General features: G+C 34.8%; 1 protein-coding gene across 2 annotated transcripts; it reads left to right on the forward strand.

Moving 5' to 3' along the window:
• The first annotated feature begins 272 nt into the window (after nt 1–272).
• LOC137228929 (platelet glycoprotein 4-like) lies at nt 273–54,306 on the forward strand. Of its 2 annotated transcripts, XM_067746071.1 has the most exons (14): nt 273–344; nt 21,418–21,626; nt 27,623–27,783; nt 34,185–34,332; nt 34,780–34,959; nt 36,247–36,338; nt 38,309–38,355; nt 41,303–41,372; nt 46,582–46,769; nt 47,785–47,903; nt 49,125–49,198; nt 49,764–49,818; nt 50,679–50,843; nt 53,372–53,501. In XM_067746071.1, exons 2-13 carry the CDS (start codon nt 21,507–21,509, stop codon nt 50,841–50,843), a joined length of 1,419 nt encoding a protein of 472 aa, XP_067602172.1. In that variant the 5' UTR covers nt 273–344; nt 21,418–21,506; the 3' UTR covers nt 53,372–53,501. The 2 variants fall into 2 exon arrangements, with proteins under 2 accessions (XP_067602172.1, XP_067602173.1); XM_067746072.1 differs by lacking the exon at nt 50,679–50,843 and having other exon boundaries at nt 53,372–54,306.
• Nucleotides 54,307–72,089: the final 17,783 nt, after the last annotated feature.

Genomic DNA, 72,089 nt, shown 5'->3' on the forward strand with positions numbered 1-72,089 from the left:
ATAAACAAAGGGAAGTACAAGAGGCACACATACACACAAACATACATGTGCGTGCACATATGTGCATATGTGAGTGCGTGTATATATATGTGTGTATATACACATATATCGTGCATATAGATAAGAACATAAAAATGATTTTTTCCCCTCTCCTTAGAGAGTTGAGTCAGCTTTGCAAACAAGTCAAGTAAAAATTAGGTCTGCCAAGATTTTTAGGAGGCCTTTGACATTTACATATTGATCTAGCCCTGCTCACATGAGAACTACCCACATATACAGAGGCGCTCTCAATTTAACCTGTCTTTTATACACAGTTCCTACCACGGCTTCTATGAAACATATGTGTAAGTTTATTTTATATCTTTGATGCAGTAGGTTTACTTTCATCCTGTGCTTTCGTTAATTAGACAACATGGCTTAAGTCTAAACTTTAATGACGTTGATATTCTACATTTTATCTTTAATGATGTCCTTGAAAATTTCTTTTAAAAGTGATATTAAAACCTCAGTTTTAATCTCTCAAACTTTCACTGGCATTGCTGTATACTGTTATGTCTTGTGCATTTAATATTCTCTTTTTAAACTATGTATGTGTATATTTATTCCTGCATGTGAAGCCCCTCCTCACTATATAAAGCAGATAGAACCTGCCTTTGGTTTACTACTTCTGTAAATGAACAAGGCACCGATTGAAAAAATAGATGTTTGTTTATGTATATATATATATACAAACACAAGCATGTGTGTTATGCATGTGCACAAATATGTGTGTGTAAATTTCCATGATTAGTTATCCCAAGGATTAAAGTGATAAGATGAATTTTACCTTATTGTTTTGCAGTGGTAACTAATGTTTTGAGGTACTTTACAGTGTATGTGTTACAGGTCTTTAGAATGAGTTTTATTTAATCTCAAAATAATTCTATTATTTGCCACATACAGAATATGTTCATTGTCATTCCTTGTTTGTTGAATTTAGATATAATTTTCTAACATAGCATTATTTAAAATTGTTATTCTGTTTATACAAATGTCTTAAAAAGAATATGGAAAGTTAGGTATTGATCAAAAACTCATTTATGTATATTTTTTTCTTTCGGGAAAGAGTATAGGCTCTTCAGTCAGTCTATCAGGGTTTTAATCCTTGTTTTGGCACATGTTAGCTGTGTGACCTCAACTAGTTGTCTAAAGAACATAGTAAGGTGATGTGGTGGGTCAACGAGATAACCTATGTGAAACACTTATTTCAACAACTGGCAGACAGTAAGCCCCCAGTACATGTTAACTCTGTTACCTTATCATCATCATAATTTATAGGTTTTGATTGCTCATACAATCTAGAATTGCAAAGCATATGACACTAAAATTCTTTTCATTTGTTAGACAGCAAAAAAAAAATGAATGAAACATTTTCGTCTACTATATAGAATCTGCATACACCTGTACATTTTAAATTTAAATCTACCATATAATGATCTTCAGCTTGAGGCTGTAGGTAGGCTCTGTAGTTATTCTCTTTGACAAGAAAGGAAATCAGGAATGTGATGACTGTGTGCTGCCCAGTTCACAAAACCTATTATTATTAAAAGAGCTGTGGTCAGGACTTGGGCTGTGTGATTCCTCTTCTAGAACTCTTATTATGCATCCATTGTCTGCTTCTCACATATGTTGTAATATTTACAATTACTCAATGTACTTTACTCTTCCTCTTTTACTTCACAAGTGATAAAGTCCATGAATGTTTATTTAGAAATACTGTTCTAAAGGATTTTTTGAAAACATACAAATGCTAGAAGAAAGTCTGTCTGTTATTTTTTATATTCTTGGAGAAAACCTTTCAAAGCATGACACAATATTTAAAAGTGAAAGTTAATGGCATAAAAATTGAAATTTTCAGTAATTTAAAAATACAATAAAAATAAAGTTTAACATAGTCAAAAAAATTTTTAAGTGTCAAATGTAAGAAGAGAGGCTATTTCATTATTAGTTAATAAGGAAAGGACAAACAAACCCACTAGAAAAAAAAAAGATGAGCAAGTATATTCTCAGAAATATTTTTAAATATACATGTCAATATACTTAATAGGTTAAAACTTCACTCAATTAAATATTTACCAATAAAATAAGCACTTGTTAAAAATTTAAATTTCAGTATAAACCAGTGTGTGTGATGTATGGAAACAGGCATTTTCACACATTGCTGTGTACATGTAGGAACAGAAATTAGATAAAACTCTTCCTACCAAAAAAATAAGTACGAATTTTTGACCCAGAAATTTCACTTTCTCTGTTTACTAGTGCCCAAGCACATAAACAAAACTATACAGACATGAATTTTTAGCATCATTTTTGTAAGATCGGAGAACTAGAAGGCACCTGATATTAAAAGAGGCAAGTCGCAGAAAGTATGATTCAGTGTATGTACTAGTCCATATACATATGTATATAAGTTTAAAATCTTAAAATTAATGGAGGGTATGAGGACACACCTGACATTGGTCACTTCTGAGGAATAGAACTGGTGGGTGAACGAGACTTCTCATTTTATACCCCTCTATAATTTTCAATATTTTTTACTTGTCCATATTACTTTAATGAATTTCCTAACATAAAAATTTGCCAATGATCACATAACAATTATTTATTCAACAAATACTGTATGTCAGGGTCTGTGCTAAGTCCTTCATATTACCACTCTCGATCTTTACAACAATGCTGAGAGGGAGCTATTTCCACTATGACTAAGAGAGGTAAGGTAGTTAGCAACAAGTCACACACTGTAGGAAGGGAAGAATTCCAAATCCCACTTAGGTCCACTCACTTCCATAGCAGATGCCCTTCACCTCAAAGCCCTGCCTATTTGTGTTACAAACTAGCAATATAATAACCTCTAATTTCTGGTCATTCTCACTCCTTTCAAAATATTATTGTGGTTGTGATAATCATATGTGTGTCCATTCATTCAACTGATTACCAGCTATGAGGCTGCTCTGTGCTCTGGGGATTCAGCAGTGCACTAAACAGATAAAACTGTCTCCCCTCCCATGAAGCCAACATTCTAGTAGATGCAGAGACAGGACCAAAAAATAGGTCAAATGTAGGTCTGATGAAGATATGTAATCTCCAGGAAGCAGCAGAGAAGGGAGAAAAGGGGCAGGGGCCCGATGGGAAGGGAAGCATTTTGTTGCCTCATAATCAGGTACCTGTCAAGTGTTGCACACAACTCGCCTTAGTTAGTTCTTATTGTGATGCTCTGATTTATTTTCCTCCATTTTTTGATTAAGAAAATAAGAATGAGTTGTTAGTTAACTCCTAATCCCCAGTCAATATAGCTAGGGCCTGGTAACATCTGATTCCAAACCCTAAGTGGTCTTTCAGAGAAAAAGAGTTCCGAAAGCACTGTGCCTAAGGTGACTTTAGCATGTGGACAATTTTAGCTTTCATTTTGTCTAGAGCTCTAGCGGATTTACATAAGGCAAGGTATACCCTCATAAAGAATATCCCTTCAAAATACTGCACATGCATAATCTTTTTAACGTGGAAACACCAACATACGTTAGAAATGGGTATATTTTTCTGCCTTACTGCTCAAGCAGAATATTTTGCTCGAAATATAAAAATACGGTTGCAGATTTTACATAGCTCTACATTTTCAGAGTCTTGTGTGCTAAGCTACTCAGGAACTGTTGTCTATGGGACTGAACACTTAACAGCTGCCTCTGAGAATGTAAATTTGATTCTCTGGTTTGCTCATGGGAGGGTGTGACATTTTCCTCTCCAGAAACAGAGGATTTGGATGGCATTAAGCTACTGATTAAATAGTGATCCAAGTAAGTCCAGTGTCAACTTAGGCATCTATTTTACATGTATTTTTTTCTGAAATATCTTTCTCTAACAGTGTTCATATTTTAATTATAATTTAACTATCCTTTCAGTACATTTAAGATATGCTGTATAAAATACCATCTGAACTCCTGTGTTAGTAGGCTATTTCTGAATTGTTACACAGGAGGGTGTGCATATTTGTGAGAATTAAGACTGAGAAGGAAATGTATCAAAGCAGTTTAACTACAAGAAAATACATATTCTTAATTAAAATATTTATTAAATTAGCCTTTATACTACCTTTTTACTAATACAACAAAGAAAAAGGTCACAGGTATAAGGGAACCATCTCCTTAAATTACCTGAAATCCCTGTAAGTTATTCTTTTTACATGAAAAGCATAAATCATAATGAGATTACACAAGCCCGTTTCTACTTTATCATAATTAAGTGATCTGACATTTGAAAAAGCCCCAATATACCTAAAGAATTTTATAACTTATTAATTGTTAAATAAGTGTGTCAGTCAAAAAACCCTGGAGAAAGAAAGCAATGCTCGAGGAAAAAGAGTGCTTTGGTACGCGGGCCTCTCACTGTTGCGGCCTCTCCCGTTGCGGAGCACAGGCTCCAGACGCGCAGGCTCAGCAGCCATGGCTCACGGGCCTAGCTGCTCCGCGGCATGTGGGATCTTCCCAGACTGGGGCACGAACCCGTGTCCCCTGCATCGGCAGGCGGACTCTCAACCACTGCGCCACCAGGGAAGCCCTAAAAATGTATTTTTAATATTGAGGGTCTTTTTTATCCTCCCCAAGTGCAAGATTTGGTTAGATTTTAAAATAATGACTTTTCTTTTAAACTAACTTATGATTATGCTTTTTTATATTAAAGGGTCATCATAAATAGAATTATTTAAATGTTATCTAACAGTTGTCTTTTTATCTGAAGAGATCTAAGAGAAATTTAATTTTTTTGGTTTTCATAGAAGGATTTTGTTGTGCTCATGAAACTTCTGTACAACTAACAGAAAATGATAGTGAAGAACTCCCAGTTAGAAAAATAGCCTATTTCCTTTTTAAAGTCTGTTTGTCACCCTTGTTGACTGACAGTCTCCAGTCATTTTCACAATTATTAGCCTCAATACCCTTTAGATTAATGCTGTATAGAAAAGTACGCTTTATTTAAATATCATGAAATGAGTTTTTCAAGCTCAATCATGCAGGAAAATGAGACTGATAATTCTCTTTAATTATTCACTTTAATTCCTCAGACCCAGTTTATCATCTGGAGTAATGACTGTGTAGTAAAACAGAGTATATTAGAGGCTACTCAGCAAGTTAGTTCCTTTTGTCTCTCTGGCATCTGATATACTTAGATAGAAAATGCCCCCCCCCCCCAAAAAAAAAAAGTGCTGCAGAGGATCTCAGATATAGGTAATGGGTCCTTACCAGAACATAAAAATAGACCCATAGGAGTCATATCAGTGGTGGGATGTGTGTGGGTTTTGTTTTTTTTAAATTCCTCTTGTACCAAACCAGTCACTGGGATCTGACGTCTTCATTTTTTTTTCTGAAAACATATTTAAACTCTCACACTTTATGTAATGAGGATTTCAGTGTAGGGTTTTTCTGCAGAATACCATTTGGTCCTACTAAGAATTGACTGTTCAGATGTTGGAGCATTTGACTGAAAAATCCTTCTTAGCCTTTTTAAAAGTGAATCATAATGGTTTTTTTTAATAAAAAGATTTCTATTTCCCAAATTAATAGGAGATGACACTACTATATAAACACTCTTAAGAAGTTATAGAACAACAACAGCAAGCAGGAATTGTTTTCTTGAAGTTATTAGGCTTTTTTAAAAAATTAGGTTTCTGTTGTTTTCCAAGTTAGTAATCTTCTTACCTTTTATGTTTAAAAAAATATTAAAACCTTGTCCACTAGTCTATGGCATTTTGCTTCTTGATGTTTAAAATCTTATGTTTATCTGTACATATTTATCAATATTTAAAACGAGGTACTATCCAGTTTGATTACTGCAGAACTTTCATTGTCTACTTAGGCTATTTATACATAATTTCTAATTTAAATTATGAATAAAAGTCAACATTAATAAAAATTAGTATAGTGGAATTAGTTCTTATAAGTGATTTGACACTCTTATGCCAACATGCTTCCTAATATGCAATTATTAACTAATTATCTTAGAGAGTTATTAGTTTAACTTTCTATCTGAATTTCACAACTTTTGGTGAAACTTTGTCTACATGGCTACATGCAATGTCTTCTTTGGATATGTTCTTTTTAAGTGAACAAAGATACTGTAGTTGCTACTGGGAATGGTAAATTATATTAATTCCAAATAAGGATTCTAGATTTAATAATTTTGTATAAATTATATAAAATTCGGTAGAATAAAAACAACTCAGAATTAATGATTTTGGCTATTTAGGAAGCTTATTACAATTATCAGTGAATTATTTTCCTGAATGATGATACCAAGTTTAGATAACAAAAATAATTCTGAAGAAATTTAAAGTTTTAATTTAATTAGTAAGTGAATTCATACATAAATGTAAATGGCATAAATTTTCTATATCTCAGTTTCTGGAATTATCAAGTTACATATCGAAAGATATTTTCTAAAATCTTTTGCATGCACTTTTCAGTCCTTTCTTTACTATGTAGTTTTAAATTAGTACAAGAAACATTGTTTTTAATATTTGTTCAAAAAATAATCCAAAAAATTTACAAAAATTGTTATGTAGATAGTCCAGTGGTTGACTGGATTTTATGAGAGAAAAAATACATAGAATTTTTTTTTTCATTTATCAGAATCATTAAGAGACTGGAAAAATAAATCCAATACATAATCATCAGATAGCAGGTTAACCTGGGAAGAATCTCAAAATTACAATTGGAAAGGTATTTGGACAGAGTATACTGAAAATTTTGAAATTTACCTTGAAAGTTATAGTTGCTACCCATATTTTTTACGAAAATATTTGGTGAAGTTTACTCAAACATATTTGAATCTTGTGGATTTTTTGGTCCTGAAGGAACTGATTCTGTAACTATTATCTGATTTAATCACAAGGTGTTTTAGTTCAAGTGGGTCTTTTAGGCCCAAGTCATAGCTGAAAATTTCAAGGAGTGCTGTTCTAAGCCAGAAGCTTCCTTTTTATTTGCATGATAGTCTTAGTTCCTGTATACATAAATAACAAATCATCTCATCAGATTTTGTGGTAACCTAAGTGTTTTTCAAATAATCATTCCTACTTGTATAAACTATATATATTTATTAGATTTTTAAAAAATAATACTTGGCCAGTATGCGATAATATTTTACTGTTATGATTTTTCAAAATAACACATCATAATAACATTTGAAATAAAAATAACATGTGCTATGATAGGAATCTTTATTCATTATCTCATTTAATTTGATCTGACATTTGCAATCTTATATGATGTATCCTATCTCCAGTTAGAGAAAATTGAGCCACAGAGAAATTATAATATTAAGACCCAGAATTGACCTAAATTACTTAACTTCAAAGCCCAGAATCATAACTCTTGAAAATTGTATAGTATCTTATTATTTACAGTAAAACTTGAGTTAGAAAAAAAACAGAGAATAGCATTTCTGTCTTGGATTCATCAAGGATGGCTCTAGATAATCCTATTTGAACCAACATGACTCTAAGAGAATAATTTCAAACTTATAGTAATCCCTGTAAATCAAGTACTGCAAAAAGTACTCTAAAAGATAGGCTTATTTCTAGAAGAATCCTTACTACAATATAACAATATAACAATAAATATAGTATTTATTGTTTTAATTTTTTAAGACTGTGACCAAAACAAGTTGTAATATTTGAGAGGCATAATTTAGTGAAGTGTATTATTTTATATTATAGATGTCTATAAATGTTTTTCTATTATATATTTTTAGCTCCACATATTCTGATACGATGGAAATGCAGAAGTAAATTAGAAGGATTATGGTAACTTCAATAAGAAAAGGTGTTGGAGATCTCCTAATCTAGTTATTTAAATATTTTCTACAGAGCCCTTGGGTTCTGTGGGGATGACTCAGAGCCCAAATGAGATGTGACTGGAAAGGGCAAGGGCCACAGTTCTTGCTAACTTTGACCAGAATAGCTGTTCTTTTAACTATCTTTATGTATTGAAATTGCATGTAAAATAAGTACTAGTCTAATGAACTTTTGTTTCCACATAATGAAACACAACCAGATTTAAGTGATTGATTTAACTAGCTTGAATGTGAATCTGCATATTACTCATGTCTGGGGAATCATGGCTTTGTAAACACACCTAGATATCGTGTAAAGTAAAAGTGTGAAAAGGAACTTAATTTTAAAAGTTAACTTTCATCATTCATATTCTACCTGTTGTTGCATTAATCATAACCAAAACTCTAAAACTGGGTTTTGTGGGTAGATACTGTATTTATCAGGTGAGGAAGACTGTGTATCAAAAGAATCACAGCATGTGTCTAGTGGAAAACAGAGGTGTGTGATCTGGCTTCCTATTCCAAGGAAAAGTGGAAGGAAGGTTTATGGATAGAATAGGAAATTTGAGATACTCACTCATGAGTACAAAAATGTCATACAGGTCCTGGCATTCATTTGTGGTACAAGTATGTACTCTTGTCATCTGAAACTGTTTTAAAGTTTTGTAGTTCACATCCCAGGAAATTTTACCTCTGGCCAAGCCTTTCCTTCGGGGGGTTTCCCAGGGAACACAGCTCTATCCACACATCTGAATAATTACAGATTCTCTAGGAAAGTTCTCTGATTTTCTGACCTATTTACTGGACATACATCTTATAGCTCAGTCTCAGTTCCTACCACCAGGTTTCCAACATAGTGGAAAGGCATAACGCTCATAAGTTCATCCTAGAAACACTCCGTAGATATGACAGCAAAAAAAGAAACAGAAAAATTCTATTTCCTCTTTCAAAGATAGCCCACATGTAGATATACTCATGAGTTCTACAAATGAGAATAATCTATGAGCTGACACAGCTAATCTCCCTATAGACTCAAGAAAGATATGCAATTAGTGGTATCTTAAAACATGCTTTCTTATTTTCTCTTCTTGACCTAAGTCCCAATAATTAGTTTTCTTTCCTGTACCTGTGATTATTCTTTGTTTTCTAAATTTAAGTACTTTAAGCAAGCAGTAAATTACTACAGATATCAATGTCTTATCTATTTTTTATGATGAAGAAATAACAATAAAAAATAAAATTTAATCTAATTAGTAGGTAAAACAGATTTTAATATGTAAGAAGCTACACTATTAAGAAAACCAAGCATGCAAGGCAAAAATTTTATATGCTCTAAATAGCTGCATTTGAGAGAAGAGTGGGGACAAACAACACTGGTTTCCAAAGATAAACATAAGTGAAAAGCTAAGTAAAACATACTGAGTAACCTGAACTTTTCTCTTATGTACTCAGTGCATGTCTTACATAATGTATTTGTCCCTCTTTTGCTTCAGGTGAATAAAACTACAGTTGACCCTTGAACAAAACAGTTTTGAACTTTGTGAGTCCACTTTTACACAGAATTTTTTTCAATAAGTACTACAGTACTACCCGATCCACAATGTGTAGTTGGTTGGATCCATGGATGCAGAATCACAGATAAGGAGGACTTACTGTATAGTTAGTTACATATGGTTCTTCCACTGTGCACAGTGTCCATGCCTGTAATCCCTCTGTGTTGTTCAAGGGTCAAATGTATTTGGAATTTTGTAGTGTGAAGCATAAGGTTAAAGCACGATTATAATAGCAATACTTAATCATGCTGACAAGACACTGCAGCATAATTAATGGACTCATGATCCCCCCTTATCCACAGGTGTTAGGGGATACCTTTTAAGACCCTCAGTGTGTGCCTGAAACCATGGATAGCAGGATAGCACCAAACCCTAAGTAGTCCCCCCTTATACATGATTTTGCTTTCTACATGTTCAGTTACCCTCAGTTGGCCTTGCTTGACCATGGGTAAGTAAAACTATAGAAAGCAAAGCTGCTGATAAAGCAGGACTACACTCATGTGAAATATCTTGCCTGTTCTTACAGGAAAACGTGGAAATTTACATCAAGGTAATGAAAGTGAGTCAGGCAGTTCAAAATTTGAAAAAGGAGGTAAAGTCAATCTTTTTCTGTTGAAAATATCAGTACACGTATGCAGGAATGTTAGAGTAACTCTTGTATCTTTGCTTATGCATCATCCAGACAGTGTTAGACTAAGAACTGTCTAACCATGCAATTCAACACAATAAATTATTGACACTTCTGTTTTCTGATGAGCTTGACTCAACAGCAGTGGGCTGTGCAAACTATCTCACTTCAGTTTTAAGTTCAAAGCAGACAGAGCCTAGGCAGTACCCAGGTCTGCCCATAACTTGACACCTTTGGACTCAGGGTGCTTGAAAGTCATAATAATGAGTTTTAAGGTTTAGAGAGTAAAGCACTGAAGAATATCTTGTCCCCTGGGTTTTCTAATGTACTTTCTTGGGACTCTTTGCCCTTTGGGACCCTTCCCTGTAGTCCATGGGGCTGCCTGAATAAAGGAGAATGATTCTGGGAAAGGTCAGGTAAATTCTAAAATTAGTGATGGCACAGAATCTGAAAAATGGCAGATATACACACATATATCCATTTTAGAAACAGTAGTTCTGTAAATTTTAGAACAATTTGGTACGGTCTCCCAAGACTGAACTAGGAAGAAATAGAAAACATGAACAGACCAAGCACTGAAATTGAAACTGTAATTTTAAAACTCCCAACAAACAAAAGTCCAGGACCTGATGGCTTCACAGGCAAATTCTATCAAACATTTAGAGAAGAGCTAACATCTATCCTTCTGAAACTATTCCAAAAAATTGCAGAGTAAGGAAAACTCTCAAACTCATTCTGTGAGGCCACCATGACCTTGATACCAAAACCAGACAAAGCTACCACAAAAAAAGAAAATTACAGGCCAATATCACTGATGAACATAGATGCAAAAATCCTCAACAAAATACTAGCAATACGAATCCAACAATACATTAAGCGAATTATACACCATGATCAAGTGGGATATACCCCAGGGATGCAAGGATTTTTCAATATCCACAAATCAATTGGTGTGATATACCACATCAACAAATTTAAGAATAAAAACCATATGATCATCTCAATAGATGCAGAAAAAGCTTTTGACAAAATTCAGCACTCATTTATGATAAAAACTCTCCAGAAAGAGGGCACAGAGGGAAACTACCTCAACATAATAAAAGCCATATATGACAAACCCACAGTGAACGTCATAATGGTGAAAAGCTGAAAGCATTTCCTCTACGATCAGGAGCAAGACAAGGATGTCCACTCTTGCCACTTTTATTCAACATAGTTTTGGAAGTCCTAGCTACGGCAATCAGAAAAGAAAAAGAAATAAAATGAATCCAAATTGGAAAAGAAGTTAAACTGTCACTGTTTGCAGGTGACATGGTACTATACATAGAAAATCCTAAAGATGCTACCAGAAAACTACTAAGCTCATCAATGAATTTGGTAAAGTTGCAGGTTACGAAATTAATACTCAAAAATCTGTTGCATTTCTATACATTAACAATGAAAGATCAGAAAGAGAAATTCAAGAAATAATCCCACCTACCATCGCATCAAAAAGAATAAAATAGCTATGAATAAACCTACCTAAGGAGACAAAAGACCTGTACTCAGAAAACTATAAGGTGCTGATGAAAGAAATCAAAGATGACACAAACGGATGGAAACATATACCATGTTCCTGGATTGGATGAATCAATATTGTCAAAATGACTATACTACCCATGGCAATCTACAGATTCAGTGGAATCCCTATCAAATTATCAATGCCATTTTTCACAGAACCAGCACAAAAAAAATGTTAAAATTTGTATGGAGAAACAAAAGACCCTAAATAGCCATGGCAATCTTGAGAAAGAAAAAAGGAGCTGGAGGAATCAGGCTCCCTGGCTTCAGACTATACTACAAAGGTATAGTTATCAAAACAGTATGGTACTGGCACAAAAATAGAAATATAGATCAATGGAACAGGATTGAAAGTCCAGAGATAAACTCACACACCTATGCTCAATTAATCTATGACAAAGGAGGCAAGACTGTACAACGGAGAAAAGACAGTCTCTTCAATAAATGGTGCTGGAAAACTGGACAGCTACATGTAGAAAAATAAAATTAGATCATTCTTTAACACGGTATAAAAAAAATAAGTTCAAAATGGATTAAAGACCTAAATGTGAGATTGAACACTATAAAACTCCTAGAGGAAAACACAGGCAGAACACTCTCTGACATAAATTGCAGCAATATCTTTTTCAATCCATCTCCCACAGTAATGGAAATAAGAACAAAAATAAACAAATGGTACCTAGTTAAAATCAAAAGCTTTTGCACAGCAAAGGAAACCATAAACAAAATGAATAGAACAATTTTTATTCCACCTGTCAGACTTGCAAAGGACATTGATATTGAATAATTTTTAGTGGTGCTTATACAGAAAATAAAATATCTTTCCAAAAGAGATGACTTTATCTTTGAGTTATATTTTTTTTGTTATGTAAACAAAACTGGAATTTGACCCTGGGGATTTTCTGTCCCAACTTTTTAATGAGTTGGAACCATAGGTTTCTACAGAGATTCTCCTTTAGTTTCCTAAAGATGGGACAGGATAGTGTTAGCTGGGAGGTGGGAGATCAAGTTAGGAATTGGGGTCAGGGTTCCCACCACTGTTGTAATCATAGTCACTCTGCCTGGTCTTCCATGTAAGAAACTGAGTGAAAAACTGGTTCAGCTGCTTAAAATAAAAACTGCTTAAATTAAAAAATGCAGACCTCATCTTAGCATCTTATTTTATACATGAGGAAATTGAGGAAAAGAGTGATTAAGGGGCTTGCCCATGGTCACCTGGCAAGAGAGTGGCAAGACTTTGGTTTAATCTCCAGTCTACCAGACTCAATTACACCAGGTTGGATCCCTGTATTCTGATAACCTGCAGGTGAGAATTGGGGAATGGTCTATGACAGCGGTCCCCAACCTTTTGGCACCAGGGACCAGTTTCATGGAAGACAATTCTTCCATGGGTCGGGGAGTGGGGATGGTTTTGGGATGATTCAAGGGCATTACATTTATTGTGCACTTTATTTCTATTATTACATTGTAATATATAATGAAATAATTATACAACTAACCATAATGCAGAATCAGTGGGAGCCCTGAGCTTGTTTTCACTTGCCACTCACTGAGAGGGTTTTGATATGAGTCTGCAAGCAATTGATTTATTATGGTCTCTCTGCAGTCAAACCTCTCTGCCAATGACAATCTGTATTTGCAGCCACTCCCTAGTGCTAGCATCACTGCCGCAGCTTCACCTCAGATCACCAGGCATTAGATTCTCATAAGGAGCACGCAATCTAGATCCCTTGCATGTGCAGTTCATGAACAGTAGGGTTCGTGCTCCTATGAGAATCTAATGCCGCCACTGACCTGACAGGAGGTGGAGCTCAGGCAGTAATGCGAGCGATAGGGAGCGGCTATAAATACAGATGAAGCTTTGCTTGCTTACCCGCCACTCACCTCTTGCTGTGAAGCCCAGTTCATAAGAGGCCATGGACCAGTACTTGTCCATGGCCTGGCGGTTGGGGACCTCTGGCCTATGAAATGGGCAGTCAGTAAAATATTACTTAATCAGCTCACCTGAATAAGATCACTTGTATATACTACAGAACACCTGGATGATAGTTTCTACTTAGCAATTAAAATGATCGTTTAACAGATGATGTTTCACAAAATTTTTAAGGGGCTGTGCAATTATCCTTTGCATAGGAGATCCTACTTGAGACTATCTAGTCATTACTATCAGGTTTAAATAACTTGTTCCATTGCATTATGACAACCTTGGTCAAAGCCATAGGAGGTAGTATGTTATTTTTCACCCTCCATCCCCAAGCAATTAATAAAAATCCTATCCTACTTGCTCAGGGACATATAAAATTCCATAGGAAAAGTAAATCACTTGTTTAGGCTTCTGATTTCTCCAATATAAACATTTTGTTTACATTGGAAAATCATGTGACACTAATGACTATACAAGTTACCTCGCCACCAAGACCTCAGTGTGAATCAGTTTGTTCATCCTGATTTACAGTGGAAGTATCCTAGGTATTAGGCATAGGTAAAGGGAAATCCTAAAGGATATAAAACAAATAAACTGCCATGAAAGGAGGAACCAAGATGGCAGAGTAGAAGGACAGGCTCTCACTCCCTCCTGCGAGAACACCAGAATCACGACTAGCTTCTGGACAATCATCAACAGGAAGACACTGGAACTCACCAAAAAAGATACCCAACATCCAAAGACAAAGGAGAAGCCACAATGAGATGGTAGGAGGGGTGCAATCAAACTAAAATCAAATACCTCAACTGCTAGGTGGGTGGCTCACAGACTGGAGAACACTTATATCACAGAACTCCACTCACTGAAGTGAAAGTTCTGAGCCCCACGTCAGGCTCCCCAACCTGGGGGTCCAGCAACGGGAGGAGGAATTCCTAGCGAATCAGACTTTGAGGCGTACTGGGAGTTGATTGCAGGACTTTGACAGGACTGGGGGAAACAAAGACTCCACTCTTAGAGGGCACACACAAAGTAGTGTGCGCATCGGGACCCACGGTAAGGAGCAGTGACCCCAGGGGAGACTGAACCAGACCTACCTGATAGTGTTGTAGGGTCTCCTGCAGAGGCAGGGTGTGGCTGTGGCTCACCGTGGGGACAAGGACACTGGCAGTAGAAGTTCTGGGAAGTACTCCGTGGTGTAAGCATTCCCAGAGTCTGTCATTAGAGGCAACAAAGAGCCCAGGTAGGCTACAGTGTTGGGTTGCCTCTGGCCAAGAAACCAACAGGGAAGGAACCCAGCCCCATCCATCAACAGTCAAGTGGATTAAAGTTTAACTGAGCTCTGCCCACCAGAGAAACAGTCAGCTCTACCCACCACCAGTCCCTCCAATCAGGAAACTTACACAAACCTCTTAGATAGACTCATCCACCAGAGGGCAGACAGCAGAAGCAAGAAGAACTATAATCCTGCAGCCTCTGGAACAAAAACCACATTCACAGAGACACAGACAATATGAAAAGGCAGAGGGCTATGTACCAGATGAAGGAACAAGGTAAAAGCCCAGAAAAACAACAAAATGAAGTGGAGATAGGCAACCTTCCAGAAAAAGAATTCAGAATAATGATAGTGAAGACGATCCAGGACCTCGGAAAAAGAATGGAGGCAAAGATTGAGAAGATGCAAAGAATGTTTAACAAAGACCTAGAAGAATTAAAGAACAAACAAACAGAGATGTAGAATACAATAACTGAAATGAAAACTATACTAGAAGAAATCAATAGCAGAATACCTGAGGCAGAAGAACGGATAAGTGACCTGGAAGACAGAATGGTGGAACTCACTGCTGCAGAACAGAATAAAGGAAAAAGCATGAAAAGAAATGAAGACAGCCTAAGAAACCTCTGGGACAACACTAAAAGCAACAACATTCTCATTATAGCGGTCCCAGAAGGAGAAGAGACAGAGAAAGGACCAGAGAAAATATTTGAAGAGATTATAGTTAAAAGCTTCCCTAACATGGGAAAGGAAATAGCCACCCAATTCCAGGAAGTGCAGCGAGGGCCATACAGGATAAACCCAAGTAGAAACATGCTGAGACACATAGTAATCAAATTGGCAAAAGTTAAAGACAAAGAAAAATTATTGAAAGCAGCAAGGGAAAAATGACAAATAACATTCAAGGGAACTCTCATAAGGTTAACAGCTGATTTGTCAGCAGAAACGCTACAAGCCAGAAGGGAGTGGCATGATACACTTAAAGTGATGAAAGGGAAGAACTACAACCAAGAGTACTCTATCCAGCAAGGATCTCATTCAGATTGGATGGAGAAACCAAAAGCTTTACAGACAAGCAAAACCTAAGAGAATTCAGCACCACAAAACCAGCTCTACAACAAATGCTAAAGAAATTTCTCTAAGTGGGAAACACAAGAGAAGAAAAGGACCTACAAAAACAAACCCAAAACAATTAAGAAAATGGTCATAGGAACATACATATCAATAATTACCTTAAACGTGAACGGATTAAATGCTCCAACCAAAAGACACAGGCTTACTGAATGGATACAAAAACAAGACGCATATATATGCTGGCTACAAGAGGCCCACTTCAGACCTAGGGATACATACAGAGTGAAAGTGAGGGGATGGAAAAAGATATTCCATGCAAATGGAAATCAAAAGAAAGCTGGAGTAGCTATACTCATATTAGATAAAATAGACTTTAAAATAAAGAATGTTACAAGAGATAAGGAAGGACACTACATAATGATCAAGGGATCAATCCAAGAAGAAGATATAACAATTATAAATACATACACACCCAACATAGGAGCACCTCAATACATAAGGCAACTGCTAACAGCTATAAAAGAGGAAATAGACAGTAACACAATAATAGTGGAGGACTTTAACACCCTTACACCAATGGACAGATCATTCAAAATGAAAATAAATAAGGAAACAGAAGCTTTAAATGACACAACAGACCAGATAGATTTAATTGATATTTATAGGACATTGCATCCAAAAACAACAGATTACACTTCCTTCTCAAGTGCGCACAGAATGTTCTCCAGGATAGATCACATCTTGGGTCACAAATCAAGTCTCAGTTAATTTAAGAAAACGGAAATCACATCAAGCATCTTTTCTGACCACAATGCTATGGGATTAGAAATCAATTACAGGGAAAAACACATAAAAAACACAAACAAATGGAGGCTAAACAATACGTTACTAAATAACCAAGAGATCACTGAAGAAATCAAAGAGGAAATAAAAAAATACTTAGAGACAAATGACAATTAAAACACGATGATTCAAAACCGATAGGATGCAAAAAAGCAGTTCTAAGAGGGAAGTTTATAGCTATACAAGCCTATCTCAAGAAACAAGAAATATCTGAAATAAAAAATCTAACCTTACACCTAAAGGAACTAGAGAAAGAAGAACAAACAAAACCCAAAGTTAGCAGAAGGAAAGAAATCATAACGATCAAGCAGAAATAAATGAAATAGAAACAAAGAAAACAAGAGCAAAGATCAATAAAACTAAAAGCTGGTTCTTTGAGAAGATAAACAAAATTGATAAACCATTAGCCAGATCATCAAGAAAAAGAGGGAGAGGACTCAAATCAATAAAATTTGAAATGAAAAAGGAGAAGTTACAACAGACACCACAGAAATACAAAGCATCCTAAGAGACTGCTACAAGCAATTCTATGCCAATAAAATGGACAACCTGGAAGAAATGGACAAATTCTTAGAAAGGCATAACCTTCCAAGACTGAACCAGGAAGAAATAGAAAACATGAACAGACCAATCACAAGTAATGAAATTGAAACCATGATTAAAAATCTTCCAGCAAACAAAAATGCAGAACCAGATGGCTTCACAGGTGAATTCTATCAAACATTTAGAGAAGAGCTAACACCCATCCTTCTCAAACTCTTCCAAAAAAGTGTGTATGAAGGAACACTCCCAACCTCATTCTAAGAGGCCACCATCACCCTGATTCCAAAACCAGACAAAGATACTACAAAAAAAGAAAATTACAGACCAGTATCACTGATGAATATAGATGCAAAAATCCTCAACAAAATACTAGCAAACAGAATGCAACAACACATTAAAAGGATCATACACCATGATCAAGTGGGATTTATCCCAGGGATGCAAGAATTCTTCAATATATGCAAATCAATCAATCTGATATACCACATTAACAAACTGAAGAATGAAAACCATATGGTCATCTCAATAGATGCAGAAAAACCTTTTGACAGAATTCAACACCCATTTATGATAAAAACTCTCCAGAAAGTGGGCATAAAGGGAGCCTACCTCAACATAATAAAAGCCATATATGACAAACCCACAGCAAACATCATTCTCAGTGGTGAAAAACTGAAAGCATTTCCTCTAAGATCAGGAACAAGACAAGGATATCCACTCTCACCACTATTATTCAACATAGTCTTGGAAGTCCTAGCCACGGCAATCAGAGGAGAAAAAGAAATAAAAGGAATACAAATTGCAAAAGAAGAAGTAAGACTGTCTCTGTTTGCAGACGACATGATGCTATACATAGAGAATCCTATAAATGCCACCAGAAAACTACTAGAGCTAATCAATAAATTTGGTAAAGTTGCAGGATACAAAATTAATGCACAGAAATCCCTTGCATTCCTATACACTAATGTTGAAAAATCTGAAAGAGAAATTAAGGAAACACTCCCATTTACCATTGCAAAAAAAAGAATAAAATACCTAGGAATAAACCTACCTAGGGAGACAAAAGACCTGAATGCAGAAAACTATAAGACACTGATGAAAGAAATTAAATATGATACCAACAAGTGGAAAGATATACCATGTTCTTGGATTGGAAGATTCAATATTGTGAAAATGACTATACTACCCAAAGCCATCTACAGATTCAATGCAATCCCTATCAAATTACCAATGGCATTTTTTTACGGAACTAGAACAAATAATCTTAAAATTTGTATGGAGACACAAAAGACCCCCAATAGCCAAAGCAGTCCTGAGGGAAATAAACGGCGCTGGAGGAATCAGACTCCCTGACTTCAGACTATACTACAAAGCAACAGTAATCAAGACAGTATGGTACTGGCACAAAAACAGAAACATTGATCAATGGAGCAAGATAGAAAGCCCAGAGATAAACCCATGCACCTATGGTCAACTAATCTATGACAAAGGAGGCAAAGATATACAATGGAGAAAAGACAGTCTCTTCAATAAGTGGTGCTGGGAAAACTGGACAGGTACATGTAAAAGAATGAAATTAGAACACTCCCTAACACCATACACAAAAATAAACTCAAAATGAATTAGAGACCTAAATGTAAGAGCAGACACTATAAATCTCTTAGAGGAAAACATAGGAAGAACACTCTTTGACATAAATCACAGCAAGATCTTTTTGATCCACCTCCTAGAGTACTGGAAATAAAGACAAAAATAAACAAATGGGACCTAATGAAACTTCAAAGTTTTTGCACAGCAAAGTAAACCATAAACAAGATGAAAAGACAACCCTCAGAATGGCAGAAAATATTTGCAAATGAATCAACAGACAAAGGATTAATCTCCAAAATATATAAACAGGTCATGCAGCTCAATATTAAAGAAACAAACAACCCAATCCAAAAATGGGCAGAAGACATTTAAATAGACATTTCTCCAAAGAAGACATACAGATGGCCAAGAAGCACATGAAAAGCTGCTCAACCAAACTAATAATTAGAGAAATGCAAATCAAAACAACAATGAGGTATCACCTCACACCAGTTAGAATGGGCATCAGCAGAAAATCTACAAACAACAAATGCTGGAGAGGGTGTGGAGAAAAGGGAACCCTCTTGCACGGTTGGTGGGAATATAAATTTATACAGCCACTGTGGAGAACAGTATGGAGGTTCTTTAAAAAACTAAAAATAGATTTACCATATGATCCAGCAATCCCACTACTGGGTATATTCCAGAGAAAACCATAATTCAAAAAGACACATGCACCCCAATGCTCATTGCAGCACTGTTTACAATAGCCAAGTCATGGAAGCAACCTAAATGCCCATTGACAGATGAATGGTAAAGAAGTTGTGGTACATATATACAATGGATTATTACTCAGCCATAATAAGGAACAAAATTGAGTCATTTGTTGAGACGTGGATGTATCTAGAGACTGTCATACAGAATGAAGTATGTCAGAAGAAGAAAAACAAATATCGTATATTAATGCATGTATGTGGAACCTAGAAAAATGGTATAGATGAACTGGTTTTCAGGGCAGAAGTTGAGACACAGATGTAGAGAACAAACGTATGGACACCAAGGGAGGAAAGCCGCAGTGGGGTGGGGATGGTGGTGTGCTGAATTGGGTGATTGGGATTGACATGTATACACTGATGTGTATAAAATTGATGACTAATAAGAACCTGGTGTATAAAAAAAAATGCCATGAAAAATGGTTATAATTTTGTTATACATTTGGGGGGAAACCTAACTTTCCTTATTTTCTTAAAGAATTAATTAATATAAGTTTTATTATTATAGTCACGAGGATGACAAAAATATTGGTTGTGTGTCTTTTCTGTCTATAGCCTCCATTCTGTTGGCATTTTTGTTTTCCTTTGCCAGGGGCATTTTGAAGCAGGGAATAATTTTTTATAAGTACAAAGCACATTCCATTTATCAATGTCAGGTCAACCCCATTTTAAAAAATGCTGCTGCAAACAAAATATCTCAAATGAACAGGTTTTTGAACACTAGAATAGCAAATTCTTACTAACTTTGTTACAGAAGGATCTACCAATTCCACTAAGAGTTTTCTTTCAATCTTTATGAAAGGAGCATATATTATATGAAGATACCAAAGATAAGACTGACTAGGTGAAATACATACTGACACAATCTACATATTTTAACAGAATTGGCATGAGTCAGCTGTCCATGACAAAATGAATATTGCATTTGAATATGTTAAAAAATTCATTTGAGACTAGTAAGAAACCAATGCTGTGACAGAAACTAGGTATCCTCTACCTTACATATTTTCTTCAAATCTTTTTTACCTCACAACTATCTAAAAGCCAGTTACTAAAAATTAAATTGAAAATACTCTTCTTTAAAATATTTCAATGTTTTCAACACTGTGCATAAGAAAGAATTCAGGCATGAACTCAATATTCCTGACAGTGGAATTTTCTTTTAATGGTGCTTATAATTTTGATGATATTAGAGACTATTCTAGTATTATTTTCCCAACTTACCCATGCTTTTCTGTTTTAACAGATAGCTTATAAATGATTAGAAAAAATGATTTCTTCACAGACTCATCAGATCATTTCCTATAAAATCCCTATCTTTCTATTTGTGAAAAAGGAATAGTAAAGAAAACATCTGTCACTGTACTTGCTTAGGATTTGGATGGAAAAGACATCAGTCCACCCACATTCAGTTTGCAGGAGAACTCCAGGTAGGGTGCAGACAGATGGTTGTGTTTGAGTGGAGAAGTCAGATAGAGGATAAAGATGCCCGTAAGTGTCCCAAGCTGATGGAAGGTAGGCAGGGTGTGAGAGTACAGTAAGCATATTCTCCTTAGTTAATATTTCAGTGTGTTAATCATCCATAGAAAGAAAATTTAAGAGGAGAAATTTAAAGAAATGCTCTATGTGACAATATGTATTACTTCTACCACTGGTAGGTAGTTCAAATTAAGAAAGGACAAAACCTAGAAAGTTTGTATATTAAAAAAAGCATCTGTTTATTTATAACTGGCAAAATGATCTGTTTCAGTTGCATGTTTACTTTGATCTTTTTCTACTGGTATTTAAGTTTCTGCTTTATGATCTCCTTCCAATGATAGAAACAGACCTCCTGGAAACCACGTTCATCAGACCTGGGAGTTTGAAAGAAGCAGGCGCTGAACCTTAGTTTTTTCCCAGAACAAGCAAAATGGGCTGCGATCGAAACTGTGGGCTCATCGCTGGTGCTGTCACTGGTGCACTCATGGCTGTGTTTGGAGGTATTCTAATGCCAGTTGGAGACTTACTTATTGAGAAGACAGTTAAAAAGGTACAAGTATTATCAAGACTGTTTCTTGTCATCCTGATTCATTCTATCTTCCATCCCTTTTTGGCTTAGGGTGCCTGTTTTATATTTCATTGTAACTGGCAATTCTGTGTCTTCGAGACAAAGGTGATAATGAACAATTGAAACTCTACATGATAGAGAAATGGTCAAAGCATGATGTATATTCTATATGAATGCACTGTCATCTTAAGTCTAAATATCCAAATTTTGATAAAAAACTATATTAGGTATGCATATTAAAAGAAATAATTGCTTTTAATTATGTCCAAGAGTATGTTGATATGCTTTTTTTGCATAAATATATACCATTTTTTATTGAAAGAAATATTCTTTAAATTTATTGGCACACAGTTGTTCACAGCAGTCTCATGATTTTTTGCATTTCTCTGGTGTTGGTTGTAACTTCTTTTTCATTTCTGATTTTATTGGTTTGGGCCATTTCTCTTTTTTTTCTGATGAGTCTGGCTAAAGGTTTATCAATTTTATTTATCTTTTCCAAGAACTAGTTTTTAGTTTTGTTGATGTTTATTTTTTGTATCTATTTCATTTATTTCTACTCTTATCTTTATGATCTCTTTCCTTCTACTAACTTTGGATTTCTTTTTGTTCTTCTTTCTCTAGTTCCTTTAGGTGTGAGGTTAGGTTGTTTAACTGAGATTTTTCTTGTTTCCTGAGGTAAACTTGTATAGCTATAAATTACCCTGTTAGAACTACTTTTGCTGCATCCCATAGGTTTTGGATCATCATGTTTTCATTTTCATTTGTCTCTAGGTAATTTTTGATTTCCTCTTTGATTTCTTCAGAGATCCATTGGCTGTTTAGAAGTACGTTATATAGCCTCCACGTGTTTTCTTTTTCCAGCTTTTTTTTCGTGTCGTTTAAGACTCCCTTTTAATAAGATTATTGCACAGTCTGCACATAATAAAAGGCACTCTGGTCTAGTGTGGTGGAGTACATATAACTGATGGGTGATGGGATACAATGGAATAAAAGGACTAAATAGGGAGAGGAGTGAAAGTTGCAAACTGTAAGATAACCAGTTGAGTTATTGAAGGAGATGTATTCCTTAGAAGAATAAAAAACAGAGGTTTTAGAAGTGATTTGATATGAACATCAGATGTATTTCAAAGGTCAGTGCTCAGAGAGATTTGATCATTACTATAGAGATTACAGATAAAACTAAGCAATAGGTTCATTTTCTAGAGAGTCTGAATGTAGAGACAAAAAGACAGAGAAACTGGCCAACAGTAGGAGTCACATCTCTGAATTATGTGTAAACCCAGTGAGCCAAGTGTCTTACCCCTACCTCAAGAGCACTTAAGCTAATGCTGTTATTTCACAAATATATACAAGTTTTAGTACTGGTCAGTTTTTGTTTACCATTGAAATCATTGCAGATTACTTGCTTCATTTAATGGACTACTACCAAATTGGGAACGTTATTACCTGCATACAAACACTATTTAAAAAAAAAAAGAAGAATTAAAGTGCTTAATTTTAACAGATGAGAAAATCATCTCATGATGTTATCTAATTTTTAAAGTATAGATTTGGTACTCTACGATACCTTTCAATTCTAAAAGATGGTCCCCAGACTCCAGCATTTGAAATGGCCTAAAATATTCCATACAGTTTACTTCATATATATATATATATATATATATATATATATATATATATATATTCATATTTCTTTACTGTTTATTTCCAAGGGATTTTTTTTTTCTTTTTGCGGCACACGGGCCTCTCACCGCTGTGGCCTCTCCCGCCGCGGAGCACAGGCTCCGGACGCGCAGGCCCAGCGGCCACGGCTCATGGGCCCAGCTGCTCCGTGGCATGTGGGATCCTCCCGGACCGGGCCACGAACCCGCATCCCCTGCATCGGCAGGCGGACTCCCAACCACTGCGCCCCACCAGGGAAGCCCCAGGGATGTTTTTTAAGGACTTCATGATTTTTATGCGTTATAGCTGAAAACTATTTTTTTTTTTTTTTTTACCAGTAATTTAGACTATGATTCCTGGTAGATTTGTCTGGGCCAGCAGGTTTATGCAATCTTGCTAGACAGACTAAAAGTCAATGGCATGAGCTGCCATGTATGTGGAGAGTAGAAACTACCAAAGGACTTCAGAAAAAGGACAAAGTTTTGCCACTATTTACAAAGGATAATTTGTCACCTTGACATTCTTCATATCACTTGATAAATGCTTAGTGAATACTGTATAACATAGGTAATTTAAAATAAATTTTAATTTAATTTCCCTATGATATTAACTGCAGAACACCAAGAAGCAAATTAAAGATTTCTTTCTCTCAGCCTGTACACACATGCATGTGCATAATGCATACACATATTAGAAAAATTTTTGGACGTGGAAACTGCTTGTAATTGGTCCCAAATAGAACAGATTTTGGTAGTGAGTGGAGAAGATGAAAACTATTTTCAGTATGTTTCTGCTTTTTAAGGAAGTTTTGATTTCACTGGATGGAGAATAAATATATAAATAATTAAATAGCAGAAAAGGAAGTGCTACAGGATTTTACATGTTATTGCCACATAACTGGTTTAGACAGTAATGCTAAGAGCAAAGTAGTTAAAGCAAGATGGGAAGCAAGTGAGATGAGAGTTCTCCTTCTAAGGGGTGGATAGGATTTGTATAACAGTAGCCAACATTTATTGAATGCCTGCTATGTGCTAACACTGTTCTAAATGCTCACATTTAATAAATCCTATAACAACCCATGAGGATAAATATTTAATTACACCATGTTCTACTTATTTTGACTTTGAAAAATACTAATTTCGTATAGTTCAACTTAATATTATTATTACCCCATTTTACAGATAAGGAAACTGAGGTACAAAAAAATTAAATAACCTGCCCAAGTTTAAATGGTTAGCACATGACCAAACTGGGGATCAAACTCATAGCATCTTGTTTCATTGTTAACCACTTCACTCTAGGCTTTGAGTAAAGAAGCCAATGGACTTGGTCAGGCTGGAAGTAGGGTAAGGAAATCAACTCATAGATTAAAATATGCTACACATGATACTGTCTCCTGTACACTATAAGAGCCTTGAGAAATGGGACAATATATTTTTGACATATGTGCTCTACATACTTCACGCATAGGAAGATATCAAGGACATTTTAATAGTTATACTGAAGTTGCCAGTCATGTGGATGAGTACTGTTTTCCTGTAACAGCAATAATCAAATGACCATGTGACTAGATAAAAACTATTACTCTTCCCAACGTCTGCTTTCAAATTAGCAAATGTAGCAAAATAGAAGTTTCAAGGTAAACAAAATGTAGCAAATGTAGAAGTTTCAAGGTAAATGTCTTTCAACTCAGCTGGAGACCAAGCCATGTGAGAGTCATCAGGCTGGAATCCAGTCATTACTAGGGCTGAATCAGCCAAGTTCGAGGAGCTTAAATTATATTACTTTTTCTATACACATAATTAACACCTTTGTACTTCAAATTTAGCAAAAGATTTGCAAAATAGACAGATAGTCCAAAGTCAATTTAAAATCAAGGCCTCTTAAATTCACAAAGGACATAAAAACTTTTGCTCCCTTTAAAATTAGAGGAACTGATGATAAAATAATCTTAGTAGTCAATGAGGTCTATACAATTTTCTAGTACATATAGTAGTGTTAGGACCAGAAGAAATGCATTCCTATTCTGACTGTTTCAGTATTTTTTTCTTTGTGAACAAATCGTGGTGTTATGCAAACCACACAAAATTGTAGTAAAAGACCTGATTCTCCATTATCTACTACTAAACTGTCATACAATATTGAATCAGGCATCTGTTTTCTGTAGGACCTAATTCTACCCCTAAAAAATGGATGGAATTAGATGACCCTAACTTTAATAGCTGATAATTCAATGCATTCATTTCAACTCTTTGCGTTTCAGCTTTCCCAGTTGAAAAAATATCTCCAGATGAACAAATAAGGCAAAGTGATTCATGGCTTTTAGAAAAAAGACATGATATGCTTACAATGCCTTTTGATATTAAATGCATAACCATTAGAATGAGGAAGTTTTCTGTCCTGCCAAGTACATTCTGTCACAGTCCCTTTTCAATTCTTTAAGTACTTATAGAGTTCCTTTCATTAAGAACTGAAATAAAATATGTGCCTTGAGAGGTACATGGTAAACAATTGATATTATATTAGTCCTTAAGATTCTTATATCACTATTGTGAGAGTAATAATGTGTAGGTTCGTGTGTTTTCTTGAAATGGGTAAATTAACACAGATTTCAACTTCAGTATAGATTTCAGCTTCAACACCCTCATAAACACCTTTACATTTAGAGGAACAGCCGTAATGCTTTATCTATGTGCAATATTGTCTTAATTTTCAGCTTACTATGGAAATAAGATTTTTAGGAGCACTAAAGCATTTTTTAAGGATAATTGGTTGTAAAAAAGTAAGATCTAACATCACTTTAGCAGCTCCAATGTACCCAGTGTAAAAGGATGGCAACAGCACAGGGTTTTGTAAAGGCATTATACCTGATGCCCTGTTCTTCTCTAAGGAATTCCCTTATTTCTCCACTAAGTAATAAGTAAAGTTTCCTGAAGATATGAAACTTAACTTGACTTCTACCAACTAAGTGCAGAGGTGACAGGAACAAAAAATAGTAAAAACACGGTGTAAAAGAGGACCAGCCTAAGGGTCAGAGACTAGGATCCTCGTCATGATTCTACTTCTAGGTATTTGCCTCGGTTACCCTTGGGCCAGACACCTGGTTTCTCAGAGCCTCAGCACGCTCTCCTAGAAAATGTACTAATGTCCAATGTCCTTTCCTGATCCATCATTCTATGAAAGCAGGTGAAGGAAACAAACAGGTCAGACTGTCCCTGTATTCATGGGTCTTGTTAGGCTCATTTTGTGTGAAATACTTTTCTCCCTCTTCCTCTAGCACTAAGGTAAGTTGGAGTTTTACACCTGGGCATTCCTCGCAAGGTGCTTACTTGGAAACACTGCCTGCTACAAAGTCACCTTTGTCTGCGTTAGCTACTAGAGCTTCAGAGGCTTGCTGCTCAGAGAGTGAAAGCCTTGGAAGGAAACCACGAGACCATCTATAATTCCCTCGTTTTACAGATACTGAAATTGACCCAAGGAATCTGGTGACTTTCTACTCAGTCCCAGCTCCTAAAGCACAGGAGCCAATTTCTAATGTTGGGCTTTCTGATTCTGTCATTGGTATTTTTTCTGTATCTGTCTTTACTACAAGAAGCATCAAAGATTTTTAATGGATTTCACAAAAGAATAATAGGACATGTCCTTTTTTCATTCTTTTATCTAAAATGTAGTAACCTAATAGTAACGAATCAGACTGTTGTAATTTTTGGAAACACGTACTAATAGATTTCTGCAGATGTACTGAGAGTTAGGAAAGCCTCATTGAGCAGGGTTTGGAAGGGGAGAAGCGAAATTTGTGTTTTTCTTAGTCTGACAAATGTTAAGTGATAATCTTCCCTGGAACTGTCCAAGATTTGAAGAAAATGAAAAAGCTTCCAATACCACTACATTTTTCTCTCAGTTTTTCTGTTTTGCCTCCTCAGTCTAACTCACTGAAGGCAGAGGAGAGGTTAAAGTTTGACCTGATAAGAATTTTTTGGAAAAAGTTTAATAAAATTTGCTTAATAAATTGTGTTACGAACTGTCGCAATATTGCCATAGGGTCACTCCAAAGCTTGCCAGTGGCTGGCCTTACAATCGACAGACATGTCTACAATATTACACACTGATTCTCTTTGTAAAAGGTTAACTAAAAGAGATTGCTATCGTAACGTGTTGAAAATATTTCTGTTCCAAGCGTGTGACAGGCTGCAAAGGTTCTCATGAGCAACGTACTTGAGCTTATTGCTTTCGGTGACTAACTAAAGGTTTTCAACTCCCACAAGTGCCCATATTGACTACAAGTAAATAACCCAAACTTGTTTTCTTTTTCATAGGAAGCTGTCCTTGAAGAAGGTACAATTGCTTTTAAAAGTTGGGTTAAAACAGGCACAGAAGTTTACAGACAGTTTTGGATCTTTGATGTACAGAATCCAGAGGAGGTGGCAGTGAACAGCAGCAAAATTAAAGTTAAGCAAAGAGGTCCTTACACGTACAGGTGAGCGAGTCCCCATAAAAAGTGGCATTCTTTCCTTGACCATATGTGTTTCTGAAAAAGCTTCCACTTGACAACTGCCATTGTATTGAAATGTACTTATTATTTTCTTGCCATTAACATACATTGAAATATTCTGTTTCTGCCTATATAAAACCCTAATCTAAGGATTTAATGATGATAAGAAATACAGACTTTATTATGAATTTACCAGCATCAATTAACTGCTCTACATTTAAGAAGTTACAGGTGCTTTACACTTGTAGCATATATTCTCAACAACTCTAGCAGTGTGTACATGTCAATCCCAAACTCCCAATCTCTCCACACTGCTATATTTAAAAAAAACAAGGACCTACTGTACAGCACAGGGAACTCTGCTCAATACTATGTAATAACCTAAATGGGAAAAGAATTTGAAAAAGAATAGATATGTGTGTGCGTATATAAATATATATATATATATATATCAATCGCTTTGCTGTACACCTGAAACTAACACATTGTTAATCAGCTATGCTCCAATATAAAATAAATATTAAAAAATAATAGTAATAAATAGAATTTAAAAAACAAGTCTAAAATATACATGCTAAATAAAAAACCATCTATCACAATTTTAAAACCAGAGCACTTTAAAATCCTAAAATTGAAAGTGTAGGTTATATGAGTGGTTCTCCAAGGGTGGCTCCTGAACCAGCCACATCAGCATCTCCTGGGAACTAAGTAGAAATGCAAATTCTCAGGCCCCACCTTAGACCAAATGAATCAGAGACTCTTGGTTTAGACGCCAGTAATGAGTTTTACAAGTACTCTGGGGGATTGCAATACACACTCAAATTTGAGAACAACATTAAACTGATTTTATGTAATTACAAGGCTGCTAAGGATTTCTATTCAAACTATTTTCCAGGTCTTAAGGGTGTTTTTATTCATCCAGTAGTTTCATTCTTATATTTTCTCCAGTACTTAGACTGAATAAGCTATACCTTTATCTACATTCCTTAACAGTTTAACACATTCTTGAATAGAATCTTAGACATTAGCACTGGGGGAAATAATTAGCCAGAACCTTTCATTTTGTAAATTTTGAAAACTCATTCCAGGGGATATGAAGTGATTTACCAAGTTCACACATACCTAGGGACTGGTAACTCTTAGATTTTTGTGTCCATTTTCTCCTAAGTTATAGACTATGTGTCTTTTCTAACTATTAAAGTAAGAAAAAGAGAGACTGAGGTGCTAAAGACACTAAACTTAACCAAGGATTAGAAATACACTTATGGTGCCCATATGGGAACAGAATTAAGTCCTGCTGTATGATTTGTTATAAAAATGTGTGATTTTCCTCAAGAATAATTACAACTAGTTATATGCCATGATCAAGTATTATCACAAAATTTCATATTTGTAATGATTTCTTCTAACTCATAGTTTTACTTTCTTATCTGTTTCAGATGGTCTATAATTATATAATTTCTTTCCTCTCCATTCATTAATATATTTCTAGATTGACAACTCACACTCAAATATAATGAAATAACAGTAGTTGGGAGGGTGATGCCTGCTGCCGCAACACATGAGCATGCCTGTGAGCGTAAGCACGCATGCCGAGCGCCTGGGTGCCTATTCTGTCCTAGTAATTATCCCCACGTCTCCTGTCTCCAGGCACATCTGTGACTATTCACAACTCTGTCAAAGACGGCTTGGTTTTCACTGTTACAAAAACAAAAATAACCCTCACCTTGGAAAATATTTTTATTTTTTCATGGTCTATAGTTCTTATGTTATTATCAAAAGCCTATGTGAGTATTATCTTGGTCCAAAAACAAGTTGTAGCTATGATGTGTACCTATGAAAATCTAGAATTCCCACATGACCAAATAAGAATCTAAGCACGGTTGTTTAAATATTCCTATCCTGGCCTGAGAGGGCAGGGAGCGCAGCTGCGGGGTCCAAGCAGCGGGGGGCGAGCCCGGAGACCCCGGCCCTGGGAGCCTTCACACAGCCTCTGCACAGATAATGCTGTGCAGTTAATCAGTCAATAAATAAGTATACTCTAAGAGAACTCAGTATGTGTGAGAATAGTTGTTAGAATTTGAGAGCTGATCAAGTTTTTTGTTTAATTTTTTATTTGTTTGGAAGGGGTTATGTTTTTACTTTTAAAGATATTAACTGGAGTATCAGAAAACATAAACATAATATTGAATCCTGTGCTAGTCCTGCTCTGATAGGTGACAGTTAATATAAATTTTATTTTTAGAGGCTTTAACCTATCTCTCTAAGGGATGAAAGGGGGTGGGTTAGATATAATTGATTTACTTGGAGAAGCAATATGGGGAGGATTGGAGAAGAGAAGTTAGATTTGCAGCTAAAGTATGTAAACAATAAACTCCTATTTATATAACAATGTTAAAGGAATTTATGATCAACTGTGAGTCATCTTTTCTCATGATGTCGACAAAACAGAGTCCTTAGTGTCTGCTTGGATGCCTTAAATGATGGGAAAACGACTGGTCACCTTTCAGAAAAAGTTAATAATTTGAGAGTCTTCCATGTGTTGAGTTGAACCTGCCTCCCCATCAATTACACCCTGAACTCAACTGAAATTGGAAGTGGAGGAGGATGTCCCTCCTTAAACAGAATGGCTGCTAATGTGAGCTTGATGAAACTTTGACAAGGTGTGACATGGGTCAAAGCATGAAATTACCTGGATAGACATCTTAATTATTATTCCAACCTACACCATCTCTATGAAGACCCAGCAACTCCTTCTGAATATTCTCAGATCCAACATAAGTCTTTTTTTTTTAATTACTTTGCTTTGGCAGGAGTACATAGAAAGCAAAACGTGAGGCAGATTCCTCCCTTTGACCTTATTAATACAAATTTTACAATTTGTATGGAAACACTAAAGACCTTGAATAGCCAAAGCAGTCTTGAGAAAGAAAAATGGAGCTGGAGGAATCAGGCGCCCTGACTTCAGACTATACTACAAAGTTACAGTAATCAAAACTGTATGGTACTGGCACCAAAATAGAAATATAGATCAATGGAACAGGATAGAAAGTCCATAGATAAACCCACTCACCTATGGTCACCTAATCTATGACAAAGGAGGCAAGGATATACAATGGAGAAAAGACAGTCTCTTCAATAAGTGGTGTTGGGAAAACTGGACAGCTACATGTAAGCAAATGAAATTAGAACACTCCCTAACACCATACAAAAAAATAAACTCAAAATGGATTAAAGACCTAAATATAAGGCCAGAAACTATAAAACTCTTAGAGGAAAACAGGCAGAACACTCTTTGACATAAATTGCAGCAATATCTTTTTTGATCCACCTCCTAGAATAGTGAAAATAAAAACAAAAATAAACAAATGGGACCTAATTAAACTTAAAAACTTTTTGCACAACAAAGTAAACCATAAACAAAATGAAAAGACAACCTTCAGAATGGGAAAAAAATATTTGCAAATGAAGCAAACAACAGGGATTAATCTCCAAATATATAAACAGCTCATGCAGCTCAGTTAAAAAAAAAAAACCACCAACAGCCCAATCAAAAAATGGGCAGAAGATATAAATAGACATTTCTCCAAAGAAGACATACAGATGGCTAAAACGTACACGAAAAGACACTCAACATCACTAATAATTAGAGAAATGCAAATCAAAACTACAGTGAGGTATTGCCTCACACCTGTCAGACTGGCCACCATCAAAAAATCTACAGACAATAAATGTTAGAGAGGGTGTGGAAAAAAGGGAACCCTCCTACACTGTTGGTGGGAATGTAAATTGGTGCAACCACTATGGAGAACAGTACGGAGGTTCCTTAAAAAACTAAAAACAGAGCTACCATATGATCCAGCAATCCCACTCCTGGGCATATATCTGGAGAAAACCATAATTCAAAAAGATACATGCACCCCAGTGTTCACTGCAGCACTATTTACAATAGCTTGGACATGGAAGCAACCTAAATGCCCATCAACAGAGGAATGGATAAAGAAGATATGGTACAGATATACAATTGAATATTACTCACCCATAAAAAAGAATGAAACAGTGCCATTTGCAGAAACATGGATGGACCTAGAGATTGTCATACTGAGTGAAGTAAGTCAGACACAGAAAGACAAATATTGTATGATATCACTTATATGTGGAATCTGTAAAAAGGGTACAAATGAACTTATCTACAAAACAGAAATAGAGTCACAGATATAGAAAACAAAGTTATGGTTACCAGGGGATAAGAGGAGGGGGGAAGGGATAAATTGGGATTGACATATACACACTACTATATATAAAACAGATAACTAATAAGGACCTACTGTATAGCACAGGGAACTCTACCCAATACTCTGTAATGGCCTATATGGAAAAAGAAGTAAAAAAGATTGGATATATGTATAACTAATTCACTTTGTTGTACACCTGAAACTAACACAACACTGTAAGTCAACTATGCCCCAATAAAAATTTTAAAAAAAACCACCTTTCTAAAACCTGTATATATTCTTCTTTTTTTTTCTTTTGGCTGCACCCTGCACGGCATGCAGGATCTTAGTTCTGCAACCACGGATAGAACCCATGCCCCCCGGCAATGGAAGCGTGGGGTCCTAACCACTGGACCGCCAGGAAATTCCTTATACTCTAATTTTTAAACCAAAAATTCAGTGATTATGTTCTCTTTTTAAAAGTACATTCTAAACACAGGCCTCAGTTTAAAGGATTTTTTTTCTCTTAGTGAGTGCCATCTACTGGTATAGTATTGTAAGTACAACTAAGTAAACTAGAATTGGGTCACAATTATTTTGCTGTTATCTCAATTATTATATACACATAAATGTTCCTGAAAATTAGAGCATTTTAATTTTAAATGTTAATAATATGTAATATAAGTTTAAAATACAATTATCTAAGAGGAAATAGTAATTGACTATTAATAGACTGTCCTGGCTGCTGTTTCAGATTTTTATATTCTTTGTATGTCTACAGTACTCAGAGAAAAGTAAATAATAAAGCTTTGAAGAAATTATATTAAAAGTAAAACATATTTATATCTTTTCTGAATTCTCTTTTGAGATATTAATGTGAGGTATTAATTAATTTATTCATTCAAAATTTTTTGTTGAGAACTTACCAAGTAGCAGGCACTGTGATTGGGAATAAAAAAAACACTCATAATACCAACCCTACAGGTATTGTACCTGATTGAAATGTGTGGCTTTTTTGGTTTGTTATGTTGTATACATTTCAGTCCCATTTTTTTCCCAGTCTTTATCTTAGTTAAATAATAATAGATAACTACTGTAGCCTCAAATAATAGACATTCAAATATATGATAATGCAATGTCTACCTTATTTCATCTCAGTAAATATCTTGTACTGGCAAAAGATTTTTTTTTCCATAATATGACCTTTCACCACATTCCTAAAAAGTAGTTGGTACTTTGCCTAGAGATTTTAGAGCCAGGAGCTTAGAGCTAATAAGTATACAATATATGAGGCAGAGATGGAGGGGAATTGATCTCTTAAGTGGAAATTATATTCCATTAGTTATCCTTCTCATTAAAATACTGGAAATTATGAAAAAAACAGTGCTGGCAAGGCTGTGCACTTTGAACAGTCTTTCTAATGTAAGAAGACATGCTTTTACTGTTCCCTTCCTTAAACCTCTCTGCTGTCTCCTCCTGACCCTCAGGATAAAAAGCTAAATATCTGAGTACAGGACACAACCCTTTTGTGTTTGAGATCTTGTTTATTTTAGTGGCTTTATTTCCACCACTCTCCTTACTCTAACTCTGTAAACCAACCATAGTAAAATGTTTGCAGATACATGTGTTAGCATATGGTATTTGTTTTTCTTTCCGACTTACAAAGCAGAAACTAAGAACCATTGTAAAGCAATTATACTCCGATACAGATATTAAAAAAAAGTTTGCATATCTAAAATTATACCATGTTCTTACTCCTTAATGTTCTACATGCTACTTTCTACCCTATTTTACCTAACTAAACTTCTCCTTGTCATTCAGACCACTTATGTGGAATTGTATCTTGTCCATTATCCCCCCATAACCATCCCAAGCCTGGATTTGTACCTGTTCTGTGTTTTCCCACAGACTCTGTGTAAACTCCTATAATAACGTGTACTCCTTCTCCCCTGCTCTGCACCTCTAAGACACCTCCCCACCCACCCCTCCCCACCTTCTCTGATTTGCTAGAAACTCAGCATTTGCTTATATATCATTTTAACCCACCTGTTTAGCCTAATTTCTGACATAGTCTGTGCACTCAAAAATTATTTGTTGCATGAATGAACGGCATTTGAGACTTAATGTTCACTTGCAACAATTATTTTGAATTTTATTTACTTTTTTTTTCAGAGTTCGTTATCTAGCCAAGGAAAATATAACCCAAGACTCTGAGACCCACACGGTCTCTTTCCTACAGCCCAACGGTGCCATCTTTGAACCCTCACTATCAGTTGGAACCGAGAATGACACTTTCACTGTTCTCAATCTGGCTGTAGCAGTGAGTAGACAAACAGCGAAATTACTGGTTTTGAAATACTCTAGAATCCTCTGTAATTAATCTCATGATTAGAGCTATCATTAAATATTATTTTTGTCATTTTTATGAAAATGTGTTCATTTGGCATTATCTTGAATTACGGTCATTTGGAAAGATGACAAGATCATAGAATAATCAACTGAATTGAGAAGACCACTTAAAGTGTATCATTTTTAAAAAGTAGGATTTAACTTTGAAATCTTCTTCCTGTGGCTCACACTGAGACAGAGAAAAGTAATCATTCAGAGATGAAGAAAATTACACTTTTAGCCCTGGAAAGATTTGGCAGTAATTTTAAAGAAACAGTTGAAAGTTGTTTTATTAAACTTAATTGTACTATTTATCCATTTCTTCTTAAAAATCTGATATAGCTATTGGTGTCTTAAACAGTGGGTTTTTTTTTTATAGGCTGTGCCCCATCTCTATCCAAGTGCATTTGTTCAAATAATAGTCAATATCTTTATCAAAAAATCAAACTCTTCTATGTTTCAAAAGAGAACTTTGAAAGAACTATTATGGGGCTATAAGGATCCATTCTTGAGCTTGATTCCATACCCGGTTCCTACTACAGTTGGTGTGTTTTACCCTGTGAGTACCAAATATGAATGTCAATATTGTTAAACTTTAATTGGATAAATATAATGGCATTGTTAATTCATAATTTTATCATTTAGTGTGTTAACCCTATTTCTGATCTGGGAATACATATTCTAAGTTTTTTAAGTCTCCATCTCACATGGGTTTAGCTTTCCTGGTTGGGAAAATTTACTTATCTGAATTTAACAATTAAATTTTTTTAACAATTTAATTTAAAATTAAGAAACTGAACATTTAATCAAGTTTCCACTCTTTGATAAATATACAACTGTCTAAAATTAGATTGTAAGCTGGCAAGGCTTTGAGCACTGTTTTTGGTTTTGATTTCCTGTCTAAAAAAATCAAGTTTAATGCCACATTTTTATTTATTTATGTTAAATATATTCGTCATGTCATTCTTCCTTCTCTAGACATCCTACAAATTTGTTGTACTGAATATTTAAAACTTAGCCAAAATTGCACACAATGAGACTGATACATCAGCAATGTCATATTTTCATAGAATTAGTTGAAAAGAATTTCTATAATCTACAAAAGTTATGAAATGGCAGTTTGGAGATTAAGAAAAATGTGAACTTGCTGATGTACTTAGTTATACCTTAATGTTTCAAGTTATAAATAGGATAATCTGACTAGTGAATTGAAATTTTGACCATGATTTCACTTGGCATTGTATGTGACATTAGTTATGTTCTCCAGTTCACTGTTGTTATTTTACTGTAGATGGTTTTTTAGGATTGCAAGGTTATATATCAATTAAGAAAGCATTAAGGGATAAAAAATTCAGTTACTAGTATTAACTAAATACTCTGAATTCTTTCGTTGGCTAATTCTGTTTTTAATTCTGTGTACCTAATCTTTAGTAACCACTTATTAGAAATAATAACGTTGAGAAAACTTCTAGAAATCTGTCACAGTTCTCATAGGTTTTGTTCACTATCCCGTCACCTCAATATAATAGGAGAAGTGATCAAAATGGCCTTTCTGGCTTAATTACGGCAAAGAGTGGTAGAGTTGGATCACATCAGCTTCTTGTATTTGTTTTCTTCCTTTGCTCAGCATCTAGCACTTATTTCTAGGTACCTTTCATATTCTGTCTTTTTAAAATGTTAAAGACCAATAATTTTAAAACTTTATTGCATATATATTTCAAATTACATAAAATAATTATAAACAACCAGTGTTTGAGAAATGCAAAAGTGAGTTAATTACATATTTTATAACTTGGAAAATATGGCTTGTTCTAGAAGTAATTTTTTCTTGTATGCATCTTTTCAGTACCACAATACTGCAGATGGAGTTTATAAAGTTTTCAATGGAAAAGATGACATAAGCAAAGTTGCCATAATTGACACATATAAAGGCAAAAAGTAAGTATCCAGGCAAAGTGTGTATGTGTATGTGTGTGTGTCACTAGGATACTCTAAGGCAGGTAAGAAACTTATGTAACAACTGGTAATGCACAGGCACCAACCTATGGAACAGACCTGCCTGTATCTCAGCCCTAGAAACTCCTGTTCTGCCAGGTGTTAACCCTTTAGTTGTGATGACTAGTCACACTAGTGCATAGGTGCTGAGTATCAGCCCCACTTGAGGGTTGACGTTTATGCACAGGGTCTCTTACATAAAGAAATCTAAAGGGACTACTTCCATCTCTGCTGCATAACAGGCACTATCAAGCACCCGTACAACTACATAACCACAAATAAAAAGGAAGAAAATCAACTCGGTGTCTAGCAGGTTGAAAGTATATATTACTGGGTGTTTTTGTTTTTGTTTTTTGTTTTTTTAACTGAGCATGGAATATAAAAATTGCTCATTCCAGTAACGTGACTAAATGTGCCATAAGGTGGAAGCTCAATGTATCCATGCCAATGCTTTCATGACCTTCCCTTTCAACATTTTCTTGAAATAATTTTCTATATTGATAACTCAGCTTTTTTAAACCTTTATCAATGAAAAAATGGAATTAGTATTTCAAGTTCTAAAATTGACATATTAAACTTGAAGACAAAGAGCACGCCTCCTGTGAAATAGTAGTAAAATGAGATATGTTCACATAGCCATGATTTCCTATCTTTCCCTAGCTCCTGCCTGTTTATCTGGAGTATACCAAATTCATCATATGTCTAAAATAGGAAGAACCCCAATAAATATCAAGGGAGAAAGTCTTTCCTCCTTAAAGTTAAAATGAGTTTTAGATCAGTGATTTCCTGACAAAGAATAAAGTAATCAAAATCAAGAGATGAAATATTTTAAGTAACTCTTGCCTCACACTGAGTTCCTATCTAAAAATTGCTTAAAACAGTTAAACGCTCACTCGTGTAGTCCTTTTTCTTCCACAGAGTCCACAGTCACATATTTTTTATAGAAAAGTCTAATGGAGGAAAACAAACACTTCTAAATGCTCACTTCAGGGGCATCACATCTCTGTATTGAGGAAAATGAGCATTTCCTCTATTTCAATATTACAGATAGGTTTTAAGGAGACTTTAAGATTATGACAAGGTTAATTTAACTGATCGTGGCAAGACTAAGCATGATTAATCGCTTATTCTGTTTAAAAAAGAAGCAATAGCTTGCCTTGACATCTTACTGGATGGTATGTTAGGAGTGTGAAAAACCCATTTTCCATCACCAAAAAGTGGGGAGTGTGCAGAGAAACTATCACTACTGTTGTCTTTATTGCTTCCATATATATATATATATATATATATATACTGAATATATATATATATATATCTTTTGTAGATGCCAGAGCATAAATTAATAAACTCTGTCCTACTTAAATGCCAGTTATTGCAAGAGTTAAAAGAAAAGGAAAAGTATAAATTATCTATGTTTCCAATCTCGATTGATCCAACATCTGCTTCTCTTTCTTTCCTCCTCCACACTCCCCTCTTCTCCCTCATACTGAGTTTACATCAGTTATCCATTTACTATCTTCCTCCTATTCAGTTTGAATGCAACATACTATGAAATAATCCCACTGGGAAAAAAAACTTTCCCCTAAAAGATCTAAGTGTCTGAGAAATGTTTCTCAATTTTCTTTTCTGCAGAACTGTTTCTGTTCCATGTTGTTTCTAACAACATTTGGCAGTTTTTATTTTATAATCTGATCACTTAATGGTTTCAGGCACTTCATTTAACTCAACAAAATGGAAACTTCAAACAAAACATGGATCAAATGATTTAGAACATTTCTTAAACTTAGCCTGTCACATCTAGTCTAATCAATATTTATTATTTTAGCAGAAGTACTGAATCATAATAGACAAAGTGATGTGAGAAAGGTGCCCTTGAAATAAGAATATCATTTTCTATTTTTTTTATTCCTAAGGCATCTCTCCTATTGGCCAAGTTATTGTGACATGATTAATGGTACAGGTAAGGGCATATGTTTTTTGTTGTTGTTGTTGTTGTTTTGTGTGTGGTACGCGGGCCTCTCACTGTTGTGGCCTCTCCCGTTGCGGAGCACAGGCTCCGGACGCGCAGGCTCAGCGGCCATGGCTCACGGGAGCAGCCGCTCCGCGGCATGTGGGATCTTCCTGGACCGGGGCACGAACCCGTGTCCCCTGCATCGGCAGGTGGACTCTCAACCACTGCGCCACCAGGGAAGCCCAAGGGCATATGTTTTGTGGTAATAATCACAATGAAACCAACTCCTTTCTCCCACAAATCCACCTCCATACCTACAATGTTCTGGGGGTTGAGTGTATGTGTTTGCCTATCTTTGTATTCCTGCAACATAATTCAGAGTCTCTGTTCTTATGTAGGTTTAGTAAATGTCTGTCTAATGTGATGGAATTTCTCAAGATTAACCATCGAGGATAAGCCTTTACTGCATTTCTGGGGAAACGTTTGCTTTGTACTAACTTAACGAACTCCTTCCTGACCACAGAAGTAAAGGGTTAGAAAACCTTAGAGTAGTGGTTACTGTTCACATCTTTTGTAAATACTATAAAGATAATAATTTAAAATTAAAGGAATTAAAATATCAGGATAATTACAAAAGGTAAGACATACCTCCAAAGATTTCAGGCTGAGTTAGAATCAGTGAACTTGTAAGCAGAGCCACCTATTTAGAAGAAGATGGTCAGAAAGAGAGAGAAAAGAACAACAACAGCAACAAAAACAAGGTTACATGTGTACTAACCATGAAAAATGTATGCAAAAATGAACATTCTGAATTAGAGTTAGGAAGAAAGTACTGTGTACTTAGATTTAAGCGTGGTTAGATCCAGCTTATTATTCTTCTTGAAGTAAAGTAAAGAAGTAAAGCATAGGCATAAAGTCATATATGCCTGTGAGTTTAAGAATTAAGATTGTAAAAAGCAATGGGAATTGAATACCAGGAGGTGAGCTCTCAGATGCTAAAAAGCAGAAGCAGAGCATGATGTTTACAAAGCTAGTTAGGCAACACTTCATAGGAAAGTAATATAATGAAAGTGAAAATGTTAAATACAAAGTTATGCAAAAGGTAGGGAATAAAAAGCAAACATGGGGAATGTTTACTTTTCCAAAGGTATTACTGAGTTTTGCATGTTGATTTAATTTTTTAATACTCTCTTGAAGAAAAAACAGCAAAACCACGGTTGAGTTTGCTTTGTAGTGCTTTGAGTCATGGAATTGGGTGAAGAAATTCCTTTCTAAGTAGTTCATTTCTGCCAATAAATTGTCAAGTGTCCCAATACCACTAACTCTAGTAATTTCATAACCATAAACTTCATACTGTATCCTTAGATACAGAGAGAAATATATTGTGCTTCTCCTAAATAGTAAAGGAGTCTTTATGGGTTTAAGAAAAAAAAAAATTCAACACTTTTGTCCAAAACTGAGAAGAAAGAAGTTTTAAAAATGAGGTAGAGGATTTATTAATGACAATAACATAACTACATGAGTATCATGCATGAAGTTAAAAGTATCTAAGAAGAAAATAGATGTAAAACAAACTAGGAACAGAGGTAGACTGAACAGGCCAGAGGACTCTGATGGCATCCCTGTGAGAGAGATTTCTGGTTATGGCACTAGGGAAAAGAGACTAATGAAATGGAAAAGGTTCCAAGGAGTTTTAACCATGATTTAGAAGTACTTCCTCTATCTTCTTCAACAAACTTAAAGAGACAGGAAAGGAAAACACTGATTTACATTTGAATGCATTTAAAAAAGAGCCCTGTTAATATCAGCTATCTTATGATCATGACCCATGGTAATTGCTGGTGTCATTAATACATAACCTTCGATGATATTTCAAATGATTTTTTAAAGCTTTTCAATGTATTCTTTTCTTTTACGGCTAAGGTGTTGGGAAGACAGTTGTAGGCAACGCCCATTCAGGGACCTGTTTGGGGAGTTTAAGCTAATCTTTAATATCTCATTCTCTCAATGCTGATTTACTGTGATCATCTGTTGTATTTCACTTATCACAAGAGTATAAGTGAAATGTAATAAGATCACAATGTTAGTGCAGTTATAAGAAAAAGAGTGTGGTATTCATAACTGAAGGATGGGTCTTACTGTTTTGAACAAACACATTCAGTAGTGGCTCATTTTGGTAATATTGATTTGTGGAGCAAATGGAGGAATTACCTATTTCTTCTTATATCCAGTGTGTGCATGGATCATAACCATAGTAGAGATTCAATAAACTCAACAAATGCCCTTTTTAGTTTGATGTGTATATTTTTCCAACCATTTTCAGGAAATTCTATTTAGTGAGAGAACTTCAATAAATGATTTAAAAAATATGAATCAGCCATTAGGGCAGATGAATGAATCACTATTAAAAGTAAGAAGACCATTTACCAAACAGGAGTTCTAAATGAACCTCATGGTAAGAAAAGTGCTACTCTATAGATAGGGTGGGGATTTCAAAAACAAACACAATCACAGTTTTAACAACATGTGGTTTTGCCATTGTTTTTTTAAACTTTCATTTATTTTTAAGGAGTAGGAAAATTTAATATGAATGGATACCAGTGAATGTGTATAGTATATAGACTTGTTGAATACGGTAGCTACTAGCCATGTGCCACAATTAAGCACTTGAAATGTGGCTAGTAAAAATTGAAATAGGCTGTAAATACACACTGGATCTTGAGATTTGTTAGTTTTTATATTGGTTACATGTTAAAATGATATTTTGGATATGGTGGGTTAGATAAAATATACCTGATACTTATTTTATTTTTAAAATGTGGCTACTGGAGAATTTTAATGTTATATATACAGTTTGTATTCTATTTCTCTTAACTATGCTGGAATTAAGATTTCTAGATTTTTCTAGGACACATATTTCACCTAATCCCTTGCCACTTGCTTGATTTTTAAACAGATGGAGCCTCATTTCCACCTTTCATTGAGAAGACCCGGGTATTGCAATTCTTTTCCTCTGACATTTGCAGGTAAGACAAAGAAACGGATATGTTCCTATATATCAGAATTCCTTCTCCAAGTCAAAAAACACAGGCATAGAAGATCATACTTGATAATCATATTATTAGAGAAAAATAAAATACATTTAGGCAAGTTTTTCTTGACATATTAAGAATAAATACAATATGGAATTCATAATATGTTTATTAAGTCTTTAAAAAATTGAAGGTTGCAGAAGGATACTTTGCATAACGAAAATCATTTTCTCCTTCTTCATTTCTAAGCAAGAACATTTCTTTTCTCTTACTAAACTAGTAAAACAGTGAGGCATGGCTCCACCTGAGCAACCTCATTTTCAATGTGCTCACAGAGTCCTCACAGACGTCAATGGACAGACGACAGAATATCAATAAGGCAACAGAGATCCTAAATGACACAATAGAACAGTTAGACTTAATTGATATTGTCAAAACATTACACCCAAAATAACCAGACTACACATTGTTTTCAAGTGTACATGGAATATTCTCTAAGGTAGACCACATACTAGGACACAAAATAAGCCTCAACAAATTTAAGAGGTTAGAAATTATTTCAGGCATCTTTTCTGACCACAATGGCATGAAACTAGAAATCAACCACAGAAAGAGAAATGAGAAAGTAATGATTACATGGAGACTAAACAACATGCTACTAAAAATACAATGGGTCAACAATGAAATCAAAGAGGAAATTAAAAATACCTTGAGACCAACAACTATGAAAATACAACCATACAAAATCTATGGGACACAGCAAACGCAGTCATAAGAGGGAAGTTTACAGCAATATAGGTCTTCCTCAGAAAACAAGAGAAATCTCAAATAAACTAACTTACCACCTAAAAGGATTAGAAAAAGAAGAAGAAACAAAGCCTAAAATGCACAGAAGGAAGGAAATAATAAAGATCAGAGAGGAAATAAATACAATAGATATTAAAAAAATAATAGAAAAAAAAATCAAGAGCTGGTGTTTTGAATGGATAAACAAAAGCGACAAAATTCTGCCCAAGCTCACCAAGAAGAAAAAAGAGAGGACTCAGATAAACAAAATAAGAAAGGTACAAGGAGAAATAACAACTGACACCACAGAAACACAAAAAATCATAAGAGAACACTGTGAACAATTAAATGCCAACAGATTGGACAACTGAGAAGAAATGGACAAGTTTCTAGAAATATACAGCCCACCAAAACTGAATCAAGAAGAAATAGATAATTTGAACAGATTGATCACTAGAAGTAAAATAGAATTGGAAATAAAACAAACAACCAAACAAAAAACCTCCCTGCAAACAAAAGTCTAGGACTGAATGGCTTCACTAGGGAATTCTGCTAAACATACAAAGAAAAACTTATACCGATCCTTCTCAAACTCTTCCAAACATTGAAGAGGAGGGAACACTCACAAAGTTATTCTATAAAGTCACCTCCATCCTGATAACAAAACCAGACAAAGGCGTTACCAAGAAAGAAATTACAGGCCAATATCTTTGATGAATATAGATGAAAAAATCCTCAACAATATATTAGCAAACTGAATCCAACAATATATAAGAAGAATCATACACTATGATCAATTGGATTCATTCTGGGGCCACAAGGATAGTTCAACGTAGGCAAACAATCAATGAGATACACCACATCAGCAAAAGAAAAGACAAAATGTCACAATAGATATGATTATCTCAATAGATACAGAAATATCATTTGATAAAATTCAACATCAATTCATGATAAAAATTCTCACCAAAGTGGATATACAGGGAACATATCTCAGCATAATAAAAGCTATTTATTAGAAACCCACAGCCAACATAATACTCAAAAATGAGAAGCTGAAAGCCTTCCTGTTAAATTCTGGAACAAGACAAGCATGCCCACTGTCACCACTTATATTCAACACAGTATTGGAAGTCCCCATCACAGCAATCAGACAAGAAAAAGAATCAAAGGTATCCAAATTGGAAGGGAAGAGGTAAAACTCTCATTATACGTAGATCACATGATACTCTATATAGAAAAAGCCTAAAGACTCCACACAAAAGCAAGGTAGCAGGATACGAGATTAACATACAGAAATCTGTTGCATTTCTTTACACTAACAATGAAATATGAGAACAAGAAAGTAAAAAACCAATTTCTTTCAAAATCACATCCAAAAAATGCTTAGGAATAAACCTGACCTAGGAGGTGAAAGACCTACACTGAGAACTATAAAACATTGATAAAGGAAACTGAAGATGATTCAAATAAATGACTATATCTCATGCACTTGGCTTGGAAGAATTAATGCAGTAAGTCCCCTACATTCGAACGAGTTCCATTCCAAGAGTATATTCGTAAGTCCAATTTGTTTGTAAGTCCAACAAAGTTAGCCAAGGTACCCAACTAACACAATTGGCTATACAGGACTGTACTGTAATAGGTTTATAATACTTTTCACAGAAATAACACATAAAAAACAAACAAACACAAAAAATAAAGAAAACATTTTCAATCTTACAGTACAGTACAGTAGTACCAGCTACATACCACCGCCACTTTTATTCTTACTTTTGGACATCCTGGGCTTGAAATACAGATACTGCACTACTGTACTCTATACAGTAGTGTACAGTAAAGTACACAAAAGCACAACCACTTGTGGAGGATGCACACACATGACAATGTATGCCACACAGGTGAACTAACTTATGTGATTGGACATATGAATGCATGTTCGCATCTTTGAAAGTTCACAACTTGAAGGTTTGTATGTAGGGGACTTATTGTATTGTAAAAATGGCCACACTACCCAAAGCAGTCTACAGACTTAATGTGATCCCTAACAAATTACCCATGACATTTTTCACAGAAATAGAACAAATAATCATCAAATTTATATGGAAACACAAAAGACCCAGAATTGCCAAAGCAATTGTGAGGAAAAAGAACAAAGCTGGAGGCATAACCCTTCCAGACTTCAGAAAGCTACAGTAATCAAAACAGTGTGGTATTGGCAGAAAAACAGACATATGGATCAATGGAACAGCACAGAGAGTCCAGAAAGAAGCCCACGTATCTACGGACAATTCACCTTCAACGAAGGAGACAAGAATATACAACGGAGTAAAGAGTCTCTTCAGCAAGTGGTATTGAGAAAGCTGGAGAGGTGCATGTAAATCAACGAAGTTAGTACACACCCACACAACATACACAAAAATAAACACAAAATGGCTAAAAGACCTAAATATAAGACACAACACCATAAAACTGCTAGAAGAGGACCTAGGCAAAACATTCTCTGACATAAATCGTAGCAGTGGTTTCTAAGGTCAGTCTCCCAGGACAATAGAAATAAAAACAAAAATAAACAGATGGGACCTAATCAAACTTATAAGCTTCTACACAGCAAAGGAAAACATAAACAAACTGTAAAGAGAACATAAAGACTGGGAGAAATTATTCACAAACAATGTGACCCAAAAGGGCTTAATTTCCAAGATATACACACAGCTCATACAGTTCAGTGTCAAAACAAACAAACAAACAACCCAATCAAAAAATGGGCAAAAGACCTAAATAGACATTTCTCCAGAGAAGACATACAGATGGAGAACAGCCACTTGAAAAGATGCTCAAAACTGCGAATTATTAGAGAAATGCAAATCAAAACTGCAGTGAGGTATCACCTCACACCCGCCAGAATGACCGTCGTCAAAACGTCTAAAAATAATAAATGCTGGAGAGGGTGTGGAGAAAAGGGAACCCTCCTACACTGTTGGTGAGAATGTAAATTGGTGCAGCAATTATGGAAAACAGAATGGAGGGTCCTTAAAATATAAAACTACGGTTACCAGCAATCTCACTCCTGGACATATATCTGGAAAAGACAAAAACTCTAATTAAAAAATATATATGCACCCCAATGTTCATAGCAGCACTATTTACAATAGCCAAGATATGGAAGCAATCTAAATGTCCATCAACAGGTGAATGGATAAAGAAGATCTGGTATATATACACAATGGAATATTACTCAGCCATAAAAAACTGAAATAATGACATTTACAGCAACACAGATGAATCTACTGATTATCATAGTAAGTGAAGTAAGACAGAGAAAGACAAATAGTGTATGATATCACTTATAGGTGGAATCTAAAAAAATTGTATGAACAAACTTATTTACAAAACAGATTCATAGACACAGAAAACAAACCTACAGTTACCGAAGGGGAAAGTGGGAGAGAGAGAAACTAGGAGTTTGGGATTAACATATACACACACTACTATATAAACAAGGTCCTAGTTTATAGCACAGGGGACTATATTCAATATCTTGTAATAAGCTATAATGAAAAAGAATCTGAAAAAGAATATATATGCATATATTTGAATCATTTTGCTGTACACCAGAAACTAACAGAACACTGTAAATCGACTATACTTCAATTTTAAAAAATGTCCAAGATGGTGATACCACAGTCACAGAACTATGTTCATGTGCTCTGCTGACACTACAGCATCTTTTCAAATTGATGGGGTCCAGTAGCTATCACACAAGCACTGGCACCCACACTGGTATGCTTGCATCCTAGCTCTGTTTCTAGACACTGTGTGGTGTGGGCAAGTATTTAATATCTCTGAATATTTTCCTTATCTATAAAATTGAAGAGAGTAGCATTTCTTCATACAGAATTATCTGGCCATTAGAAATATTATGTGTTGAGTTCCAGTACGTTGCTGAGGTTATGGTGGACACTTGGTAAATGATGGCGCATAGGAGACATGTATCAAAACCCACATGCACACACCCTAGGAAGTGAGCAGCACTTCTCTCCAGGATTAAGTTGTGGAAGATTGAAATTTTATTTTCTTTCATTTAAACTGGGCACAAATAGAGGACTTGAGGAAGTCATATATTTACTCTATAAAGGAAACTAACTCTGAGAAATGTCCTCAGTATAAATACTCCACGGTAGTTCACAAGCAAAAATTATTCTCAGAAGCTTTTGAAAACAAAGGTAAGAAGAGCTCATACTCAGGTACTGAGTTCTGGTGTGTCTTAAAATATCACAAGAACATTTTTCCTAAGACTTAAGCAAGAATTCTAACAAGATTATATCCAGTTTTTCTAATTTAAAAATAAGAAAAACAGAATCTCCATAATGAAGTTCAGTTTTCCAGAATGAAGGTCTTTCTTATCTGTGTTTAGATCATTCTATGCTGTGTTTGGAGCTGAAATTAATCTGAAAGGAATCCCTGTGTATAGATTTATCCTTCCATCCTTGGCTTTTGCATCTCCACTTCAAAATCCAGACAACCACTGTTTCTGCACAGAAAAAATTATCTCCAAAAATTGTACCTTATATGGTGTGCTAGATATTGGCAAATGCAAAGACGGTGAGTAAAAGGTCTTGATGTCACAATCCATGGCATAATATGCATTTTTCTTTAAAATGTAAATTTCACCTAGGTTTCCTTTCCACCAGAAATTTAAAGTGAGAAAGTAAAAAGGGCAGAAAGTAAAGGTGATGATAAGATATTTTTGTTCTGATTTTTGTACCGCTTTCAAGCTCCCAGTTGTTTCAGTGTTGCAAAGCTTAGTTATTATTAGGTAAAACCCTACTGATATTTCCCTGTGCTACTTTGGAAAATGTCTCTTTAGGTCCTTTGCTCACTTTTTAATTGGGTTATTTACGTTCTTGAGTTGTGTGAATTCCTTGCATATTTTAGATTTTAATCACTTATGGGATATGTGATTTGCAAATATTTTCTCCCATTCCATAGGTAGGTTTTTCATTTTTTGATGGCTTTCTTTGTTGTGCAGAATCCCTGTGCTCCTTTTAGATTTAGGGTAAAATGAAAATAATTCTCAGAATACTCTGAGCATCCCAACTCACCCATCTGACGTTTTTCTAACTTTTTCTACCCTAGAAAATGGTAAATAAAAATAAATATATTTCAGGATGTCTCTGAAAGAAGAATTGACTCAAACACGAAATTTGGAGTCTATCTTATTTTGCTCACCTTTTTCATATTGGAGTGGGTGAGAATAATGAAAGAAAAGCCTCTTAAATTCTCAGTCCACAGACATATTACTCCCTAAAACATGAAGGTATGTGGTTGTAAATTTGTGTTCAGCAGCTAAGCTTTACATATTGAAAATAAACACCTAAGAGATAAATGACAGACATCCACTGAATGGTTAGTAGGATGATGCAGAAGCTTATATTTTATTTTTGCTCAAAAGTGATTAGATGTAATAATTTTCCCTCACCCTCATTCCCCATTTAGTATTCAAAGCCAACTTTGCATTTCTTTTAACTTAAAAATCTATTTTCAAGGAAATCTTTTGAGTGCTACGCGTAATGAGGAAAATGATTTATCCCAATTGTCTCTTAAAACTTGTTTTCAGGAAAACCTGTGTACATTTCACTTCCTCATTTTCTACATGCAAGTCCTGAAATTGCAGAACCTGTTGAAGGCTTAAGTCCAAATGAAGAGGAACATAGCACGTACTTAGATGTTGAACCTGTAAGCAAATACATTATTGATCTGATTGGTTTAGCATTTTTTTAAATGAAAGAAAAATTAAGTTCTTGCCTTTCTGTCAATCACATTTATTGATGATATTTACTGCATCACAATCTTGACAAATTACTTAAAATTTTTTATTGAAGTATAGTTGATTTACAATGTTGTGTTAATTTCAGGTGTACAGCAAAGTGATTTAGTTATATTTATACGTATTTTTTTCAGATTTTTTTTCCCTTATAGGTTATTACAAAATACTGAGTATAGTTCCCTGTGCTACATAGTAGGTCCTTGTTAGTTATCTATTTTATATAGAGTAATGTGTATATAATTACCTACTTTTATTTCAAGGAAAATCTCATTGGTTTCTTCCTGTTGTTGCTTATGAAATGTCGAGGTAATTCTATTTTAGTTTTTTCAGCATATGGAACTTTATAATCCTTTTTAATTGTTTGTAGGTCAGGGATAGTAATGATGGGTATGATTCTAATTGGCTTAAAACAATTTGGTATAAATTACAATTTTACTGTCATTTTATACTTAACTGTAAGTATTGCTTATATGAAGGGACACTGTAGATCATGAGGGATTAAAAGATTTTATGGGTATATGCGCATTTGAGGCAAGATCTATTATACTTAGCGTCAGGAAAAATCTATTAAATTTCCTATAGTGTAACAGTTTCAACTTTTTATTTATTTTAATATTCTCCTTTTCAAAAGTTAAACGTGCCAGACATGGCACGTTTGTGCCAGACATGCCAGAATTTTAGTAGTCACATTTAATTTTAACTAATGATAGAAGTATTATAATTATACTGATGACACATGGGTTCTGACTGAATATATATTTGACCATATATAATCTGGGATTTAAATTGACTATATGAGTTCTAAGTTTCACTGCTGTTGTTGTTGATTCCCCAAAACCAATTCAGATAAATATCACCTTGACAGTAGGTTGGGCAAAGAAATTGTGTGTGTGTGCATATATACATGTGTGTATAGGTCTGTATACACACATGCATATACACATAAAATGTAATTATGAAGAGTTATGTACATAATATTTAATGTCTAATTAATTATTTAATAAATTTCACAAGTTTCAAGTACTACAGTTTTCCCTTAGGTTCTATATAACAGTAAAAATAAGTTTTAGATATTATAAATGAATTATTTAAAGGAAGTTGGTAATTATTTTAGTTTGTTCTCTTTTTAGATAACTGGATTCACTTTACAATTTGCAAAACGCCTGCAGATCAATGTACTGGTTAAGCCAGGAAAAAGCATTGGGTGAGTCTCTTGAACAGGTTCATTATGATTTTTAGTATTTTCTTGCCAGAAAGTGAGTATATGTATGAAATTAAGTGGAAATAATATAAAATTTCAACTTTTCTTTGACTTAATATCATGAAACAATTACTGTTTATGACTTTCATCTGTAATTTAGAATTATATCTAGTGTGTATTGAAATTGTATTTACACATATTCTGGAATTAGTGTATGATGGCGTTTCTCATTTTGCTAGCTGTCCAAATATTTCCAGGACAATTGTTTCTAAAATTCAATTTTAGTTTCCTGGGTATAAATTGTCGAAAGGGAAAATACATGCTTAGAAAAAGTCAATCTAATTAGAAATATGTATTAGAAAGATTTATAAGAGTGAAAGATGTCTGATAAACAGCCATAGTAATATTTAAATGATTCATTACAAGGAACAAAAATCAAGGAACTTAGCAAGTTTAAGAGCAACTGATTTCTGAACATTTATTTACACTAGTAATTACTAACATTTCTGTTATATATGGGTATTATATTAGTATATATTGTTATAATTATTTTCAATGTTTATTACAGAGCATTAAAGGGTCTGAAGCAGAATTATATGGTGCCTGTTCTTTGGCTTAATGAGGTTAGTATTCTTATCTCTTAGTCACCAAAAACTGTAAACTTCCTTGTATATAGAAACAGCTTTTAGTGTTTGAAAATTGAATACATATGTATAGAATTTGAAGTTGTATGTGTTTCCATTACCTATATAGGTGAATTTATATATTATTAATTATATAATTAATTATTCTGAGAGAACGAAGCCACACAGAAATGTCAGGTTTATGTTAGTTTTCAGTGTTTTTATTTCAGAAGGATGAAGTACTTCCTATAATTTTACATTATTTTCATAATACAACTAGTAAACACTTTTTCTTGTCATAGTGCTTGTGTTAGGAAAGAGTCATACATACACGTAACTCCAAGTAACTCAATGTGAATACTGTAGTGCTAATAAAAGCAAACCAAACTTATAAAGACCAGGTAAGAGTAGGTGTCTGCAGTCTATCCGAGTGCCTAACAAGATATTTTTAGTACAAATCACAGAATTGATTAGCCACAGAATGAGGAAATGCACTACAGAAGTCTTCAGAGGAAAGAAACTGTTGGCCTTTCCAATTTCCCTCTGTCACTAGGAAACATCCTTTGGAAAACTGGAAAATATTTCAGTAAGACCTTTGTATAGATCAATGAAGTCAGTGTATTGGAGAGGGCTACATAACATGTTTCAAAGGAAGATTATATTTCTCTCTCTAAATATTCTACCTTGGCATTTACTGCCTTCTTTGACATGAAAAGGGAATTACACTGTCTTTTCTTATAGATAAAGATGACTAACATCTATGCAGTGTTTCGAAAAAAGAGTGATACATAAATGGAGAGTTTTGAGTAATTTGCTCCACTAATCAACTGAAATAATGCTAATTGTTAACTTGATTACAGACTGGCACAATCGGTGATGAGAAGGCAGAAATGTTCAGAAATCAAGTGACTGGAAAAATAGAACTCCTTGGCCTGGTAGAAATGATCTTAATCAGTGTTGGTGCGGTGATGTTTACTGCTTTTATGATTTCATACTGTGCATGCAGATTGAAGAGTGTAGAATAAGTAAGTATATAACAAAATATATATATGGCTTCAGTAACGTTAGTTTATATATTACTGTTTCCATTTTATCAAACAGGAGTTATAAATTAGGCTGCAAATATTTCTGGACATGTCTGGCCAACTATCATTGTTAATACATCCTCGAAGTTTTGAGATACTAAATGTAAATTAAAACATAAATGAAACCTGAATGAGTAATAAGGCCTACTAATATCAAGCAGATCACTATATTTCATCTTTATTATTGGAGGAATGGGCTAAAATATGAAATTGTCACCTTTCAAAGTTAGAATGTTGCACAAAAGCTATATATGTACTAACTTTTCTTTTCCTAATTATTTCTAGCTAGTTAATTATTTTAAAATTACAAATAATTAATTTAATAGATCAATGACCAGGAAAGTTTATGTAAAACTGAAAATGGTAGCTATTTGGGGAAATTAGAATTTACAAGAGAAAAGAAAATAAAAAGGAAAATTAAATAAGCTAGAAATTAATGAGAAATGAAAACTCAATCAATGATAGAACTAAAATTAGGTAAAAATATGCTATTTTTAAATGAAGATAGCATATTAATATAGAAACAGGATTGTTGCATATAGTCATGCTGTCCAAAATCACAGTGTGCACTCTAGATGTTTAGTGTGGAAGCCCTGATGAATTATTACAATTCAGGAGCTAGAACTGAATACAACAATACAAGAAAACAGAAGACAAAAATGTTCACACAGTAAAACCAAATTACTCAGAGTTTACAGGAAAATTAGCTAAATGTAGACAGATTTGAGTTTTGACAAAACTGTAGAGGTGTTTCAGGCCTCTGTGTTTTAGGTATTACTGCACAAGCCCCCTTGTACATAGAGGAATGAATGCCTGACCCTATCTTCCCTAAGCCTTTCTTTACTAATCATACTTGGCATAGGTATGGCCTGTGGGGGGTAGGGGGGGAATTTGTCACTTACCCATAGTTTCTGTCCCCCCTCCCTTCCCAGGAACCTCAAAAAATAAACACAATCAAAATAAAAGCAATATACTTGGTATGAAAAAATCACAACTTCAAAACAAAAGTCTTCTTGTTCTACTTCCAATCAGCCTGTTGACTGTAACCTGTCATGTAGAAATTCTGGAACTGCCACTGATAATTACTGAGCTTTTATTATGTGCCAAAATCATGCTAAATATTTTACATGATTTATCACAACTAATCCGTGATAATATTTCATGAGTTTCCAATAATCAGGGATTCATTAGCATCCATTCTATCTTATGGAGTCATCCCAGAAAGTTATAAATTTAAACTGTGCAAAATTGTCCATTTTCACAGTGTGAATCAGTCAAACTGAAGATGAAGAAAAATGAAGTGGAATTTTTGGACAATATTTTTTTGGATATGAAATTGAGAGCTTGAGACTAGGAAGGCAACTCCATTTTTTGTTCTGATTATTTCTGTCACTATTCACTCAAAAGAGGACTGAATAATTCTGCCTACAATCCATTTGAATAGGTATTCAAAACGCTAACCTAATATATTCACATTATAACACATAAAGGAAATATTGCATCACCTTTAAGACCTGTCATTAGTCCAGTAACAAATAAGTTATGATTAAACAAAGTAATTCATATGAACACATACAATAGACAAAAAGATCATCCACTGATAAGCCAAATTACAACAAAAACTTCTTCTAGTGGGAAAATATGCTTTTCAAAATGAAGTATGAGTCATAAATTTTTTCTGTATAGTTCTCTACTGAAATTACATGAACAATTTCATCAGTGCTTAATGAGCCCTGAATGCCAATTATCTTGGGTCTGTACATGGCTCTATTAAGGTGAAAGACTGAAAACTTTCTAGAGTGCCTTTGTCAACAAGTATATTGGTTTGGCTTAACATCTGACTGTTACAGGGAAAAGCTACTGCTCTTTACACAACGATACGTCTTTTTTCTTTACAAATAGAGAAGAACACTGTTCTCTGTAGATTACTTGATTTACTAGATTTAGAAGAATTACAGATATAGATTTCCTTAAAGAAGCTTCAGTTTTGAATATTATAATAATTATGCCTTTGGGAAGATTTATAAACAATTGAAAAATAAAGAGATGGATGTACAAGAGGGAGTAAAGCAAAGATGGTGGAGCTAAGGTGTGATTTTGCTCAATGGATCACAAAGAGAATAAGCCAATAGTCCTTTCGAAAGTAGTAGTATATACACCGCTAAATGGAGGATGGTCTGAAGGGACAGCAAAGAGTGGAAATGCTCATCCAGAGCAGATTTAACGAGCTACCCCTCCTTATCTGGCCACACGCAGCTCTTGAGAGCTGGGAAGCAGCCTTCCATGTATCCTGGAATGGGAAAATAATTGCCTTATCCATGAAGTTCATCAGAGAATTTTTTCTGTAGCTTGAGAAATTGGGCTAATTACTAGAAAACATGACATCTGCAGTAATTAGAATTTGAATATTACCTGTTTTATTTTTCCACGAGTTTTTGATAAGTACTTACCTTTCTTCTGCTTTCCAGGAAGCAAATGAGTCTTTACATTTATGCACCAGCTACATCAGGATCTTTCTTAATATCGACCTACAAAATAAAGATTTAATATGCTTTATGTTTGCAAAACACACCTTATCTTATAGTTGAAGAACTGGTGGCACTTTTTTTTTTTTTTTGTACTGAGAAGCAGCACATTTCTAAAGGATTATTAAGATGTCATTAAAATCCATACTTTGAATAAAACAGCACCTTTTAAAATTCAACATGTTCACAATGGAATGGATTTCAGTTTCTACAGATGTGGCTTCAGCATTATCCAGTTATTTTTATTTGGTACTGATTCACTGATTGGTTCCAGTTTGCTAAATTCAGCAGATGGGTGGATGTTCTAAACAAATCCTGGACCCTGAACTCTTGTCTTCCTCATCAAAGGGAAAACATCACTACCCTCATCAGTGCCCCTGCAATACAAAGACCCCAGGACTGTCAGGACATTGCATTTCATGAGTATCAACTATTTTGAAAGACATTTAAGAATGGAAACTAAATGACTGGCCTATGAACCATTTATTAAACATTATTTAATTTTCTTTCTCTATTAAATCCTTCACACAGCATGAGCAAGCCTTATCACCACGCTCTTTATAACAATATGGCTCACATTTTTGTCAGTGATAATGCAAATGAACATGTTTAGGGACTTTGTCATTTTCCACATTCTGCAGCTCTTCTGGAAATCTGAGTAGATTGTGATCTTTTCACTCAGTTGCATATAACTTATGCTTGGCAACTTCAGAATGCTGTGCTAGTATTAAGAGATGTAAATGATAATAAAGAAATTATTGTGTGGGAGATTACAAAGAGTAGAATGTCCATTCATAGTTATTTGTTGTAATAATTCTTGCTTTCATAGTTGCCTCAGAAAGACTGGTTTCAAACATTAAAAAATGTTGCTCCTTAAATTCCTGTGCTTTTGTCCAGTTCCTGTTGTGTCACAAAACATTTACTCTGGTTTTCTGACCGATGAATTCTATCTGAATTTTTATTTCTTTATGCATCTATATTTCCTCATGAAACATTTCTGAATTCAATCTTGACCACTTTTTCCTTTGCTAATTTTTTGAGCCAGTTGGGGGAGAAGGAAATAAAAAGATACTTGGTCATGCTTTAGAGTTACAGTATTTAAATTCTAGACTATGAAGTATATTTCCTTTTTATTAGAAGACATATTGTTAGGTAACCCTGCTTTCTTTAGCAGGGGTTCACTTATGGCAGAGAGCACTAGGCCCCCTAAAAAGGCCCCCCATAGAAAGAGAAGATGGATCACATTCTGCCTATGTTTACACACAGAGGTTTCTAGGATAAATTATTAGTAACTGGTTTGTCTAGATACTAAAATCAAGAATAATTAATCTCCTCATGCTAGCTGCCAGGGTAAATACTGAAAACCCCAAACTAAGATACCACCAGTTTGGAAGGATTGTTGGAAAATCTTGAAGATACTCAAAACATACTGATGTAATAATGTCCTCTCATTTATTGGGAACAGAAAAAAAGTATCCCCCTAAGATATGGACATATGAAATCCTAAACATCCTCTTCTGATACTTGAGTCTACTTTCGCCATATTAGGATATTTGTGGACATGTTGATCTAGGAGGAATATAAAGGATACTTCTTTAAATCTTAAACTAAGTAGGGCTGAATGATGTAAAGTAGAAACTGTTCAGAAGAATTGGTTGAGAAATTACATATCCACCTCATGGCAGAACTGTATAACCAATCAATTTTAAATCTTCATACAAAAATGCATCTCATAGTATATAGATATCAGGAAAAAGGCTTTGATTTATGTGTCTATAACTAAATACATGAATATTCTAATCTTTACCATTCCTCACCATGTTTTCTCTAAATTCTATATATTATGTATGAGGAAGGATAATTCATACTCAAAGATAAGTGAAATACATTAAAAATACCCAGTAGAAAAAAATAATACTTCATTTAATAAATGGGAGATAGATTTTTCATATAAAAAATGGATTTGGATGTGTGTGTGTTTCCGTGTGCATGTGCGTATGCTGAATTGGGAGTGGGCGCTTTTGGGAATGTGTTAAACGTGACTTGTTTGACTTAGAGAAAGTGTCATTGTACATGTGAATGAATTTGTATGTTTTATTCCATAGAAAACTTGCACCATTTTGTAAAGTGGCACATTTTCATTCCAAGGTATGTTTAATCACCACAAAACTATAGTTGTTCAAAACTTAAGTTTGAAAATGTATAGCATATGCAAAAGAGTTAACATAAGTTAGAGAATCTATAGCATCTTAAAACGGGTGAAGGCTTACTGTTGCTGACAAGTACATGAAAAGAGCTATACAGTTTTCAGTTCTCAGAAAAAGAGAAGAAAAGGGGGTATCATTTCAGGAAAAAAATGTACTAATAAGGCAAATTGGTTATCCCTGAAAATTTGTTCTTGTGAAAGTGCTGGATATTTGTATTTGGATTTTTACATGTGAAATAATCTGTCAATCTTAACCCATTTTCAATGTCTGAGCTACACATTAATTATCTTTGGAGCTCGAGTTTGTTGCAGCTGTGTTCCACCTGTCAGTTCAGTGTTTCCGGTTGAAGTTCAATGTATTAGAGACACTGTGGCTGCTCTCTCTTTGTCTGCCTCTTCTGGCCCGTCTACAACTCTAAATAACCACTCCACTCACTCCACTTAAACGATCACTGTCCCTTACCCTTTTCTGCATACACTAACAGAACTACCTATGATTGTTTTTCTGAGTTATTTGCAGTGAGCTGAGCTAATGAACTAAGAATGAGTCAGTGTTGAATATCTGTATCAAATACATATAGGCATACTCTGCTTCTTCCTTTCCTGGCTCAAAGGAAGCTACGTTTTTAAATATTTGTGAAAATAAAAACTTTATTAGATAAATGATTTGCTTTTCATTTATAATTTTTGAATGTGCTTGACTTCAATATTGTTTGATATTGCTACTATAATTGTATATTAGCTGTTTTTGTCTATGAGTTATTGACATATTAACTCCCATTTTCTTTTCCCAACTGTTCTCAGATGCTAGTAAGCTTATGTGTACATACTTCAGAAATGTTCCATTCTACACACTCATGAAGGAGAACTGTGACATACCTAGGAAAACATAAATGTTTTAAAGTTTTGTTTCTTTAATTGTGTGAAATCTGAGTCGGGTGCCTCAGCATAACCTGTGAACTTGTTAAAAATGCAGAATCTCAGATGCTAACCCAGATTTACTGAATCAGAATCTGTAGTTTAATAGGATACCAAAGCGATTTCTATACGCAAGAAATTGAAAAAGCCCTGATTTAAGTCATACTGAAATTGGACCACTGTGTAACAGTTTTATTTGACCTGTTGCTGGTAATAGTTTGATATATCAGCAGAATAACTTAAGAGAACAAAGTTATATAAGCATACTGAGATGAGAAGAAATCCATCAGACTTTAAAATTTGCTATAAATATTCTACTAAGTTTTGTCATTTGACTGTTGAACTTGTAAATGCTATTTTCAGATGGTAACAGAACTATGTATGTGGCAGAGTAGAGGGTGAGATAGTACTAACTTTATACTCTCTAAATTTTCTAGAATGTGTTCTTTGATCTGCTTGACAATATTCATGACAAATATTCATATTTACTGCATGTAAAGTAGCAGATAGGTCAGGGGCAAGTAAGAGATATTAACACTGGAGATATTCCCCAGAATCAGTCTACATAGTTGAGGACTATGGTCATTATGAAAAGATGGGTCTACATGAAAGGATAGGAAATAAGTGGTGGGTCGTTTTATAAACTCCACCTCCTAAATATTAAAGAGGAGAATTTAGTTATTGGAGACTTCTGAGGAACTGTCTTAAAATAGAAATCTGGATTGTGAGAAAGTATTAAATATCTTCAGATTTTGATAGAGACCAGGGAGCAGGATTCTAAAAATTTTCTTTCTTCTGGAACTTTTTTGAAATATTAACATACGTTAGTGTTGCACATTTTTCCATAGATATCTGAATAATCATTTAAAATTAAAGGTCCTATAAGATTGTGAGAATTATCTGTATTGATAGTCAGCCACTTCCTTTTGCCCATCCCCATTCCCTTCCCACCCCAGCCTGCCACCAGTACACATGTAGCATGTTTCTAGAAGTATAAGGAGGGGTATCAGTGGAGTAACCAACTCAGTGGGCAGTTGAGTCACTAGGATTCAGAAATTTCTTCTACAAATAATTTCTTGCTGAAATGTGTTATTTTTCTGTATTATTTATATTTGCTGTGTTATTAATGAATATTTAGCTCTGGTTCCAGTTGAAGATGGCAACATAGGAAGATCCTGAACTCAACTTCTCCCACACACACTTCAAATCTACAGCAGCATAAGGAACAATTTTCTCTGAATAAACTAAAAACTAGCTGATCAATTCCATGAGACCCACAAGGGCACAGAAAAACTGAGAAATGACTCTGTTAAAGGGCTCACATGCTCAGGCTCACCTCCCCCAGGGTTAGGTACAGAAGCAGCAGAACAAGAGGCACCCAGACTGTATATGAAAGAGGCTCATTTGCTAACTTTAAAATGTCAGACTGAGGTGCAGGCATCTCATTTAGTACACATATAGGCGCCTGCTGGGATACTTTTGTGGGACAGAGGCTGGTGACACCATCTTCACACTCTTCCTCTGCCCTGTTCCAGCAGGTGGGTGCCACCTCCCCCTCCCTCCATGAGCACCATGCTTATGCACCTCCTCTGCCCCATTCCAGCCAGAAGATGCCGATTTCACACTCTCCCTCTGCAGTGCTAAGAAAAACCACTATCTTCCATAATGGAGTTTTACATGAATTTAATAATTCAGTTTTTATACCTGATGCCCTGGGTTTAGAGGATGATTCCCAGGGGATACCCCTCACCTGGCTCTAGAGGCCAGAGGGCCTTGTGCTCCTGAGTCTCATGGGACTCTAACAATCAGAGTGACAGTTCTTGGCAGACTACCATGCCGAGGACACTGCACAAACAAGAGACTGAAACACTCCCATTCTTTCTGTGATAGAGGTGTATTTGCTTGCCCTGGATCTTTGACCTGAGGGGCATAGGACCTGAGTCCTATGGACATACTCTCAGGGAACATAGGCTGGTGAACACCAGCTCAGTTTTCTCCCTCTGCCTCACTATAGCTCACTGGTAACTTCCAGAAAAGAACTATTTTACTTGTCTGGAGCCCTGATTTTTGCAACTTCCATTCAGAGCACATCTCCAGAACACTTGGTTTTGGAGGCCAAATTGGCATAAAACTATGATCCCACCAGACAGTATAAATCTGCATAATTTAAGAGCTGCAGCATAATTTAAGAGCTTCCAATCAGCCTGAATCTAAGTCCTTGGTGAGTTCCTCCTATTTGGGATGCTGACAGGTCTTGCACACGTGCAACTACTTTGAGCTATTAAAAATAAAATAGGCTGCTTGAACAATCACAAATGTGTCAGAGAAAACCAAGAGCTAGGGCACAGATGAATGATATGGTTCATTTCCTACACAAGACCCCTCCTTTAAGACTGAGAAGGAGGGCTATTACATCTCATGCACAGAAACCAGCACAGAGAAAAAAGCAAAATAAAGGAATATGTTCCCCCCAAAAGAACAAGATAGAACCTCAGAAAAAATCTTCATGAAATGGAGATAAGTAATTTACCTGATAAAGAGTTCAAAGTAATGATCATAAAGATGCTCCTTTAACTCAGGAGAACACAATGAGAACTTCAACACATAGAAAATGTAAGAAAGTACAAAATAAAAGTCACAGAGCTGAAGAATACAATAATTAAAAATACACTAAGGAAAATTTAACATCAAAATAGACAAAGCAGAAGAAAGGATCTGTGAACTCAAAGACAGGGCAGTGGAACTTACCCATCAGAATACCAAAAAGAAAAAAGAATGAAAAAAAAACTGAAGACAGTTAAAGGAACTTATAGGACAACATCAAGTAGACTAACATTTGCATTACAGTAGTCCCAAAAGGAGAAGAGAGAAAGAAAGGAGCACATACCTTATTTGAAGAAATAATGACTGAAAACTTGCCTAAGTTTGGGAAGGACACAGACATCCAAATCCAGGTATACAGAGAGCTCCAAAAAAGATGAATCCAAAAAGATGCTGATCAAGACACATTTTAATTAAAATATTAAAAGTAAAAGACAAGGAGAGAATCTTAAAAGCAGCAAGAGAGAAACACCTTGTTCCATACAACAGAACCCCCATAAGACCATCAGCAGAATTTTCAGCAGAAACTTTGCAGGCCTGAAGGGATAACCATGATATATTCAAAGCACTGAAAGAAAAAAAAAATTTCCAACTAAGAATATTCTACCTGAAAAAGTTATCATTCAGAGGTGAAAGAGATAAAAAGTTCACAGACAAGAAAAACCTAAAGGAGTAATTTGCAGATGATATAATACTCTACTTAGAAAATCCTAAAGCTGCCTCCAGAAAACTACTAGAGCACATCAATGAATTCAGTAAAGCTGCAGGATACAAAATTAATATACAGAAGTCTGCTGCATTTCTATACACTAACAATGAAATAGCAGAAAGAGAAATTAAGAAAACAATCCCATTTACTATCACATCATAAAGAATAAAATATCTAGGAATAAACCTAGCTAAGGAGGCCAAAGACCTATGCTTGGAAAATATAAGACATCAATGAAAGAAACTGAATACCACACAAACAGATGGAAAGATACACCGTGTTCCTAGATTGGAAGAACCAACACTCTTAAAATGACCATACTACCCAAAACAATCTAAGATTCAATGTAATTCAATTCAATTTGATAGATTAATTCTATCAAATTACCTATAGCATTTTTCACACAACTGGAACAAAAGATTTTGAAATTTGCATGGAAACACAAAAGACCCCGAATAGCTAAAATAATCTTGAGAAAGAAGAACTGAGCTGGAGAAACCATGTTCCCTGACTTCACACTATATTACAAAGCTACAGTCATTAAAACAGTATGGTACTGGCACCAGACACATAGATCAGTGGAGCAGGATAGAGAGCACAGATATAAATCCACGCAATTATGGTCAATTACTCTACAAAAAAAAGGAGGCAAGAATATACAATGGAGACAAGACAGTTTCTTCAACATGTAGTGCTTGGAAAACTGGACAGTTACATATAAAAGAATGAAATTAGATCATTCTCTAACACCATATACAAAAATAAATTCAAAATGGATTAAAGAGCTAAATGTTACATCAGAATCTATAAAGCTCCTCAAGGAAAACATAGGCAGATCAAACTTTGACATAAATCATGGCAATTGTTTGTGGATCCATCTCCTAGAGTAATGGAAACAAAAACAAAAGTTAAAAAAAGGGGACCCAATTAAACTTAAAAGCATTTGCACAGCAAAGGAAGCCATAAACAAAAGGAAAAGACAAACCATGGACTAGGAGAAAATATTTGCAAACGATGTGACTGACAAGGGCTTAAATTCCAAAATATAAACAGCTTATACAGCTCAATATCAAAACAAAAACAAAAAAAAACAATCAAAAAATGCACGGAAGACCTATACAGACATTTCACCAAAGATGACATTCAAATGGCCAACATCCAGATGAAAAGATGTTCAACATCGTTAATTATTAGATAAATGCAAATCAAAATTACACTGAGGTACCACCTCACACCAGTCAGAACAGACATCACTAAAAAGTCTACAAATAATAAATGCTGGAAAGAGTGTGGAGAAAAGGGAACCCTCCTACATTGTTGGTCAGCATGTAAGTTGGTGCAGCTACTGTGGAAAACAGTATGGAGGTTCCTCAGAAAACTAAAAATAGAATTACCATATGATCCAGCAATCCCACTCCTGGACATATATCTGGAAAAGACAAAAACTCTAATCAGAAACAATATGTGTTTCTGATAGCCCAATGTTCATGGCAGCACTATTTATCATAGCTAAGACATAGAAGCCACCTAAATGTCCATCGACAGATGAATGGAGAAAGAAGATACACACACACACACACACTGAAATATTATTCAGTCATAAAAAAGAATGAAATAATGCCATCTGCAGCAACACGGATGGACCTAGAGATTATCATACTAAGAGAAGTAAATCAGACAGAGAAAGACAAATACCATAAGATACCACATGTGGAATCAAAGAAATTATACAAATAAACTTATTTACAAAACAGAAATAGACTCACAGACATAGAAAACAAACTTATAATGACCAAAGTGGAAAGGGATGGGGAGGAATAAACTGGGAATTTGGGATTAACAGATACACAATACTATACATAAAATAGATTAAAAAACAAGGACCTACTGTATAGCACAAGCAACTATATTCAATATCTTGTAATAACCTAAAATGAAAAAGAATCTGAAAAGAATTTATATATATACGTAGGTGTGTGTGTTTGTGTATAACTGAATCACTTTGATGTAATGTGAAACATTGGTAAATCAACTATACTTCAATAAAAGAATAAAAAATAAAAACAAATAAAAATAAAACCAGAAAAAAATAGACTGAAAAAAAAAGTCAAAAGAATAAATTATCACTAAACCAGTCTTACAAGAAATGTTAAAGAAATTTTTTAAATGAAAAACGGGTGCTAACTAGTAACAAAAAAACTTATGAAAATATGAACCCCACTGGTAAAGGTAAATATTTACTGAAGGTAGTATAAAGGTTGAAAGTCAAAAGTAGTAAAAATAACTGTAGCTACAATAATTACTTAAGGGATATACAAGATAAAGACGTAAATATGACATCAAAAACATAAAGCCAGTGGGGAGAGTAAAAATGTAGAGCTTTAAAATGTGTTCAAACTTAAGCAGTTATCAACTTAATATAGACTGTTATAAATATGTTGTTATATGTGAACATTTATAGGTATGTTATAATGCTATTGTATATAAGACTCATGGGAACCACAAAACAAAAACCTGTAATAAGTTAGGCCAGTATACTGCCTAACTTAGGTATATACTTAACAGGTGTATATAGAACATTCCATCCCAAAGCAACAGAATTCACATTCTTCTCAAGTGCACATGATCTCGAGAATAGATCATATGATAAACCACAAAACAAATTTTAATAATTTTATGAAGACTAAAATCATATCAAGCATCTTTTACAACAATGGTATGAAATTAGAAATCAATTTCAAGAAGAAAACTGGAAAATTCACAAATATGTGCCAATTCCCCAACATGCTACTGTGCTACTGAACAAGCAATGGGTCAGAAAGTAAAACAAAAGAGAAATCAAAAGACATCTTGAGACAAATGAGAATGGAAATACAAAATACCAAAACTTATTGGATGCAGCAAAAGCAGTTTTAAGAGGGAGTAAATAATGATAAATGCCTACTTCAAGAAATAAGAAAAATCTCAAACAACCTACCTTCACACTTCAAGGAACTAGAAAAAGGAAAAAAAAAATGAGGTTCAAAGTTAGCAGAAGGAAGGAAATAAAAACAGAGCAGAAATAAATGGAGACCAAAAGACAGTAGAAAAGATCAGTAAAACTAAGAGCTATGAAATCAGTAATCTAAAACCTCTCACTAAACAGAAGTTCAGGACCTGACAACTTCATCAGTGATTTCTATCAAGCATTCAAACAAGAATTGATACCAATACTTCTCAAACTCCTTTAAAAAATAGAAGAGGAGGAAACACTCCTAACTCATATTACAAGGCCAGCAAAACCATCATACCAACACTAGACAAGGAAGCCACAAGAAAAGAAAATTACAGGCCAATATCTCTGGTGAATATGGATGCAAAAATCCTCAACAAGATATTAACAAATCAAATTCAACAACACACTGAGAGAATTATGCACCATGATCAAGTGGAATATATTCCAAGGACACAAGGATGGTTCAACCTGTGCAAATCAATCCACGTAATACACCACATTAACAAAATGAAAGATAAAAAATCATGATTATCTCAATAGATACAGAAAAAGCATTTGACAAAATTCAACATTTATTTATGATAAAAACCCTTAACAAGGTTAGAGTAAATACACCTCCAACATAATAAAGGCCATTTATGACAAACACACAGCTAACATCATACCCCATGGTGAAAAGCTGAAAGACTTTCCTCTAAGATCAGTAACACGACAGGAGTGCCCACTCACACAACTTTTATTCAACATAGTGTTGGAAGTCCTATCCATAGCAATCAGAAAGAAAAAGAAATGAAAGATACCTACGTTGGAAAGGAAGAAGTAAAACTGTCACTGTTTGCAGATGACTTGATATTACATAATATCAAGTCCTAAAGACCCTACAAAAATCTGTTAGAACTAGTAAACAAATTCAGTAAAGTTGCATGATACAAAATCAATATCAAAACTGTTCATTCCTTGGGCTTCCCTGGTGGCGCAGTGGTTGAGAGTCCACCTGCCGATGCAGGGGACACGGGTTCATGCCCCGGTCCGGGAAGATCCCACATGCCGCAGAGCGGCTAGGCCCGTGAGCATGGCCGCTGAGCCTGCGCGTCCGGAGCCTGTGCTCCGCAACGGGAGAGGCCACAACAGTGAGAGGCCCGCGTACCACAAAAAACAAACAAACAAAAAAACCCTGTTCATTTCTATACACTAATAACAAACTCTCAGAAAGAGAAATTAAGAAAACAATCCTATTTGCAATTGCTTCAATTCCTACATAGGGATAACTTAACCAAGGAGGTGAGAGACCTGTACACTGAAAAATATGAGACACTGATGAAATAAACTGAAGACGTCACAAAGAAAGATCTTCCATGCTCATTAATTGGAAGAATTAATATTGTTAAACTGTTTATACTACTCAGCAAATTATAGATTCAATGCAATCCCTAACAAAATTCCAATGGCATTTTTCACAGAAATAGAGCAAGTCATCCTAAAATTTCTACTGAACCATAAAAGAGCCCGAATAGCCGAAGCAATTTTGAGAAAGAAGAACAAGGCTGGAGGCACCATACACCCTGATTTCAAACTATACCACAAAGTTATAGTAAGCAAAACAGTACATCATTAGCATAAAAACAGACACATTATTAATGGAACAGAATAGAGAGTACAGCAATAAACCTATGCATATATGATCAATTACTTATAACAAAGTAGCTCAGAATATACAATTGGGAAAGAATAGTCTCTTCAACAAATGTTGCTGTAAAAACTGGACAGCCACATGCAAATGAATGAAACTAGACCACTGCCTTACACCATACACAAAAATTTACGCAACATGCATTAAAGACTTGAATATTAGGCCTTAAACCATAAAACTCTTGGAAGAAAACATATGCAGTAAACTCTTTGATGTCAATCTTGGTGATAATTTTTCGAATTTTACAACAAAAGCGAAAACAAAAGAGTAGAACTACATCAAACTCAAAAGTTCCTTCAGAGCAAAGGAAACCAATAAAATAAAGGGCAAATTATGGAATAACAGAAAATATTTGCAAATCATATGTGTGATAAGGGGTAAATATGCAAAATACATAAAGAATAAAGAACTCGTAACACTGAATAGCAAAAAACAAAAACCAATCTTGTTAAAAAAGTGGCAGAAGATCTGAATAGACATTTTTCAAAAGAGATGCAAATGGCCTAACAGGTACATGCAAAGATGCTCAACATCACTGATCATCAGGGAAATGCAAATCAAAACCACAATGAGATCTTGCCACACACCTATTAGAATGGCTATCATCAAAAAGACAAGAAATAACAAGTTTTGGCAAGGATATGAAGGAAAGGAAACCATTGTGCACTGTTGTTGGAAATGTAAATTGAAGCACCCACTATGGAAAAACAGTTGGAGGTTTTTCCAAAAATTAAAAATAAAAATGCCGTAAGATCCAGCAATTCAACTTCTAGGTATTTATCTGAAGAAAACAAAACCACTAATTTTGAAAGATATATACATTTCCCATATTGTTGCAGTATTACTGACAATATCCAAGATCAAGAAACAGCCTAAGTGTTCATTAATGAATGAATACAAAAAGAAATTGTGATAGAAATATACATATAGATAGATAGATGTATCTATCTATCATCTATCTATCTATCTATATATGGAATGGACTATTATTCAGCCATAAAAACTGAAATATTTCCATTTGTGATACCATGGATGGACCTTAAGCACATTATGCTAAGTGAAATAAGTCAAACAGATGAAGACAAACAGAGGATGATCTCATTTACATGCAGAATCCAAAAGGAAAAAAAAAAAAAAGCTCATAAATACAGAAAACAGACTGGTGGTTTCCAGAGGCAAGGGGTGGGGGTAGACAAAATCAGTGAAGTGTGTCAGAAGGTACAAACTTCCAATAATAAAGTAAATAAATCCTGGGGATGTATTGTACATGATGATTCTAGTAAATAATACTGTATTGCACATTAGAAAGCTGCTAAGATAGTAAATCTTAAAAGTGTTTATCACAAGAATAAAGAATTATAACTATTTACAGTGATAGTTGTTAACTAGACTTATTGTGGTGATCATTTCACAGTGTATAATAACATCAAATCTTTATGTAGTACACCTGTAACTAAGGTAATGTTATAATGTCATCCCTAGGTATCTGCAGGGGATTGGTCCAGGACCTCTATGGATACCAATTCCCCAGGGATGCTCAAGTCAATTATATAAACTGGCATAGGGCCATTGGTCTTCCATGTCTACCATTCGTATCTTCTGATTCAACCAACCACAGACTGAACTCCAAGTTTGGTTGAATCTGTGGATGGGGAACCCATGGATATGGAGAGACAACTGTGTGTCAATTATACCATTTACATAAAAAGTGTATTTAGTGCTGCTAATCAGAGAACAAATAACAAGGACAGATGAAACTAAGTGTAGAAGCTAATGTGACTAATTAAAGTAAAGCATTTGTCAAAAATAGGAAGGGATGGAATTGTCAACTATACATGAGGCAGTATGTGTAAAGTGTTACATTTATAGGAGGTATAGAGGTACCACATTTGTGCCGTCAGTATCACACTGAAAAAACAAAAACAAAATCCATGGTCTCCATCAAGTCACTGGTTGTCTACAGCTCTGGCGATACTTGCCCCTGTGTCTCTCCAATACAATGAGAGAAGATTTTGACACCAAGCACCTTCTATATTTTTGGCTCCCTTGTTCCTGAGTCATGTACTTCAGGATTAAGGTATAATAGGGCTTTCACCCTGCTTGCACCCTGTCCTAAATTTGTAAACCTACCCCACATTTCTCACCTAACTTATCACTGTGTATTTTAAAATTCAGTTTAAAATTATGGTATTTAATCATCTAAAGCTCTGAGATTTGTTTGTTCTAAGACCACTGGGATAGTGATTGGAAGTGTACTTGGAGGACACTGTTGCATCAAGGTAATTTCCTACACAGCTCTGTAGTTCCTATTTCAGGATCAAAAACAAGTTTCTATTTATTTATCAATAGAATAATTTATCATGCAAAATATGAAGAAAATATTCAACAGACTTGTTACGTAAACAAAAAGTTACAAACAGTATATTCAGTCTAAGGCCCAGATGGCAAATAATTTCTTTCAACAACCATTTGATAGTAATTGCCTGAAATCATTTGGATGAGAATGATTTAAACTTGTTGAGAAAGATACAGTCTCCAAGATCTATGCAGATCAAAGGCTGTGAAGAGTTAGCAAGGTCTATCATGAGAAATGTTAAGTGAAAAAATTCATGGATCCCTTGGGGAAGGAAAAACCGCTAAAGGTAACTATGAAATGGGCAAGACGATGTGTGGCTTTAACCATTAACATCATTAAGTGGAATAAAAATTTATGGTCAACTAGTTTAATTCACTGTCACACTGTAGAAATATTTACAAACAAAAACTATCGAAGTTCAGCGTATACTGATAGTAGGGGTCATTTCTAAACATTAAAGCTCCATGTTTGACTCACTTTTATATACACGCTGAATAAAATATTTATTATTGATGAAAATGTGCATAAGGTACTAAAACAGGAATCAGCCAACTTTTTCTCTAAAGGACAAGATACGAAATATTGCAGGCTTTGCAGATCATATGGCCTCACTGGCAGTTGCCCTACTCATCTCTGTCACTGCAGCACAAAGCAGTCATAGACAATACCAAACAAATGGGTGTGACTGTGTTCCAAGAAACATCTATTTATAAAACAGAGGGTGGACTAGAATTGGCCCACCTGCCACAGTTTGTTGATCCCTATACCAGAAGGTGCTTAAAATTTGTAAATCTTCATATCGTGAATAATCATTTTGCGTGGCTTGGTTAGCCCCAAAGTTTCCTATAACACTACAGTTGTACTAACCTATCATAGCTATGTAAAGTATATATCATGAAGAATTGAGGCTACATGAAATAGATACTTTTCAACTGACTGAATTGCTTTGCCACACCAACAAAGGAACTCTTGACTTTCAGGATTAGGGACCAGTGTTACCATCTGAACAGGGCTGCTCTGCTTGATACAATCTGAATGATTAAATAAGGAGTGTTAACCATATCTTGAATTGGTGGGGCTCTCCTAGTTCAAAACTCATTTGCTCTCTTCTCATATATTCTTTATACCTGTTTGACAATAAGATTTTGATCTGCTTTTCTCTTTATGGGTAGACATTTGCAAATTCAGGCTTTTAATATTTCAAAAAATTGTTCTTCAATAAAGTATTTTATTATTTTTTTTCTTGTTTCTATTGTGAATAAATTTAAAACTCCAAATCTCCTTTCTCTAAATGTGATGGATAGAAATTTGGTTGTGGTGCCTGGGGTTTGAATTCCAAGCCCACTGCTTATTGTTTGACCTTAGGAAAATTAATTAACCCCTCTATGTCTTAGTGCCCTTATCTGTAAAATGAAGACACTGGTACCTAAATCATGGAGCAGCTTTGAAGACTAAACAAGTTAATTCATGTCAAGTGCTTTCCACAGTAAATGAAAGAGTAAGCACTCAAATGCTAATTAAGACCTTGTAACTGTGGTAGATCATAGCATCTATGAGTTGATTGTCTAGTAACTCATATTTCTCCTCTGTCAAAATTGGTAGCCCTGGAAAAATTACTCAAATTAATCAACTTACGGAAAAAGCTGAAAGTTTATTATTACTACATTATACTATTATATCCTGGATTTGAATTTACCCTAGTTATAAGCTAGTAAGCTACCTTAAAATGTACATGGATGTTGGCAGAAGAGACATGACACTCCTGGGAGAGAGACAAAAATTCTCTTATAGCTCAGTAAAAAGCCTGAATATCAGCCTATTTGCTTTCACTTCCCTTGGACCTCGAGTCTCACATGGGAGGTGCAACAAGGTCAAATGGTTATTGTGCACATAGTGGGATTGTACTGCAGATCAGGAAGACTGAGTTTCAGGGATCTACCACTTGCACAGCAAGCAGTAAGCAAGGCCTCTTATGGTTTGGAGGGCAGGAGTGAGGCATTATATCATCCCTCCAGGTTCACCACTGAAAACATAAGCCCAAGGAAAGGCCCACATAATGAGCAGTTAGGTCCTGTCTTTCTCGGCACACCCAGAAAGACATGTAGGAAAACAATAAGCTCAACAACTACTATTTCTTTCATTTGTACACCAGGCCCAGCAGTGTGTGATACATTAATTTTTCTTTACTCTTTTTAGCTCTATGATAAACAGCTTGGTAAACTTGGGTTTAATGGCTTTAAACTGATTTCTTCTTGGAATGTTTTTCAAGCTCTTAATGTGCTATAAATCTCCAAAAAGAAAAATTTACTGTTCAGTGTTTCCCAAACTTTTATGACCATGGGTTTCTTTTACTTAAGAAGAATTACTTACAAATACCAAGTGCATTTTTCAAAAGTACTGTTGCTGTTGCTATTCTGCTTGCTTCTCACTATTTCCTGATATTTTAAGAAAAATCACTGTAATACACTTAATCTGTTTATGAATATACAGTGCCAAGGTCTAGTAGTTTTCTGGTGACATCCTTAAGATTTTCTATGAATAATATCCTGTCATCTGCATCAATTAATTTGGTATACTTACAGTTACAAAATTAATATAAAGAAATTTGTTGCATTTCTATACACTAACAACAAAATAACAGATAGAAAAATAAAGGACATAATCCTGTTTACCATAACATCATAAAGAATAAACACCTATGAATAAACCTAGTTAAGAAGGCAAAAGACCTGTACTTGGAAAACTATAAGACTCTGATGAAAGAAATGGAAGATGAAACAAACAGTTGGAAAGATATGCCTTGTTCTTGGATTGGAAGAATTAATATTGTTAAAAAGACCAAACTACCCAAGGCAGTCTAGAGATTCAGTGTAATCCCTATCAAATTATCAATGGCATTTTTCACAGAAATAGTAAAAAAAAATTTTTTTTAATTTCTGTGGAAACACAAAAGACCCCAAATAGCCAAAGCAACCCTGAGAAAGAAGAATAGAGCTGGAAGAATCAGGTGCCCTGACTTCAGACTATACTACAAATCTACAGTCATCAAAACAGTATGGTACTGGCACAAAAACAGACACTTAGATCAATGGAACCGGACAGCAAGCTCAGAAATAAACCCACCCACCTATGTTCAATTAATCTACAGAAAAGGAGGCAAGAATATACAATGAAGAAAAGGCACTCTCCATAATAAGTGGTACTGGGAAAACTGGACAGCTACATGTAAAAGAATGAAATTAGAACACTCCTTAACACCATACACAAAAATAAACTCAAAATGGATTAAAGACCTAAATGTAGGACTGGATACTATAAAACTCCTAGAAGAAAACATAGGCAGAACACTTTTACATAAATCACAGCAGTACCTTTTTGGATCCACCTCCTAGAGTAATGGAAATAAAAACAAAAATAAACAAATGGGACTTAATTAAAGTTAAAAGCATTTGCACAGCAAAGGAAACCGTAAACAAAACAAAAATACAGCCTACCAAATGGAAGAAAATATTTGCAAACAATGCAACCGACAAGGGATTAATTTCCAAATACACAAACAGCTCACACAGTTCAATATCCAAAAAAAAAAAAAAAATACACACAACAAACAACAACAACCACCCAATCAAAAAATGTGCAGAAGATCTAAACAGACATTTTTCCAAAGAGGACATACAGATGGCCAACAGGCACATGAAAAGATACTCAATATTGCTAATTATTAGAGAAAAGAAAATCAAAACTGCAGTGAGGGGTCACTTCACACAGTTCAGAATGACCACCATGAAAAAGTCTACAACTAATAAATGCTGGAGAGGGTGTGGAGAAAAGGGAACCCCTCTTCCACTGTTGGTGGGAATGTAAATTGGTGCAGCAATTATGGAAAACAGAATGGAAGTTTTTTAAAAAAAAGTAAAAATAGAATTGCCACATGATCCAGAGATCCCACTGCTGGGCTTACACCCAGAGAAAACTATAATTTCAAAAGACACCAAGTACCTCAATGTTCTTAGCAGCACTGTTTACAACAGCCAAGACATGGAAGCAGCCTAAGTGTCCATCAACAGATGAATGGATAAAGAAGATGTGGTATGAACACACAATGGAATATTACTCAGCCATAAAAAAGAATGAAATCATGCCATCTGCAGTAACATGGATGGACATAGAGATTATCATACTAAGTGAAGCCAGTCAGACAGAGAAAGACAAATATCACATGACATCACTTGTATGTGGAATATAAAAAATTGATACAAATGAACTTATTTACAAAACAGAAATAGACTTACACAGAAAACAAACTTATGGTTACCAAAGGGGAAAGTGGGGGAAGGGAGAAATTAGGAGTTTCGGATTAAAATATACACACTACTATATATAAAATAGATAACCAACAAGGACCTACTGTATAGCACAGGAACTATATGCAATATCTTCTAAGAACATATAATGGATAAGAATCTTAAAAAGAACATATATATGCATATATATAACTGAATCACTTTGCTGTACACCTGAAACTAACACAGCATTGTAAATCAACTATATTTCAATAAAAATTATAAAATTAAAATTAAAAAGGGAAAACAAAACTTATAAAATAAAGTACCTAAGGCAGAAAGAGGTACATATAAAATGCTCAGTATTTGAAATAGTTGCCTTTCCTATTCTGTGGCTTTCACTGACATGCTAACCTTAATCATCTGATCATGGTAGTAACTGTATTGTTTTATTAACTTTTTGTACCATATAACACATTCCTGGACTACACAGCTACCATTTTTAAGTGAATGCTAAACATTCTTTTAATTCCCTGCTGTAACTTTCTGAAATTCTTCTCTTGCTCTTACATGTGGGATATCTTACTAATGATTATTCTTCCTTTACATTCAATACAACCTCATTCTGTGGCAAATCTATTCACCATTGTACAATATTTAGATTACTCTATCATGACATTCAGGAGACATCAATCGGTTAACATCATGGCAATTTTGCTCATAAAAAGAAGTTAAGGAGTGTTATTAGCTGTGGCAGATACAGTGGTAGCCCCAAGTATTTTGTACATTCCCCTTCATCTGTCAGACCCCTACAGTTATGAGCAGTCATGCAATAAATTCTGGCTGACTGTCCATGGATGGAAGCGCCACAGAATACTTCTGAGGCACAGGAAGTACTTCAGA

Source organism: Pseudorca crassidens, chromosome 8, assembly GCF_039906515.1.
Source record: "Pseudorca crassidens isolate mPseCra1 chromosome 8, mPseCra1.hap1, whole genome shotgun sequence".
Classification (NCBI taxonomy): Eukaryota; Metazoa; Chordata; class Mammalia; order Artiodactyla; family Delphinidae; genus Pseudorca; species Pseudorca crassidens.

What these genes read in the sequence shown, in the direction of transcription:
- LOC137228929 (XM_067746071.1), top strand. Translation starts at nt 21,507, where the DNA reads ATGGGCTGCGATCGAAACTGTGGGCTCATCGCTGGTGCTGTCACTGGT. An exon ending in TTGAGAAGACAGTTAAAAAG is followed by an intron (nt 21,627 to 27,622) that starts GTACAAGTATTA and finishes TCTTTTTCATAG; the next exon opens with GAAGCTGTCCTTGAAGAAGG. An exon ending in TTTTCCTCTGACATTTGCAG is followed by an intron (nt 41,373 to 46,581) that starts GTAAGACAAAGA and finishes ATCTGTGTTTAG; the next exon opens with ATCATTCTATGCTGTGTTTG.